General features: G+C 37.4%; 1 protein-coding gene, 1 long non-coding RNA gene and 1 pseudogene across 2 annotated transcripts; 1 reads left to right on the plus strand and 2 right to left on the minus strand.

Annotated features, from left to right (window-relative positions):
- Positions 1–19,731: 19,731 nt before the first annotated feature.
- LOC131659779 (glutamine--fructose-6-phosphate aminotransferase [isomerizing] 1-like) lies at positions 19,732–46,094 on the minus strand (annotated as a pseudogene).
- Positions 43,440–45,561, minus strand: LOC131659780 (nitrate regulatory gene2 protein-like). Its single transcript, XM_058928920.1, has 3 exons — positions 44,895–45,561; positions 44,057–44,241; positions 43,440–43,628 (listed from the first exon to the last, which is right to left on the minus strand). The coding sequence occupies exons 1-3, from the start codon at positions 45,559–45,561 to the stop codon at positions 43,440–43,442; spliced, it is 1,041 nt and encodes a 346-aa protein (XP_058784903.1).
- An 11,581-nt stretch (positions 46,095–57,675) lies between the features above and the next one.
- Positions 57,676–60,199, plus strand: LOC131657188 (uncharacterized). Its single transcript, XR_009300522.1, has 2 exons — positions 57,676–57,780; positions 59,888–60,199. It is a non-coding gene; the product is annotated as an uncharacterized LOC131657188 (long non-coding RNA).
- Positions 60,200–72,089: the final 11,890 nt, after the last annotated feature.

Consider the following 72,089-nt stretch of genomic DNA (forward strand, 5'->3'; position numbering starts at 1 on the left):
AACTCCAAAAATATTTTTCCCACTAATTAGACTTTTTGGATTTCTTTAATTCCTAGAATTTTTAATTGATTCTTTTGATTAATATTTCTTAGAATTTTAATAAATAGTTTTCACACAAAAAACCATAAAGCAAATAATAGTCTTTCTTAGATTAATTCAAATTAGACTCTTGCATACACAAAAAGGACATAGTTTGGGAATAATTCTCATAATTGTTTTTTGGGTTTTGTATAGATTTAATTCTTTTGTTTTGTGAATATTTTCCTTTGTGAATTGTTTAAAATGCCCTTGGTCTTTAATATTACTTTAATCCTTTTAATTGCTTTTTCCTCCCTATTTTCTTTTAGAATTCATACAACATAGAATATAGAAATTAGAAATAGTTCCCCTTTTGCATTTCTTTTTCTTTTACAACATAAAACACTAATAAAAATACTTGAATAAAATCCCCATAAAACATACAAAGAAAACACTTAAAACATTAATAATCAAAAGTGAAAATTTTTAAAAAGGGAATGGAACCTTGAAACATCCCTTGCTTAAGGGAATGTTCGAGTGCTTGGATCTCCCTTGCTTAAGGGTCCCATTCAGGCGTAAGTTCCCAACTTCTAAAAAACACAAACCAAAGAGTAACTCGAGTTTCCCTTGCTTAAGAGATTTCCTCGAAACGCTCAAAGTCTCTTTCTCATCTCTTTCTCTTAAGGGCACCGTTATCTCCACTCCATTGCATCCTAGGCGATCCCTTATGCAAGAGTGCGAGCGTTAACGCCGCCCAACTAAAAAACATAAAAACAAACAGAAAATCTTTAGCCGAGCTACGGTAACTCTGATTCCTGAAAAGGATACGTAGGCAGCGGGGTAGGGCCCGTGCGAGTACAATTCTTTATTTTCCCTACATTTTGCATTCATTTCGCATTTAGACATAGACATAGTTATACACCCTTTAGATAGAAACAAACATAGGTGGATACCATCGAGTACGATGGGCGCGAGGGGGGCTAGCACCTTCCCCTTGCGTAACCGACTCCCGTACCTTGATTCTCTGGTCGCAAGACCCTGTTCCTTCCTTTGTTAGGTTTTCTGATATTCCTTTCCCTTATGGGATAAATATATTGGTGGCGACTCTGTTCATTTTTCGCGAGCGTGCGACAGCTGGCGACTCTGACGGGGATGTTGCTAGACCTATTGCGGGTCCATTCTTAGCGAGTAGATCCTAGCCTGCGTTTGTTTGTTTATTTACTGGGTGTTTACTTGTTTTTATGTCTATACCTTGTATATATGTTTGCATGTTTATTTTTCTGCTTGCATATCATGTTTATTTCTGTTCGCACATCATGCATATGGATTATATTTTGTGTTCCTTGGGGTCTTCTGTTCTGTTTTGCAGGTGGGGGGTTTGTATGAGGTAAAAGGCCCACTACCCAGGCCAAGTGACACCTAGGATTAGCGTGGATGCTCATGTTGACTCCCGTAGCTCTTGCTACGATCGAGTTGATGTGGGGTACCACAACTGGGCGAGGTTCTTTCATGGAACACTGTGTCTTGCACGCTTGTTGCCTCAAACACTTTGTACCCCATGGGAACTATAGACCCTAGTGACCATTAGGGACCACCTGTCCGTGTCTAGAATTCATACCCGTGAGTTTGGGGAGGGATAGGATACTAGCCTTCATCATACCCGGATTTCCATTTTGCAATCTGAAGCCGAAATTTTGAACCTGTTACAATCAGTATTACCCAGATATCCGGAACTGCGAGAGACATTCAGTCTCTCACCATATCACGCACATGACACATCATGCTATTGCATCCACCTCACTTCATTTGTGGAGAATCCTAAAATCTATTTCCAAAAAAGAGAAAAGAAAAGAAAAAGAATATACACATACCTTTTTGCAAAAAAAAAAGAAGAAAAAGAAAAGAAAAGAAATAATGAAAAGATTTTAGGATTCTCCCAATGAAATGCATTCCACCATATCATTTAACATGCATGTTCATTTATTTTCAGGAACTTTTTGGCTTTGTCTCCGACTGACACATGGCTCCACCACTGAAGACTGGCGGGCGTAATTTCTCTTATTCTTTTGTGAATCCGAATCTGAATTCTGTTGAGTGTTTGGCAAAGAAGATCACGCCGGATGAGTCAACCAATTTCCGAGAAAAATATGGGTACATTCTGAGCCTCCTCAAGATGCCATTCACCAAGTATGAGCAAGAGAGAGTTCATACTTTGCTTCAGTTCTATCATCCTTCCCTCCGTTGTTTCGCATTCACTGATTATCTTTTGGCCCCTACCTTGGAAGAGTATTCGTCATTCCTTGGCATTCCTGTTGGGAAAGAGGTACCTTACTATAGCACCATGAAGGCCCCCGATTCCATTGAAATTGCTAAGGCTCTTTATTTGAGCAAGTCGGTCGTGGAAGCAAATCTCACCAAGAAGGGAGGAAGTTTTGGTTTTCGTATGGAGTTCCTGGTTAAGAGAGGTTGTGATGCTGCTGAAGCCAAAGAGTGGGACACTTTTAGAGCTATCTTGGCTCTAAGTATCTATGGTATTGTGATGTTCGCAAATGTACCTGACTTTGTTGATATGAATGCCATCCACATATTCATTCTGCAAAACCCCGTTCCTACACTTCTGGGGGATGTTTATCATTCCGTTCATCACCGGAATGGGCAGAAAGGAGGTTTGGTTAGATTCTGTGCTCCGTTGCTATACCGTTGGTTCAGATCACATTTGCCGGAACGTGGAGCTTTTGTTGATAGTAGGTACACATCTAAATGGGCTGAGAGGATTATGGGGCTTAGAGCTAAGGACATTGTCTGGTACAACCGATCTTTGGATGACATGGAAGTTGTTATGAGTTGTGGGAAGTTCAAAAATGTGCCTCTCATGGGCATCAGAGGTGGGATCAACTATAATCCTGTCCTGGCTAGAAGAACATATGGATATGCTTTCATTAGTCCTCCTGAACGAGCAGAGATTGCTGAGAATATTTTCTATCATTCAGCCACCAATAGTGGACAAATGGCAGAAGCTGCGCAAGCCTGGAAGAGTATTTGCTGGAGGGATAAGAAGCATTTCGGTCAAAGAGACTGTGCGACTTATAAAGACTATACTGAGTGGGTTGAAGCTGTGGCTAACACCCAAGGGATGCCTTTCCCTCCAAAGGACCCTTTGTATCCTCCTGCTGGTGTACAACCCGACATTGTCTCTATGCCTCGTTATAATCGAACTGTTGAGCAGAATCGGAAGTTGACTGAACAAATGGAAACAATGCAAGTTAAGATGAATACTGATAGGCAAGAGAAGCTTTCTGCTCTTCACAAGTTGAAAATAAAAGAAATAGAGCTTGAAGAGTTGTATGCTAAAGGAAGTACTTCTCAGAAAAGGCCAAGAGTGACCATAGACCCTAAATCTACTAAATCTCAAGAGAGGGAGCTGAAGGAACATTACGAGGCTCAGTTGGCAGAAATGACTAAAAAGCTCCAGATTCAGACTGAAAACGCTAATTCAGAGAAATCTCGTCGCAAGAAAGCAGACAAACTCTTGCTGGATCGTCAGAATACCATAGAGAAGTGTTATGAAGAGATTCGAAAGCTGAAGGGCCAGATAAGAGAAAAGGACCAGAGTAATGCCCAAGTTCAAGAGGAAGCTAGGTATTGGGAGGTGAAGAATCGTCACATGGAAACAATGCACTTAAGAAAAGACCTGCTGATTCAAGAGATCATTAAGAGACCCACCCGTGTTGAGACCAAGAAGCTCTTTGAAGAAATGAAGACTTGGAGTGATAAGAACATTGGGGAGAGCCCCCTCCGTCATGTGGATATGGAGGACCCTGCTTAAATGTTGATTTTGTTGTAGAATCACCACCAGACCTGTTGGATGGGATTCCTGATTTTATTTCTGTATTTGTTGGCTCATGGGAGCAGAATATTTTGTACTTCAAGAACTGGGTTGCAGAATTAATCGATTATGTTTGCTTATCTTGGTTGTGCTTATCTTGGTTCTACTTATCTTCATTATGCTTCACTATTTTCGCCATTATCCTGTGTTGTCGGTTTGAGACAAAGCTAAAAAGTCTTGAAAATAATAAAACATGCACATATGCACCCATGCACTCATATCATACTGCATTTTCAGGTTTTTATCAGATTCTAATTGGGGTCCCTTCCAACAACAGATTTCTTTTCCAACAACGAAGCTGACTTCCTTACATCCTTACCGCACCAGAAACAACGAGAAAAGAATCATGGATCAATTTGAACAGAATCAAGCTGCCCTCCGTAGGGATATGGATGTTATGGGGGAAAGAATGACCCAACTTATGGAGACTCTCCATGTCGTTGTCCAAGGACAAGAAGAGCTCAGAAAGAGCGTTGCTGGATTGATCAAGGATACTCCTACTAACTCTGCTGATGGGGGAGTAAAAACTAAGGAGATTCCTGTTGAGGGGATAGCAAAGGTAGTGGATGACCACCATGAGGTTATTGATCTTGAACATGATCTTACTGCTGAGTTGACCGAGACTGCTAAGATGTACCAAGCTCTCGAAGAACGCCTTAAGGCCGTTGAGGTTGCTAAAACTTCGAGTTTCGACACCGCTGCTTTGAGCTTGGTACCTGGAATTGTTATTCCACCGAAGTTCAAGGTGCCAGATTTTGATAAGTACAAGGGAGTTACTTGCCCAGAAACTCACATTCGTTCTTACTGTCGTAAGATGGCCGCTCATGCCGAGAACGAACCTCTGCTTATGCATTTCTTCCAGGACAGTCTCACAGGAGCCCCGTTGGAGTGGTATATGAAACTTGAGAGGGCCAATGTCAGTACTTGGGGAGGACTTGTTGATGCCTTCTTGAAACAATACCACTACAATACTGCTATGGCTCCTAGTCGTGCCCAACTGCAAAATATGTCACAAAAGTCTGAAGAATCTTTCAAAGAATATGCCCAGAGGTGGCGTGAACTTGCTGCTCGAGTTCAACCTCCTCTTCTTGACCGAGAATTGATTGATCTGTTTATGGGTACTCTGAAAGGACCGTACCTTCAGCACATGGTTAGTAATACTTCTCCGTCCTTCTCAGATGTGGTCATCATTGGTGAACGGGTTGAGAACTGTGTAAAAGCTGGTACCATTCAGGGTGTTACTAGTCCGAGCAACTCAAGTGGTAATGGTAAGAAGCCGTATTCTGGGTTTGTGAAGAAGAAAGAAGGTGAAACCAGTACTGCTTCAGTTGACCAAGGTCGAACTCCAGTATACTCTGCTGTTCCACCTCCTTACTACCCGATGCCATATGCTGTTCCCAATCCGTATGCCCCTCAGGCATACGCTGCTGCATTTCCACAACCATGGATGACACCCCAACAGCCTTTCGTACCACAACAACAAGTTGCTGCTCCTCAGAATCGTCAACAGAATCCTAGGCCTCAAGGTCAAAGAGCTCCACAAAGGCAGAGGTACCCTGATAGGCGTATAGATCCGATTCCGATGCCATATGCCCAGCTCCTTCCCCAATTACTTGCTGGTCAGTTGGTGCAACTCCGTGAAATGGGCCCTCCGCCTAGTCCTCTTCCTCCAGGATATGATGCTAATGCTCGTTGTGAATTCCATTCAGGCGCTCCAGGCCATACGATTGAAAAGTGTAAAGCGTTAAAATACAAAGTCCAGGATCTTCTCGATGACAAGCTTATCTCGTTCACTCCTACTGGTCCTAATGTGCAGAATAATCCTATGCCTCCCCATGCAGGTACGACCAATGCTGTTGAATTGTGTGACGAACAAATCCTAGTAACTGATGTGAATGAAGTCAAAATGCCGCTTGCGATTGTCAGAGAACATCTTGTGCAACAAAGGGTTCTGTGTGAACTACATGACTTTTGTTTGCAGTGTTCTTCTAATCCAGAGGAATGTGCTAGCTTGAGGGAGGAGATCCAAAAGCTGATGGATGAAGGTGTCATTAGAGTGGAAAAGATTGTTCCTGATAACGAAGTGGCTATTCTAGAGATCCCTTATTCTCCTGCTGATACGACAAAAGCCCAAAGTACTCCTTTGATCATCCATACTCCGAGCGCTCCCTTGGTCATTCAGGCTCCGAGTACTCCCTTGGCCATTCTGGCTCCGAGAACTCCGTTGGTTATTCAGGTTCCAGATGCCCCTCTGACCCCTTCAAACTCATCTCTCGTTCCCTCTCCTGTGAGTAATTCCAATGCTGTTCCTTGGAGTTATAATGTTGTGTATATTCGAGGAAAGAAATATGATTGTCCTCCAGTGGGTAATTCGAGCATCACCAATATTACTGGCACTAGTGGCATTACCCGTAGTGGTCGGATCTTCGCTGCCCCTCCGCCTCCTAAAGAGACCAATAAAGAGGCTAGTACACAAGCAAAAGGAAAGCAAGTTGCTGTTGATCCTCCTGTAACACGTAATGCACAAGACGCCGAGCAACTTCTGAGAATCATTAAGAAAAGTGACTACAAGGTGATTGATCAACTTGACCAAACTCAAGCTAAAATCTCCATCTTGTCCCTTTTGGTGCACTCAGAAGCTCACCGTGATGCTCTTATGAAAGTTCTGGCTTCCGCTCACGTAACGCAAGACATTACCGTGCCTCAGTTTGAAGGGGTTGTGACCAACATTGCTGCTGGTAATTGTTTGGGTTTTAGTGATGATGAACTTCCGCCTGAGGGTAGAGCACACAACAAAGCGTTGCATATCTCCGTCAAGTGTCTGGATGCTGTGTTGTCTCGAGTTCTGATTGATACAGGTTCTTCTCTTAATGTGATGCCCAAGACCACTTTGTTTAAGCTGAGTATGGATGGGATTATGATGAGACCATGCACTATGAGTGTCAGAGCGTTTGATGGTTCTAGAAGGTCCGTAGAAGGGGAAATTGATCTGCCCGTCTTGATTGGTCCTCACATGTTCTATATTGCCTTCTATGTTATGGATATACGTCCTTCATACACTTGCCTCTTGGGTCGTCCTTGGATCCATGCTGCTGGGGCTGTGACATCTACCCTCCATCAATGTTTGAAATTTGTTGTGAATGACAAGATTGTTGTGATCACTGGTGAAGAAGATTTGATAGTCAATAATCTGGCATCATACCGTTATGTTGAAGTGGATGGAGAGATACAAGAGACACCTTTTCAAGCCTTAGAGATTGTGTCGGTTGATAAACTCCCCGTGATTGAGAAAAAGAAGGAACTCGGAGCACCCCTCTCGTCTTTAAATGATGCTAAGGCCTTCTTAGAAGCTGGTACTCCCCATAGTGCCTGGGGCAAGCTGATTGATATCCATGAGAAGCGAGACAAGTATGGCCTTGGGTATCAACCATCTTCTTCTACTCAGCTCAGCATAATTCCTGGAAAGAAGGTGATTCCCCCCATTTCTCAAGTGTTCGTCAGTGCAAGCACCAGTTCTGGAAGTCAGGTTCTCGCCGTGGATGATGATGATGAAGAAGATCTCTCCAGATTCATTTGCCATGTTGCACCTGGACAGGAGCTCAACAATTGGACTATCTTGGACATCCCCAGAGTCACTTTTATGGAGATGTAATTTTCTTGTTTCGATAAGTCATATGCTTCGCCCTAAGCATTTTGACCACTTGTACAAAGAAGGGCCCCCATGTTGTTTCAATTTGTTTAATATTGAATGAAAATCATATCTTCGCATGCAATTACTGTTCCATTTCTTTCATTTTTGTTTTTACTTTAAGAACTTTTTTTCAAAAATGGCAAAGTTTTTTTTTTCTTCTTTATGTGTTGCATTCTAAGGCATAAATCATCCATCGTGCAGATCCAGCTCGGATTCCATCAAAAATGATAATGATACAGTTCCACGTCTTAATATCCCTGAGAATCCAATTGACCAAGCTGATGAGGATAGTGGGGAAGATTGTGAAGTCCCTGAGGAATTGGCAAGACTCTTGAGACAAGAAGAGAAATCTATTCAGCCACATCAAGAAGCCATAGAAATCATCAACCTCGGTACAGAAGAAACCAAGAGAGAAGTCAAGATAGGGGCCGCTTTGCAAATTAATGTGAAGAGAAGGTTGATTGAGTTGCTTCGAGAGTATGTTGACATCTTCGCTTGGTCATATGAAGACATGCCTAGTTTAGACACGGATATAGTTATGCACAGATTACCGCTCAAACCAGAATGTCCACCTGTAAAGCAAAAACCACAAAGAACTCGACCTGATATGGCTTTGAAAATCAAGGAAGAGGTTGAAAAACAGTTGAAGGCTGGTTTCCTATCTGTGTGTGAGTATCCTCCTTGGATTGCAAACATAGTACCAGTTCCTAAGAAGGACGGAAAGGTACGCATGTGTGTCGACTACCGAGATCTGAATAGGGCAAGTCCGAAGGATGATTTTCCTCTCCCTCATATTGACGTGCTAGTCGACAACACTGCTCAGTATTCGGTGTTCTCCTTCATGGATGGTTTTTCTGGCTATAATCAAATAAAGATGGCTCCTGAAGATATGACCAAGACTACTTTTACCACTCCGTGGGGTACGTATTGTTATAAGGTGATGCCTTTTGGTCTTAAAAACGCGGGTGCAACATATCAACGTGCAATGGTGACCCTTTTCCATGATATGATCCATAAAGAGATTGAGGTGTACGTCGATGATATGATTGCAAAATCCCAAACTGAGGAGGAACATTTGGTATATCTTGAGAAACTGTTTGCTCGTTTGCGTAAATTCAAGTTGAGGCTTAATCCAAACAAGTGCACTTTTGGAGTGCGATCTGGAAAGTTACTTGGATTCATTGTGAGCCAACGAGGGATTGAGGTCGACCCTGATAAAGTAAGAGCAATACAGAACATGCCAGCACCGAAGAATGAAAAAGAAGTTCGAGGGTTCCTTGGGAGATTGAATTACATAGCCAGGTTCATTTCTCATCTCACTGACACTTGTGAACCCATTTTCAAACTGCTGCGCAAAAATCAAGATATCCGTTGGGATGATCATTGTCAGGAAGCCTTCGAAAAGATCAAGCAGTATCTCCAAGAGCCACCAATTCTCATGCCTCCGGTTCCTGGGAGGCCGCTTCTTATGTACTTAACCGTGCTTGAAGGATCTATGGGGTGTGTGCTGGGCCAACATGACGAGTCTGGTCGAAAAGAGTGCGCCATTTATTACCTGAGCAAAAAGTTTACCGATTGTGAATCCCGCTACTCATTACTCGAGAAAACTTGATGTGCTTTGGTATGGGCTGCTCGCCGACTGAGGCAGTATATGTTGACTCACACCACTCTATTGATCTCCAAAATGGACCCGATAAAGTACATCTTTGGAAAACCGGCTCTTACAGGAAGACTAGCCTGATGGCAAATGCTTTTATCAGAATACGACATCCAGTATGTCACACAGAAGGCCATCAAAGGAAGTGTCCTTGCAGATCATCTTGATCATCAACCATTAGAAGAGTATCAGTCAATGAAGTTTGACTTTCCTGATGAAGATATCATGAAACTAGATGATAATGAAGGACCCGAACCAGGAGAGCGTTGGACTCTCACGTTCGATGGTGCATCAAATGCTATGGGCCATGGTATTGGGGCAGTTTTGACTTCTCCTCGTCAAACTCACATCCCTTTCACAGCTAGAATATGCTTTGATTGCACGAACAATGTCGCAGAATACGAAGCTTGCATAATGGGTCTCTAAGCAGCCATTGATATGAGAATCAAGATCCTTGAGGTGTATGGGGATTCTGCCTTGGTTATACATCAAGTGAGAGGTGATTGGGAGACAAGACACCCCAATTTAGTTCCTTATAAGGACTATATCTTGGAGTTGCTGCCCGCTTTCGAAGAAATCACTTTCAATCACATCCCCCGAGAGGAAAATCAATTGGCAGATGCTTTGGCTACTTTGGCGGCTATGTTCAGAGTTAGCTCCCCTAAAGAAGTGCCAGACATAACGATCCTCCGTTACAAGGAACCTGTACATGTATTCCCTGCCCACTGTCTCACTACTGAAGATGTGTATGATGAAAAGCCATGGTATTACGACATCAAGAGGTATGTTGAGAAGCAAGAGTATCCCGAAGATGCTACGATCGGTGATAAGCGAACGCTTTGAAGGTTAGCATCCAAATTCTTCTTGACAGGAGACGTCCTGTACAAAAGAAACTATGATTCAGTTTTGCTCAGATGCGTGGATAGACACGAAGCAGAATTGATCATGCGGGAAATTCATGAAGGATCTTTTGGAACTCATTCCAGTGGACATTCTATGTCTCACTACTGAAGATGTGTATGATGAAAAGCCAGGGTATTACGACATCAAGAGGTATGTTGAGAAGCAAGAGTATCCCGAAGATGCTACGATCGGTGATGAGCGAACGCTTCAAAGGTTAGCATCCAAATTCTTCTTGACAGGAGACGTCCTGTACAAAAGAAACTATGATTCAGTTTTGCTCAGATGCGTGGATAGACACGAAGCAGAATTGATCATGCGGGAAATTCATGAAGGATCTTTTGGAACTCATTCCAGTGGACATTCTATGGCCAAAAAGATCTTGCGAGCAGGATATTATTGGATGACGATTGAAAGTGATTGTTATGTGTATGTGAAGAAATGTCACAAATGTCATGTGTATGCTGACAGAATTCATGTTCCTCCGACTCCTCTGAATGTCCTGACATCGCCTTGGCCCTTTGCTATGTGGGGCATAGACATGATTGGACGAATTGAGCCACAAGCTTCAAATGGGCACAGATTTATTCTTGTTGCTATCGACTACTTCACCAAATGGGTTGAAGCTGCTTCTTACAAGAACGTAACCAAGCAAGTCGTTACTCGCTTCATCAAGAAAGAGATCATATGCCGATATGGGGTTCCAAACAAGATCATCACTGATAATGGGTCCAATCTTAATAATAAGATGATGGCAGAGTTGTGTGAAGATTTCAAGATTGAACATCACAATTCATCACCCTATCGGCCAAAGATGAATGGCGCAGTCGAAGCTGCTAACAAGAATATAAAGAAGATCGTCCAGAAAATGGTTAGAACGTATAAAGATTGGCATGAGATGTTGCCATTTGCTTTGCATGGCTATAGAACTTCGGTTCGTACTTCAACTGGGGCAACTCTCTTCTCTCTCGTCTACGGTATGGAGGCCGTACTACCTGTCGAAGTGGAAATTCCTTCGTTGAGGGTCTTGATGGACGCCAAACTCGATGAAACAGAATGGGTTCAAACGAGGCTTGATCATCTCAATCTAATTGAGGAGAAACGCTTATCTGCTATCTGCCATGGCCAGTTGTACCAAAAAAGGATCAAGAAAGCGTATGACAAGAAAATTCGGCCTCGAGAATTCCACACAGGTGACCTAGTCGTAAGGAAGATCTTGCCAATTCACACCGATCCAAGGGGCAAATGGACTCCCAACTATGAGGGACCATACATTGTGAAGAAAGCATTTTCAGGTGGTGCTTTAATCCTGACAAAGATGGATGGGGAAGACGTTCCGCTTCCAGTCAATTCAGACTCAGTCAAAAAATACTACGCATAAAAAACCCGCTAGGTCGACGTACCTAGGCAAAAATTAGGGATAAAACAAAAAGAATAACCCGCTAAGTTGAAAACCCGAAAGGGCGACTTAGGCAAAAAGGGGCATCCCGCTGGATTGAAAACCCGAAAGGGCGATCCAGGCAAAAGTTAGGGATCAAAAGCAAGAGGCTGCAGTCTGAATATCCTCCACAAAGACCACTATACGCCCTTGGCAGAACAGACGGATCAGTCCAACCATTGCCCTTCTGAAGCAAAGCATTGAGAGGATCGAGGATATGGGAACTGTAGCAATATCAGTTTTAATGGAAATCCGAGCATTTTTCTTTGCCATTTTGCTCTTTGCATTTTTATTTTCCTTTTCGCAACTACCTCATTTAGGAGTTGCTTCCTTGTACAGAAGCCTATTCACAGGCATTCCATCAATAAAATGATCTTTTGATGCAAAAGCTTTCTTTCTTTCTTTTCATTTTTACGCATGCGAGGTGTGATTTAATTCACATTGCATTGAAAGCATGGGGGCAATAATCACAAAATCAAAACGAAACATGATGTTACATAAACATAAAAGTGCTCTAAGGGGCACCATTTGCATCCAAACGTTGTTTTCTGTGCAGGTTGCAGGTGCTAGCCGTCATCTTGGCTCATGATATGTCACAAAGGTCATCATCATCCCGCATGAAAGTTCCAGAGTATAATTCATCAGCACTGGTAAGCATGGAGCACATGAAAAGGTCCATATCCCTCTTCCATATGGCAGACGAAGAGTGGTCTCTCAAAACTCATGATTCCCCAAGCAGCATAGGATGTAAGGAAAGTCGAGCAAAATCATTTCATCCCCAGCGGGGATATGTTCCAACCCTCAACGCAGTTACCAATAATCTTTGGTACTGCAGGGTTCCAATATCAATTCACGATGATGGTTCAAGATCACAAGGCAACGGACTCCAATGATCCTACTCTTCTGTTCCACCAAGGGCCTTTATTTGGCACTCTTTGCATATAGAATCCATTGCATATAGCATTTGCATCCTCAAAAGCGTAGCATATCCGTCAAAAGCGGAACATTACGCCATAGAAAAAGTCAAACGTGCATACAAAGCATAAGCCAGATAATGCAAATCATCCCTCAATCAAGACAATGATACATCCCCACATAAAATGTCCTTACAAACTCCAATTGATATCTGCTACTCCATTACAAATCTCCTCCACCCACGGTGCCGATACTTGGTTTTACCAATCCCCAATCCCCAGTCTAAGTGCTTTTCAATAATTTTCTTGTGGATCGTAGGTCCGTTGACCTTATCCTCATCTTTCATTCCTGTGGATCGTAGGTCCGTTGACCTTATCCTCGTCCTTTGCATTCTTGTGGATCGTAGGTCCGTTGACCTTATCCTCATCTCTTTCATTCTTGTGGATCGTAGGTCCGTTGACCTTATCCTCATCTTTTGCATTCTTGTGGATCGTAGGTCCGTTGACCTTATCCTCATCCTTTGCATTCTTGTGGATCGTAGGTCCGTTGACCTTATCCTCATCTTTTTCATTCTTGTGGATCGTAGGTCCGTTGACCTTATCCTCATCTTTTTCATTCTTGTGGATCGTAGGTCCGTTGACCTTATCCTCATCTTTTTCATTCTTGTGGATCGTAGGTCCGTTGACCTTATCCTCATCTTTTTCATTCTTGCGGATCGTAGGTCCGTTGACCTTATCCTCATCCTTTGCATTCTTGTGGATCGTAGGTCCGTTGACCTTATCCTCATTTTTTTCATTCTTGCGGATCGTAGGTCCGTTGACCTTATCCTCATCCTTTGCATTCTTGTGGATCGTAGGTCCGTTGACCTTATCCTCATCTTTTTCATTCTTGCGGATCGTAGGTCCGTTGACCTTATCCTCATCTTTTTCATTCTTGTGGATCGTAGATCCTATCATCCTATCAAACCCATATTTTCAAATCACAGTTTCATACAACAATCATTTCCATTGAGAACTTTGTATTGGCACCTTGGCTACGTTACAAGTTACCCCCATTCAATCCATTACTCACCATAAATTCTCCCACTAGATAAAAAACAAAATTCTCTTTCCCCAGCAGATATCAAGACGAAAATAAAGGAATAAAAACCACTTCATCCCCTCAGGACAAATTTCAGGTCTTCGGTATTTAATCTTCCTCTACTTCGAATGTTCGAAAGGCTGGCGCCAATCTCACCTTCGAGTATAGGACGATTAAATAGGGGCAGCTGTCATACCCCAAATTTGTCCTACCCTTTAACTTCTAACTGGCTTAGGCTTTGCATTCATGTACATACATCACTTAGGTCATAATCCATACCCATGCATTCATATCATAGGTGCTATTCAAAGGCTAGCAAGAAAAAGCTCTATTACAAAGAAGTTTGATCAGAGAACAAGAAGACTGAGGTGTAATCATGTGGCTCTATGTTCATTGAAGTCCTCCTGGATTAGGGTTCCTCTCTGTCTCAAGTCAAGGCATTGGTTGAAGGATACTGGCTTGCGAACCATCCGGTTCTTTAAATCAGGGTTTCTTTGACCAAAGTCAACCAGTTGACTTTCTGGTCAACATTTAATCAGGAACGGTTTCTACGTGTGAAAAGCTTCTCATACCGACTGTGTGGATGTGTTTGTTTGACTGGATTTGACTGGAAGAGATTTAATCGGGAATTTCATCAATAGTCGGAAAAATCAGAACGGTTGACTTTTGGGTCAAAATCAGAAGAATTATTCAAATATTGACTTTTGGTGGAAAATCGGGCAAGAAAAGTCAAAGAATGGATAAAATCGGGAGTTCGACAAAAAGTTGCCAAAATAGCAAAAGGACAAAATTCCAACACTTAGAAAATTTTTGGAACTTTAAATCTTGATGAGCAGTCCACTTCAGCACTGAATTACACGTGGCAAATGGCATTTTTTGAGGAAAATTCCAACATCAAAGTTGTTCCTCTCATGGAGGAGAACAACTTTGTAGTTGGACACTTTTTCATTTGAAGCTTGCATGAAGAGTTAAAGTGGTGTGAAGTTTCTGAAAACCCATTTAAATCAGGGCACAATCCAGGTCACAAGGCAGGTCATTACCTGGCATTTTAACAAACACATGGCATGCCAAATCTCGAGCCATTTTTAGAGCTCTACAGAAGTGCTATGAATACAAACTTGGTATCATTCTTTTCCTTGCCATCTCCTCTATCCGTTGAAACGAGAATGGGTACAATTTGACAAAAACTGAGTGAGATACAAGCCTTCAAAGTGGTGCCCCAACCCTGACCAAATTCTGCAGGCAGCCATGACACAGAATTCTGGGCACGCAACGCATTTCAGCAAACACGTGGTGGGCCAAATGTCAAGGCCTCTTTCTTCCTCCACAAGTCTCTATCTTAAACAAGCCCGGTTCTAAACTATTCTTTGCCATGTCCTCTATCCATTGAGACCAGTATCACTGATTTTGGACATGTATTTATCGAGATAGAGAGGCTCAAAGTACCACCCTCGCAGAGTCACGTTCTGACCATACGCATGGGACAGCATGCTGCTGGGCGTGTGCAGTGGTAATTGCATGAGTTCAAGGCTATTTTTCTCATACTTCTAAGCCTTATCTTGAGATATTTTCAACACCAATCTTGTTCTATCCCATGCCCTCTTTGTTATGACAGTAATATTGAATCATTTGGTCCCCCATGGCATGAGATATGAAGGCATAAAGTGGCTACTTTGGGCATGTAAAAGAAAGTGCATTTGCTGCAGCATTATGCATGAATTGTTCAACATATTGTCTCTATATGCCATTAATTACCATGCAAGCATTATTCCATTGAATTTTGCATGAAGTTGCATGTTGCAAAGTTATTCACAAAGCTACACAACCATTGCAACACTACAACACAAGCTAAGTCCCACATTGGAGAAATGGAAAAAGTTGTGTTGCAAGTCCCACATTGGAGAAATGGAAAAAGTTGTGTTGCAAGTCCCACATTGGAGAAATGGAAAAAGTTGTGTTGCAAGTCCCACATTGGAAAAATGAAAAGAGTTATGTTGCAAGTCCCACATTGGAAAAATGGAAAAAGAGGTGTTGCAAACTATTCCAAGTCCCACATTCAAGGATTGGGAATCACAAACCAATGGTTGGCAATATAAATAGAAACTCATACAGCAATCATTACTCACTTCCACTCTTCACTATATGACTATACTCTCTCTCTCTCCCCCTCTCCCTCTCCCTCTCTCTCTCTCTCTCTCTCCCCCTCTCTCTCTCCCCCCCCCCCTCTCTCTCTCTCTCCCTCTCTCTCTCCCCCTCTCTCACTCCCTCTCTCTTTCTCTCCCTCTCTCTCACACTCATCTCCAAGCTCCTCTCTTCACCACCACAATTTTTTGGATTCAAGAAGCACCATTGGTTTCATCTCATATGCATAGTGAAGGAACTTTGAGGCTCTCTCTACAGCTCAGTCCAAGATTCTTCCACAAGTAAGGCTCATAAACCTCTTTGCATATCTTGTAGCAAGCTTATGCATATTATGTCTAACACTAGGAGCCTTGAATTATCATCTCGGTTTGGTGCATAATCTTGATTCTCTGAATGTTTGAAATGTGTACTTGAACTACGCATGGTGTAGGAATTAATTTGATGCCATTAGTAATTGTTTTGATGAAGTTTCCATTAGTTAAAGTTCAAGATTCTCTTCATTTTGCATGATAGAGCGAATATTATTAAAAACCGATGGCATTTTTGGAATCAGCACGAAAAATCGAGTGGGAGAGGGGTCCTGTTTTTAAATTCTGGAAATTTTTTCTTTCCGGCGTGGTGAAGCCGCCGGAGAAGGTGGTGGCGCTGCCGGCGGCGCCGGCGTCCCTTCCATGCAGTCCCATGCAGAATTGCCTCGTGGCACCCTTCCATTTGCACTCCTCCCCCACTTCTTTGCAGCAGCGTTTCATTCCATGATTGAGAGGGACGCGTGGCAATGCATGATTAGCTCAGGGGACTTTTTGTCCTCTAGTCACTTATCCACACACATGACCAATTGATATTCCCCTCTTCCACTTATTTGTCACGTTTTATTAACCATGAACCATATAATATTTGTGCATGCTGACAAATAAAATGGAACAAAAAGAAAATAGATTGGATTTGTGACGCTGGGCCTCTCACGCGTGGGCCTTGTACGCTTTTCTGAATCGCACCTCCCTAGTGCTAATACACCACCGCATGCTGAATTGGGCCAGGGGCGCCCTTGATATCCACACCCCTCTTTAGGCCCTTTTTTGCTTGTAATTGTTTTTAGCTCACATAAAGATACTACTGCACCCCCTTTCCTCTAATAAAAAAAAAAGCAATAAAAATAGTTTTCTTTTCTTTTATTTCTTGTTGATTGTTAATTGTTTTTCCATTAAATAAAAACTCCAAAAATATTTTTCCCACTAATTAGACTTTTTGGATTTCTTTAATTCCTAGAATTTTTAATTGATTCTTTTGATTAATATTTCTTAGAATTTTAATAAATAGTTTTCACACAAAAAACCATAAAGCAAATAATAGTCTTTCTTAGATTAATTCAAATTAGACTCTTGCATACACAAAAAGGACATAGTTTGGGAATAATTCTCATAATTGTTTTTTGGGTTTTGTATAGATTTAATTCTTTTGTTTTGTGAATATTTTCCTTTGTGAATTGTTTAAAATGCCCTTGGTCTTTAATATTACTTTAATCCTTTTAATTGCTTTTTCCTCCCTATTTTCTTTTAGAATTCATACAACATAGAATATAGAAATTAGAAATAGTTCCCCTTTTGCATTTCTTTTTCTTTTACAACATAAAACACTAATAAAAATACTTGAATAAAATCCCCATAAAACATACAAAGAAAACACTTAAAACATTAATAATCAAAGTGAAAATTTTTAAAAAGGGAATGGAACCTTGAAACATCCCTTGCTTAAGGGAATGTTCGAGTGCTTGGATCTCCCTTGCTTAAGGGTCCCATTCAGGCGTAAGTTCCCAACTTCTAAAAAACACAAACCAAAGAGTAACTCGAGTTTCCCTTGCTTAAGAGATTTCCTCGAAACGCTCAAAGTCTCTTTCTCATCTCTTTCTCTTAAGGGCACCGTTATCTCCACTCCATTGCATCCTAGGCGATCCCTTATGCAAGAGTGCGAGCGTTAACGCCGCCCAACTAAAAAACATAAAAACAAACAGAAAATCTTTAGCCGAGCTACGGTAACTCTGATTCCTGAAAAGGATACGTAGGCAGCGGGGTAGGGCCCGTGCGAGTACAATTCTTTATTTTCCCTACATTTTGCATTCATTTCGCATTTAGACATAGACATAGTTATACACCCTTTAGATAGAAACAAACATAGGTGGATACCATCGAGTACGATGGGCGCGAGGGGGGCTAGCACCTTCCCCTTGCGTAACCGACTCCCGTACCTTGATTCTCTGGTCGCAAGACCCTGTTCCTTCCTTTGTTAGGTTTTCTGATATTCCTTTCCCTTATGGGATAAATATATTGGTGGCGACTCTGTTCATTTTTCGCGAGCGTGCGACATTTATGTTTCGTATTTATTTTTAATACATTATCGTTTTTGTGTTTCAGAGCTGGGTCATCTCCTACTTCTCCCGCATCCACGGCTTCCACATCGATCCTGAGTACGTTGACGCCATGCCCAGGGCCGCCAGATATGTTCTCCAGAGGGGGAACAATGTGGTGGGACCATACCGTGGGTACCTCGACCGCACGATGCACGATGACATCTGTTGGAGGCCATTCAGCGACTACACTGAGACTTTCCCCTTTGACAGCATTGCTTTATATTCAGGCTGGTTGGCATGCGGGACCGGCATCATGGTCCGGTATCTCCCTGAGCGGTGCATGTGTCAGTTCGGATTCGTGCAGCGGATACCCAGGTCACCCTTTGAGGCTGCTCCAGACACAGTGACCCGAGTGCAGGTCACTGGGATATTTGAGGCTTGGGAGCAGCATGTGGTACCGCAGGAGTACCGTCTCACTCGGGTCACACAGGACTGGCACAGTGAGGAGGGATATGTCACATGGTTCTACCGGGTGTCACATCCTCTGCTGAGACCCGACATTCCCGGCGCTCCTAGGCCAGCACACGAGGAGATCCTGGAGAACCAGCAGGCCGAGGATGACCACGCCATTGATCTCATGCCGATCTGCCAGCGGATAGAGATGCTTGGGCGGGACGCGTTGGATCGAGGTGTCGCTCAGCAGGGAGGTCCAGAGGCAGTCGCCGTGATGGAGATGATCGTCACTGATGCGGGTCGTGCGGCGACATACAGGCGGCAGAGGAGGTCCCAGGGAGAGAGGGTTAGGCACACCCAATAGTGGTCGGGTTTATTTATTTTTTGTTTTTGGATTGTATCTTACGCACAGTATTATTATTATTTGGATTTGGTTGAGCTTGTATATATTTCTTTTTTTATCATATTAGTATTTTCACCTTTATATGTCGTTTATTTTATTTCCCGGTATCTTTTAAATAAGAATACGAAACTGTTAAGAAAAACATAAAAAAAAATCTCTGTTTCTGCATAATTCGGAAGTTCATTTCCGAAACCCCTCAAAATCTGAACAAAGATGTTTTCGGAAGTTCATCTCCGAACACACCCCCCATGAGGTGTTTTCGGAGATGCACTTCCGAATTGTGGAAATGTTTTTAAAAAATCAATGCTTCGGAAATTCATTTCCGAAGCAGGGGTATTTTGGGATTTTCGCTGGGGGTGACCCCCATAGGGAGGTGGCTAAAGAAATTTTCAAAATCAAACCTAGACTTGTGTTTCTAGCCAACCTTCATTTCATATCATGCTAAGGTTAGCCTTTGGCCACTACATTTTGTATTATTTCTACCACACCACGGACGAACTCGTCAAAAATAGGACATGTTCATACAATTGAAGTTGACATTCCAATCTAGTGAAATTCAATAAAACAAGACTTTCATAATGGAAAGGGTTAAATAAGTTTTTGGTCCCTATAAATATCTCAAATTTTGTTTTTAGTCCCTATAAAAAAAATGTCGACATTTAGTCCCTATAAAATTACTTTTTCATTCACTTTTAGTCCCTCTACAGGGACCAAAAGTGAATGAAAAAGTAATTTTATAGGGACTAAATGTCGACATTTTTTTTATAGGGACTAAAAACGAAATTTGAGATATTTACAGGGACCAAAAACTTATTAAACCCTAATGGAAATTCATTGTTTTTTTTTCAGTTTGGGAATAGGTTTATATATCTGCTTCACTAGAATATCAATGTATGATGAGTTCATATATAAGTTATAATTTTTGAAAATTTCTTAACCCACCTCATAGGTATGAGGCGCATCATCGAATTGACAAAACTGCTCTCGTGCTTCCGTAGATGCATCTCCGGAAGCACCTTTTTTTTTACTTTTAAAAAAAACTTACTGCTACTTCTATATTGCTTTAAAACTGCACTTTTTTACTTTCTTGTCATAAAATGAGAATACAAACAAGTCTTTATAAAGACCTAAGAGACTTCTGCTATACTAGTAAATTAAAGCAAATAAATACTCTTAATATGTCATTATCTCTTGGCCTTTCAACTACAAGAGACTCTTTGTTTTTCCACAAACTTATTAATAAACTTACTTAACATAACATTAAAGTTTATTCAACAAAACTCCCCTCTAAACTTAAATGTTTCTACCATCCATCATGCCTATCAACTTATTGCCTCTGTCGAAAATTTCTTTCGATAATGGTTTCGTGAAAATATCTGCTGCTTGATCCTTGCTTGCTACATGCCTCAATTCGACACTTCCTTCCTTCACATGTTCTCGAATGAAGTGGAAGCGAACGTCGATGTGTTTGCTTCTTTCATGATTCACTGGATTCTTTGCTAACTCAATTGCTGACTTGTTGTCCATTTGTATTACTGTTGCACCTTCCTGATTTAACTCTATTTTGCTCAACAATCTTCTAAGCCATATTGCATGACAAACGCACCAAGATGATGCCACATATTCAGCTTCACATGTCGAAAGTATTACTATCGGTTGCTTCTTATAATGCCAGGTGAATGCAGTGTTTCCCATAAAGAACACATATCCTGAGGTGCTTTTCCGATCATCTACACACCAATCGCTGTCGGAATAACCAATCAACTTATAATCTTCTGTTCTTGAGTAGAACATTCCAAGTGACACAGTTCCTTGGATGTATCGAAGGATTCTTTTCAATGTCTTCCAATGTGTATATGTTGGTTCCTCCATGAAACGGCTTACAATTCCGACACTAAGCGAAAGATCTGGCCTTGTACATGTGAGATATCGAAGACTTCCTACCAAACTTCGATATTTTCTTGCTTCAATGTGTTCTCCTCCATCAAATTTCGACAACTTTGCACCTGGTTCCATTGGCGTCGAAATCGGATTACAGTTTTCCATCTTATATTTTTTCAAGATTTCTTTTGCATATTTTTCCTGTGAAATGAAAATTCCAGTTTCTTCTTGTCTAACCTCCAGACCAAAAAAGAATCTCATCAGACCTAAGTCTGTCATCTCGAATTCACGTGTCATTGTGCCCTTGAATTCTTCTATCATCTGACTATTGTTACTTAAGAAAATTATATCCTAGACATAGAGTGCAACAAGTAACACATTACCTCCATTCTTCTTTACATACAAAGCATGTTCGTAAGGACATTGCTTGAAAATATTCTCTTTGAAGTATGTGTCGATGCGTGTATTCCATGCTTGCGTTGCTTGCTTTAACCCATAAAGCGCCTTTTTCAATTTTAGCACTTTTTCTTCTTTTCCAACTTTCATGTATCCAGGTGATTGTTCGATGTAAACTTCTTCTTCGAGCATACCATTTAGAAATGTTGTCTTGACATCCATTTGAAATATCGGCCATTTGAATTGAGCAGCTTGTGAGATAAGTAATCGAATTGTCTCCATTCTTGCAACAGGAGCAAATACTTCGTCATAATCAATTCTAGCTTTCTGTTTGTATCCCTTCGCAACAAGTCGCGCTTTATATCGTTCTATTTCGCCTTGAGTATTCATCTTTTTCTTGAATACCCACTTCACACCGATGGATTGACTTCCTTTTGGTAATTCTGCTAGTTCCCATGTGTTGTTGCGTTCGATGGCCTCAATTTCTTCGTTCATGGCATATCATACAAATCTTGAAGACTTCGCATTTTGGGTTGTAAAGGTTCATCTTCATTGTCAGAATCTTCAAGTTCTGTTGAATTTCTTGTTGGTATAGCGACTGATGTTTCTCCAACTTCGACGATAACTTCTGTCGAATTGTTCCAGTCCCACTTGCTCATTTCGTTTATTTGAACGTCTCTACTCACTATCACCTTCTTGCTTATGGGATCGAATAGCCTGTACCCTTTTGTCTTCTCATCATAACCAATGAATACGTACTTCTGACTTTTGTCTTCAAGCTTTGTTCTTCGTTGATCTGGCATGTGTGCATAAGCCACACTACCAAATACCTTGAGATGAGAAACAGTTGGCTTCTGTCCACTCCATGCTTCTTGTGGTGTTTGATCTTCTAACTTTGAATGTGGACATCGATTCTGAACATAAATGGCACATTGTACAGCTTCTGCCCAGAATTCCTTTGACATGTTCTTGCTCTTAAGCATTGATCGAACCATGTCTAGAACTGTTTGATTCTTCCTTTCAACCACACCATTTTGTTGAGGTGAATATGGTGCAGTTAGAAATCTCCTTATGCCATGTTCTTCACAATACTTCATAAAGGCTGTTAAACATACTCACCACCTCTGTCAGATCGGACTGCTTTGATGTGTCTGTCAGTTGCCTTTTCCACCATCACTTTGAACTTTTTGAACACCTCGAATGCTTCTGATTTTTCTTTCAAGAAATAAACCCAGGTCTTTCGTGAGAAATCGTCGATAAAGGAAATGAAATACCTTTTGCCACTGAAAGATTCCGGAGTGATTGGCTCACATATATGTCGGTATGAATCAGTTCGAGAATATGTTTAGATTGATATTATGCCTTCTTTTGAAATGAGGTTCTTGTTTGTTTGCTAAGCACACACTCTTCATAAAACTTTCCTTCATAATCCATGTCTGGTAGCCCGTGCACCATGTTCCTCTTCGCTAACCTTCTCAGACCAACATGATGTAGATGACCAAAACGTAGATGCCACAGCGACGCTTTGTCTTCGACATTGACTTGCAAACGTTTTCCTCGAACACTTCTCAAGTTCAGTTTGTACATTCGATTTTTCCCTTTTTCGACTTGAGCAATCAGATGCCCTAGCTCATCCTTCAAGTGTAATATTTGATCTTTCATGAATACCGAATAACACTTTTCCGTGAGTTTCCCCAAACTTAAAATGTTTGTCTTGAGATCTGATACATAGTACACATCTTGGATTGACCCAGTCAAGTCATCCTTCTGCAAGTAACAAATCGTACCTTTGCCTTCGACCTTCACTTTCGATGCATCTCCGAAAGACACATGACCATCTTCAATCTTTTGCATTTCTTTAAACATGTGTTTGTGACCACACAAATGGTTATTTGCCCCTGAATCAAGGTACCACATATTATCATTATTCACGTCTACTTCTTTTTGAGTCATCAGCAGAAAGCCTTCATTCGCTTCGGCTTCCAAAGCTAGATTGGTTGTTTCTTCTACCTTCTTTTCGACTCGACAATCTTTTGCAAGATGTCCCATTTTATCACAGTTATAGCATTTGTAGGAATTGCAATCCTTCGCATAATGACCATGTTTGTTACACTAGTAACATTCGATGTTGGAGTAGTTCGACCGACCACCTCTTTGACCTCGTCCTCTGCCACGCCAATTTTGCTGGCTCGATTGTCCTCTCTCGAGGTTGTTGCCTCAACCACTTCGACCACTGTCACGACCTCCACAGCCACGTCCTCTTCCTCGAAAGTTTTGAGAAAAGAGTACCTTTTCGTCTTTGGTGGAATCCTTAGCCTGAACTGCTTCGTCGTTTGTCTCCTCCTTCTTTTTGATCTTACGTTGTTCGTGTGCCTCGAGAGAACCAGCTAGCTCTTCGACTGTGAGCGTTGCAAGGTCCTTCGACTCTTCTATCGCGCACACAACATTCTCAAAGTTATCAGTTAAAGATCTGAGAATCTTTTCGACAATACGAGCATCAGTCATCGTTTCTCCATTTCAATTGAGTTTATTCACCACTGTTTGCAAACGCGTGATGTATTCTGATACAGTTTTGCGAATTTGACGCAGTCGGAAGCCGCCCAAAGGAATAGCAAGCGCTAAACCTTGAATGAAAACAGGGTGGCAAGCGCAAACCTTATAGATAAGTTCTGGAGTCCACCAGGAATAAAGAAAACTTTGGATTCTATTATAATAAAAGAGATAATCCTTATGGCCATGCCAAAGGTCTTTAAATACAGAAAACAAATAAACCCTATTGGGCCTTATGGGCCTTTAATCCAAAACAAAATTGAATATAACAAATAAAATAGAAATTGCTTAAATATTAAAACTAAAATTGTTTAAATATTAAAATGCTATCCGACGTGCGATTTCTTCTTTGATACGCACAATCCTCCTACATCAGTCTCCTTCACTTTTGAAGAACTCGACCCCGAGTTCTCTTCTTGATAAAGAACTTCATCTGGCAGCTTGCTATAACTGTAAGTACCAACTGAAAACCTCTTCTTACGCCGAAACGCCATCACATCTTCTCCCACATTGAAAACTTTAACTTCCATGTGTTTATCTCGCATAGGAGGCAAATTGTTTGCCTGCTCATCTGCGGTCAGCTCCTTAAAATACTTTAGGATCCCTAGCAATTCTTCTGGAATTGTTTCCTCCTTTACAGCATTCATCAACCCTTTGATCACCACTGGACAGAAGCATTCAATTTCTTTTACAGCCTCATCAAGCTCCTTTTCACTCTGCGTCATCATCAAGAATCTAGGATTCTTTCCTCCTGGATTCTTATCAAAGTGCAAAACAGGAGCCATAGCAATTTTATGTGTGCCCCATGTAAATATCATCACGTTATCCCGTCCTCGATAAGTGATATCATTATCAAACTGCCAAGGCCTACCAAGTAAAATATGACAAACATCCATATCAAGAACATCACAAAGTACCTCTTTCTATAATATTTTCCGATGGAGATAGGAACTCTGCAGGTTAGTGTTACTCGAACTTGGGAGCCCTTACTTACCCAACCGAGGTTGTATGGCTTCTCATGTGGTTTTGTGGACAACTTCAAATAATCTACCAATTTTTTCGACACCAGATTCTCCATGCTGCCACTATCCACAATTAGATTACACACTTTGTTCTTGATAGAACAATGTGTCTTGAACAAATTCTTGCGCTGCCCTTCGTCTTTGGATGCTAGTAACATTCGCTGCAACACAAAATTTACCCTCTCATCAGATTCTTCAACCGCAAACTCAACATCGGCATACTCATCGTTCTAAACTGTAGGATCTTCTCTTTCTTCATCTTCCTCCCTTTCTTCCACAACAGCAGCGACTCTCCTTGTTGGACAAACATTCGATTTGTGCCCTCTTCCGTTACAATGATAACATGTGTCTATAGCGGGTCTATCATATGGATTATTCGGCCCCTGAATTGGTGCTTTACCCTGCTGCACACTGCTAGAGCTGCTAGCCCCCTTATTCCCAAGGTTGGAATCTCGGGATGTTGCATTCTTTTCCTTGTCACCTGCTGATTCACAGTTACTTTGGGGTGAGTACCTTTCAATAGATGAGAAATTTTGAGGGGATTTCTCCATCAATTCTGCCTTCAAAGCCAAACTGGATGCTTCAGCTACGGTCCATACAGTCTGTAAACCCATCTTCTCCTGCAAGGATCCCTTTAGGCCACTGATGTATCGACCCACTTTCTGGCTTTCTGATTCTCCCAATTCATTGCGCTCAGAAAACCGCAGGAACTCAGCTGTGTATTCAGTCACGGTTCTCTTGCCCTGAACACACTCGATGTACATCTTATAAAGAATCTGCTCATAATCCTCCGGTAAAAACCGCTCCAGCATCAATTGTTTCATTCTTCTCCAAGTTCTGACTGGCCCCTTCCTTTGTCTCTGCCTTTGAACAACAAGTTTATCCCGCCAGACAGCTGTAGTACTTTTAAGCCTGATCGCAACCATCTTGACTTGTTTGTTCCCAGGGACACCCATAACGTCGAAGAACCTGTCGACGTCGATCTGCCAATCAAGAAACTCCTCCACTCCCATAGTTCCGTAGAATAATGGAATCTCAGCCTTCACTCGATAGTCATGGTTGTTCTGTAGATTCCCACGATTAACCTCTTCATCGCAAGTTTCTTCCTCATCAGAACTCGAATCTTCGACATAGTTTCCACCCCGCAGAACCCTAATCGGTTCCTCTCTCCTGTCTCTTCGCCGATTCCCATTGTTGTTGGCGTTGTTCGCCTGATTTGCTAAATTCGCTATCTGTTCAGTCAAAGCAGTTAGAGCCGCGGTAAAAGTCGTGGTAATTCCCTCAAGATCTGCTTTGGTCACCGGTTGATCCGCCATAGTTGTCAAGCTATGAAAAGAACAGGAGAAAACCTGCTCTGATGCCAACTGACGCAGTCGGAAGCCGCCCAAAGGAATAGCAAGCGCTAAACCTTGAATGAAAACAGGGCTACAAGCACAAACCTTATAGATAAGTTCTGGAGTCCACCAGGAATAAAGAAAACTTTGAATTCTATTATAATAAAAGAGATAATCCTTATGGCCATGCCAAAGGTCTTTAAATACAGAAAACAAATAAACCCTATTGGCCCTTATGGGCCTTTAATCCAAAACAAAATTAAATATAACAAATAAAATAGAAATTGCTTAAATATTAAAACTAAAATTGTTTAAATATTAAAATGCTATCCGACGTGCGATTTCTTCTTTGATACGCACAATCCTCCTACATCAGAATCCTTCATCTTCATTCTCTCCAATTCTCCTCGAAGAGTTTAAAGACGAACTTTCTTGACTCGGTCAGCTCCTTTGTATACTTTTTCTAACGTGTCCCATGCTTGTTTCGAAGTCGTTGCACTTGCAATCTTTTCAAAACCTCATTCATTAACAGCTCGGAATAAGATGTACATTGTCGTCCTATCCTTCGAACGCATCTCTTTCAACGTCTTGGTTTGAGCCGTTGTATACCCTGCAGTATTATCCGATTCTGTGAAACCAGTTTCGACTGTCTCCCACGAATCTAGAGATCCAAGAAGAGCTTTCATTTGGATACTCCAGTTTTCGTAATTCGCCTTCGTTAATCGTGGTAGCGGCATTTGATTCATCGTATTCGCCATTAGCTCTGATGCCAATTTGTAAAAAAACTTACTGCTACTTCTATACTGCAGTTGTAACAATTTTGGACACTTTTAACACTATACTTTCACTGGTGGAAAACTTGCTTTAAAACTACACTTTTTACTTTCTTGTTAAAAAATGAGAATACAAACAAGTCTTTATATAGACCTAAGAGACTTCTGCTATACTAGAAAATTAAAGCAAATAAATACTCTTAATATGTCACTATCTCTTGGCCTTTCAACTACAAGAGACTCTTTGTTTTTCTACTAACTTATTAATAAAAACTCACTTAACATAACATCAAAGTTTATTCAACATGTTTAACGTTGTTTTGTTCTGTAGATGCACATGCGGAAGACTTTTGTAGATGCATCTACGGAATGGTTTGACATTACACCTCACGCCAGACTCGTCCCCTCTCTCATTCTTCTCACTTCAAACTCTCAACTCTTAAACACTCTCAAACTCTCTCAACCCCAAATTTCAAACTTCACATTCCTTTCTCCCAAGCTCGACCTACATTGTCAACATCATGTATCAACGCATTCCATCAAGTTCAAATCTCTATTTAATCGGTAAGTTTTCAATATTTCGAGTTATTTTAGAGTATTTGTGAAATCGAATAAGAATTCGATATTTGGGTGTAGAAATGATTGGATATGTTTAGAAATAGTGTTTATACATAATGTAGGTAATGTTTTAGGTTTAAAACGTACGATCAAGCCACAAAAATGGACATTTTGGTGATCGAAGAGTGGAGTTACGCCACTGTTGCATTTTTCTAGTTTCAGTGGCTTTCGTAGATCCATCTACGGAAGAGATGAACGTTAGGGCATTTCGTAGATGCATCTACGGAAGCACTCAATATTTTCTGACCTTGCTTATTATTAACCGTTTGAATTTTTTAAACATTTCAGAGTAAGGATCCCCAGAGGTTCTACAACCATGGGCGGAAGATTAAGGATCTTGCGCAGCCTGACGAGCTGTTGTTTCAGGAGGTACTGGCAGCTTTAGGCATGAGGGACCTCTATATGCTCGGCTACCATACTATACATAATGGTAAGCTTGCGTCCTTTGCAGAGAAATGGCATCCTGAGACCTCCTCATTTCATCTACCCCAAGGTGAGATTACCATCACCTTAGATGACGTGGCATTTCTACTTCATCTACCTATCAGGGGTACCCTCCTTCGTCATGGTAGGATGACGAAGGCGAAAGCTCAGGATATGTTGATTGTTGAGCTGGGGGTTGATCCCGATGATGCCCTTGAGGAGGTGGAGAGGACACGAGGGGTCCACGTTAGATTTAGCTTCCTGCAGAGACAGTATGATGCGGAGCTCACTGCGGCACAGCAGGTTGAAGGGGACGAGTTGGAGCAGGCTACACACAGAGAGCGGGCGCTGAGATGCTACTTCCTATATTTGATAGGCACTCAACTCTTTGTGGACACGAGCTTGTCGTACACAGACGTCGTCTACCTGACGTACTTATCGGATATAGCATGTATCCATGAGTACAACTGGGGAGCGGCTGTATTGGTGTACAGTTACCACATACTTGGAGAGGGATGCCTGTGGAAGGCAAGGACAGTTGCGGGCAGCTGTACTCTTTTGGTGGTAACAATCTTATACTCTTCTACTTTTTTTATATTTTTTTTATAGAACTTTAAAATAACCGTGTTTTTTTTCAAGGTTGGATACTACAGCATTTCCCAGATATTATTGGCTAGAGAGAGGTGCCTACCTACACGGAGGTCATGCCGCGTGCCAGTGCTTTCACCCCCCCCCCCCCTTAGAGAGAACCAGGTGTCGGATCTCTACAGGTGCGGTCTTGATCTCATGGCCGCCGAGGACATCAAGTACTACTGCTATGCTGAGCACCGAGAGACTGTTTGACGAGATAACTCTGTATTCTGGATGGTTGACCGCCAGCTCGACCATTATTGTACGCTATCTTCAAGAGCGCGTCATGCGTCAGTTTGGATATGAGCAGACGATACCTCGCGACCCTACTATCTCAGCTCTTATTGCCATGACCCGCAGGAAGTTAGAAGAGATCTTTGCAGACTGAGAGCATCACATGGTCCCTGAGGAGGCACGGGCGACGCTGGCAGAGCACGACTGGAGTTGTGCCGAGGGGTACATCTCCAGGTACTACAAAGTCTCACACCCATACATTCTTCCAGCTACAGAGGGAGGTCTGTCCAGACCAGCCCACAAAGAGATTCTCCGTGCGCATCAAACTCAGTTGGACCACACTCAGGATCTTCTTCCCCTGTGTCGTCAGATAGCTGACAGGGGCCTCAGAGCCATTGTAGAGGGTTTATTTCCTGCGGGGACTGCTTATAGGCGTGTGCTGGATGATATGATCATGCTGGCAGAGAGTGTATTTCTGTACCGTCGACATCATGCCAGGACCCGTGGGACACTTGACGCTAGGGGTAGAGCCAGCAGAGCCCTTGGTGGACGCGGAGGCGGAGGTAGAAGAGATGCGCATGATGGTACGCAAAATGATACCCGACATACTCAGTAGTTATATTTGATGATGTATTTATATTTCATTTTTGTATGTATTTGATGGTGTACTCAACACTTTGACCGACGTTATTTATATATTGTATTTTTATTAGTCTACCTACTGTTGTCTTTAAAATGCATGATTGAATCTGAAAATGTATATCTTTAAAAATGGAGTTTCTGAATGAAAACGACATGAATTCAAAAAATAGTAGACTGTTTCGTAGATGCACCTACGGAACACTCTATTTTCACCACATTATGTAGATGCATCTACGAAAGTATTGCTAAACTGAAAATAAGGTGAAATTAACTGTCTTTTTTTTATACGCTTCCATAGATGCATCTACAGAAGGAATCAAATTTTTTTCAAAATATGGGGTGCTTCCGAATGTGCATCTACTAAAGCAGAGGGCAAAAATGAAATTTTGCGTGGTGTATAAGAGACCTATAAAGTTGGATGAGAATCTTTTTAATTTTTTGGATAAAAATTAAAGAATTAAAAAAATTGACATCCAATAAAATTATGTTAAATTTCAGCACTAAATTAGAAAGCAGAATGAGAATCAAATGTATTCCTTAATTGAAGATCAATAATAATCGCATAAATAAGAAAATGAAATAACTACTACTCGGAAGTTTTTCTAATAAAAAGTGGTACTAAAAAATTAGTTAAGAAATTAGTTAAGAATTCCAGAAAACGCTAACGAGTGTTTCTGAAACATTAATTAAAAAATTAAAAAGTTAAGTTAGACATTCTTTAAAAAATTAAAATGATAGTTTTTTTCAAAAGTATGTTTATTCAATGTATTGAAAAGATAAAAAATTAAATTAAAAATAAATATTAAATATTTTTAAAATTTAAAATTTTTGTTATAGTGAAAGTTAGGTAAAGGAATAAAAAGTAGATAGTTATTGAATGACAATTTTGAAAAGAAAAAGGAATAGACCAAATTATCTATTGTTTAACAAAAAAATTTAGGAAAATTATATAGATTGATAATAAAACTAAAACAATATTGTTTATCAAAAAAGAGAGAGAATTTGCGAATTTGCCAGTCTTTATATTAAAATATTCTCCACTGTCTTGTTAGTTGCTAGGTATTCTTTTCTTTATTATTCCATGACCTTTTTGGTGTTTTCTTATTTTGAATATAAATATCAATGTCAGTTTTGCATTTCTTTGCTTTGTTCAAAAAATTTACGAGCATTATATATATTTGAACATATTCTCTTTTTTGGTTGCAGTTACTGGCTTACCATCTCACTCTACTGAAGGGATTTGACATCGATCGTGTTCATAGTCTTACTAAGCGCATGGAAAACGCGATTAATTTCAAACAATCATAACCTCATGATGATGCCTTCGATGCTTTTGTTAATTCGAATGAGGCTGTTGATGCCACAATTACACAATTACCACAAAGGATCTCCACCGTGCTCGTAATTTTACTAAGAGTGTTATTACTGAAAAGCACATAGAAAACAAAATTGATCTCAAACAATCCAAATCTCAAGATGATGCTTTTGATGTTTTTGTTGCTTTGGAGGTGGCAGTTGATGCCACAATTCCCAGAGGACCTCCACTGTGCTCATAATCGTACTTAAGAGTGTTACTACACAAATAAAGCACATAGAAAATAAGATTGATCTCAAACAATCAGAATATCAAGATGATGTTTTCGACGCTTTTGTTGTTTCGGAGGTGGCAGTTGATTTGGAGGAGGCATTTGATGCCACAATTCCCACAGTAAAGCAAAGTGCTGCCAGCTTTTGCCGTTTATTTATGACATTGTTGATGTTGAAGATCACGGTAACTGTGGCTTTCGATGCATTGCGTCGTGGATATATAATGTTGAAAGAATGTGGAATAAAGTTAGAGGAGCTAAATAATAATTATGGTGAATATCATAAAATGTATGGGGTGATTTAAATTTTTTTAATGTAACAAAGTTTGAACATAATTAGAGTGAGAGTCCTGCTTTCAGACCAAATTGGATAACAATTGAATTAACATATTTGATAGCAAAAACCTATGATGTGGTATATGTTGATTTAAAAAATATCAATGACAAATTTCATGGTGATACTTCTGTCCCCCTTCATGGAAAAAGAACGTCTGAAGAAAAAGTTATTGTAAGAGCTCATGTGTTCGGAAATCATTTTGTGAAGGTTATTATTTTTTTACATTTTTTTGTCGGCTATGAAAATTTTATTACAGTATATTATTTTTTTAATATTATGCTGCCTTTGAAATTGTTATTACAATATACTGTTTATTAATATTTTGTTGCAGGTTCTTTTAAAACAACCATATCCCATGTTCAACTTCAATATGCAACAACATATTTTGTTCACTGAGCTGGAACGAAGAAATTGATGTCATAATTTTCAAAAATCTAAAATATTTCAATAAGAAAGTATAGTCATATCACCTGTCCCCGAGGAGAGAAAACAAAATAGAAGAAAGAATAGCACTCGAAACAGTCCGAAACTTAAGAGAAAGAAGACAAACACTTACGATTTGAGAGATCAAGTCCGCAACTCATCTCAAACTGTGAAGGATGGTCGCAAAGAAGTGAAATTAGGTAATGTAAAGAGGAAGAAACTTTAATGTTTACCCACAATAACACCAGAGTTAGAAAAACAACTCAATTATGTCGAGGTAATTGAATCATTTCAATTATCTCGACCTAGTTGGATTGTTTTTTGTACTCTGGTAATAGTGTGGATAAACATTGAAGTTTCTTTCTCTTCCCATTACCCAACTTCACTTCTTTGCGACCGTCCTTCACGGTTTGAGATGAGTTGCGGACTTGATCTCTCAAATGATAAATGTTTGCCTTCTTTCTCTTAAGTTTCGGACTGTTTCGAGTGCTATTTTTTTTTGTTTTCTCTCCTCGAGGACGAGTGGTATGACTATAGTTTCTTATTGAAATGTTTTAGATTTTTGAAGATTATGACACCAATTTCTTCGTTCTAACTCGGTGAACAAAATATCCTGTTGCATATAGAAGTTGAACATGAGATATGGTTGTTTTAAAGAACCTGTAAAAAATATTAATAAACAGTATACAGCAATAACGTTTTCAAAGGCAACATAATATTAAAAAATAATATACTGTAATAACATTTTCAAAGCCAACAAAAAAAATTAAAAAAATAATAACCTTCGCAAATTGATTTCCGAACACATGAGCTATTACGATAACTTTTTCTTCATACGGTCTTTTTCCATGAAGGGGGACACGAGTATCGCCATGAAACTTGTCAATTGATATTTCTTAACTGAACATATACCACATCATAGGTTGTTGCTATCAAATATGTTAATTCAGTTGTTATCCAATTTGGTCTGAAAGCATGACTCTCACTCCAATTAAGTTCAAACTTTATTCCATTCAAAAAATTTAAATCACCCCATATACTTTATGATATTCACCATAATTATTATTCAGCTTTTCTAACTTTATTCCACATTACTTCATCATTATATAACGACGACGCAATGCATCGAAAGCCACAGTTACAGTGATCTTCAACATCAACAATGCCATAAATAAACGGCAAAAGCTGCCAACACTTTGCTTCAATGTGAGAATTGTAGCATCAAATGTCTCCTCCAAATCAACTGACACCTCTGAAGCAACAAAAGCGTCGAAAGTATCATCTTGATATTCTGACTGTTTGAGATCAATTATATTTTCTACGTGCTTTTGTATAGTAACACTCTTAGTACAATTACGAGCACGGTGGAAGTCCTCTAAGAATTGTGGCATCAACTACCACCTCCGAAACAACAAAAACATCAAAAGCATCATCTTGAGATTTGGATTGTTTGAGATCAATTTCGTTTTCTATATGCTTTTCAGTAGTAACACTTTTAGTAAAATTACGAGCACGGTAGAGATCCTTTGTGGTAATTGTGTAATTGTGGCATCAACTGCCTCCTTCGAAGCAACAAAAGCATCGAAGGTATCATCATGAAGTTCTTATTGTTTGAAATTAATCACGTTTTCCATGCGCTTAGTAAGACTATGAGCACGGTCGATGTCAAATCCCTTCTGTAAAGTTAGATGATAAGCCAGTAACTACAACCAAAAAAGAGAATATGTTTAAATATATATACTGCTCGTAAATCTTTTGAACAAAGCAAAGAAATGCAAAACTGACATTGATGTTTATATTCAAAATGAGAAAACACCAAGAAGCTCATGGAATAATGAAGAAAAGAATCCCTAGAAACTAACAACACAGTGGAGCAGTGTATGCAGAAACGAGAGTCGAGACGTAAAAACGTTCGATTTTACGTTCCATTCACATGCAGCCGTGCTGCGAGTTTGTTGAAAACGGAAGAGGAAAACTCGGTAGAATCGTACGAGTCATTCTAGCAAAAACATTGGGCCATCAGAAATCCAGCCGCCCCATTTTTTTGGGTTTTAAAAAAAAAACTTAATTTTTAAGTGGATATGGATCCGGGTCGGGTTGTATTGAAAAATTAATAAAAATCAGAATTTGCAAACGTGTTAGACAGTGTAACCACTGCTTGCAATTCTCAAAAAGTAATTGTTTGTCTTTGCCATTAATACTATTGGTAATAGTATCAGTATAACATCAATATAATAATTGTCTCAGACCTAAACCTAGCCTATAATAATTATTATTATTCTCTATACTTATCTAATTACTTTTTCACGCCTCTTGTACTTAATTATTATTATTATTATTAAGACACCTAAGTATTCCTTAAAAACTCTAACAAAAACGTAGCCTCAACAATATATACAATTTCCTATTCTTCTACTTATTTATTTTATCGTTCCTCTGCATTTCAACTCTAAACAATATATACAACTTCATATTCTTCCTATTCATCTACTTCTCTGTTTTATCATTCTTCTGTTTTTCATTTTTTTTCTCAAATAGCTTCTGGAAGTGCACCAATACTTCTTGCAACTAACATAAATGTTTCAAAAAACGCCCCTAGAAATAAGTCTGATCCTGCATGGAAACATGCCTTACCAATTCCAAACACAAAAAAGTGGAAATATAAGTATTGTGGAGAAGATTTTAGTGGAGGAGTTTATCGAATCAAACATCATTTAGCTGGAACTAGTAAGGATGTCAAACCATGTAGAGCTGTTCCAGATGAAGTTAAGAAGGAAATAGTGACTGTTGTTGTGGAATTGCAGACTAAGTTGATTCACAAATCAAATCTGTATGATATTGAAGAGCCTACTATTGTCGGAAAGAGAAAAATCCAGGAAGAGATTCTGAACACCTCAAATATGTTTAAGAAACGTGGAGTGGGAGTGACTTCTCAAGCCACTATAAACAACATATGGAAAAAGAAAATGAGAGAGAATGCGTGTAAGGCCATTGCTATGTATTTACAATAATGTTATTCCATTTAATGGACTAATAGTGAAGAATGGAAGACAATGTTTGAACTTGTTGCTAAACATGGTTCAGGTTTAAACCACCATCCAATTATGAGGTTAGAGGGAAATATTTGAATTTTCACATGAATAGGATTAATGATGAATTAGATGAACACATGGCTGTTTGGAAGAAGTTAGGTTGCACTATAATGTCGGATGGGTGGACTGATAGGAGGAGAAGGACTATACTAAATTTTTTGGTGAATAGTCCTAAAGGAACTTTTTTTTTTGAAATCTATTGATGCATCAGATATAAGCAAGACTGCAGACAAGGTGTTTAAAATGATTGATGATGTTGTTGCGGAAGTTTAGGAAGATAATGTGGTCCAGGTTGTAATGGACAATGCAGCGAATTACAAAGCAGCAGGAGATTTGTTGATGCAAAAGCGGAAGCAGTTGTATTGGACACCTTGTGCCGCACACTGTATCGACTTAATGTTAGAGGATTTTGAGAAAAAGATCACACTGCACAAAGAGACAATTGCAAGCGGTAAGAAAATCACAACCTTTATTTATGCAAAAACGGGCCCAATTTCATTATTGCATAAATTTACTAAAGAAGGTGATTTGATTCGACCCGACTTAACTCGCTTTGCCACTTCATACTTAACCTTGGGATGTGGAAAACTTACAAAGGTGTTGCAGTGGTTTGCAATGCGAGTGTTGAGTTTAACTTGTAGTTCATCTGGATGTGAAAGGAATTGGAGTGTCTTTAAAAGGGTAAGTAATATTTTTAATTGAGTATTCAACTTTTAATAATCTTGAGTATAAGTTTTAGATTTAAATTTTTTAAATTTTATTTAGGTCCACACTAAAAAGAGGAATCGTTTAAAGCAAAAAACTATGAACGACGTAGTTTATGTGATGACTAATTCAAAGTTGGAAAAAAGAAAGAAGCTAGGAAATCTTCGTATAACTTTTATGAAGATATTCCTTCTGAAGATGAATGGCAAGAGAATAGAGATGGTAATGGTCATATACATGAAGACATCATACTTAATGATGGAGAAGATGTTAGTAGTGTTGGTGTTGTTGGTTATGATTTGGATGTTCCTCCTAGTCCTATTAATGATGATCCAATTGATGAAGAATTAGAAGTGAATGAAGATGAAGACTTAGAAGAAAATGAAGATGAAAATGAGGATGAAGACGACTATCCATATATGAGATTTGATAACATTTGAATGTTTCGAGTAGTTGTTTTAAGCTTGTTTACTTTTCTTTTTGTTTGAGGATTGTTTTTATTTTGAACTAAGTTTTTTTGTTATTGTTTTGGTTATGGATTTAGAACTATGATTTAGAACTTATGAATTTTTTGTTATGATTTAGAACTTATTTTCTTTATATATGATTATTTTTGACATGTGTATAAAATTATGCATATATAAATATATTTTTTATCAGTAGTAGAAACTTACGTTTCGTGCTACGATTCTCGAGTTACGTTTTTTCAATCCTATACCGTTTCCGTGTAAACTCTAGAGTTTTTAAACATTGCAGTGGAGAATATTTTAATATAAAGACAGGCAAATAGCGAAAATGGTTTATCCCTTCGTATATTGTATTAATGTTACTAAAAAATAGAGTAAAAAGATACCTGTAACGGAACTGCATTTATAATCGGTTGAAGATACTCACCAACATTTGGAACTTCAACTGTCCTACACTTCTTACCAGGGCAAACATAATTCGCATCCTCTTTCGAACACATAACTATGACACGATCTGGGTGGGCATGAAGTTGTTGTATGACAGACTATTGTTTGCTGCCAAATGGAAAACAGTGTTAATGTCAATGTGAAACTAGCTACTCAAAATTTAATACAACCAACCTGAAGCAACTATCGCGTGTAGCAATAACAATCATGAAACCTCCATCGACAGATGACAAAGAGTCGTTCTTCATTTCGCCTGCGAGTAACCCATAACTATGCAGGCGTGCCATTTCGTGTAGTTTCAAAGCTCCCTCTTGAGCAGTCTCAATGACAAGAAGAGACCTTTCAGCAATCAATAGATTTGCTAGATCCTTCACCTCTTGATCAAGCTTCAGGACCTCGCTGACTTTGACTACAATTCAAAATTTAAATAATATTACTTCCACAACTTCTCCAGAGCTACTTTACGTTTCACTTCCTAGTTTCTACATTATTTTGAAGTAATTCATCAAAACCTCATTTGGCAGGTCATAAAGACCGTCGATGATGGTTTCTCTTGGTTTGTTGAAAATATTATCGCCTGCTATTGCGACAGACAGCATGGCCATCGCTACTATTTGGCTTGTGTATGCCTGTAGTAATTGCAAGAGTGAGAGTAGCTCGTTGGTTAAGTAAACAGTTGGGCAATATTAAAAACAAAGAATACAATATCCTTTAATTTCAACACAAACCTTGGTACTTGACACACCAATCTCAGCACTAGCATTTATATGAACACCGCAGTGTGTGTTTCTTGCAAGATTGTCTAGAGCATACTGCAGTGCTAGTAAAGTATTTGTAGTTTCGCCAAATTAATTAACAAAAATTGTTGTATCTTCTCGGTATATCAGACCCTTCCAATCAAATAAATCACTAGCAATTTCAACCATAACAGGAATACCTATAATTCAATGTATGCGGAAAAATAAACAGTTTAACAGCATAATTTAAATATGCAAAACTTAACAAAAAAAAATGTCATAAGAGCACTGACCAGACAGTTCTTCAAAGATTGGCCTAGCTGCAGCATTATAACTGCTTCCACTACCAATGAGAAGTATTCTTCGACTTCTTGTAATAGTTTTTAAGTGATCATTTAGACCACCTAACTGAATAGACTTGGATTTTCTAGATCCCCGCGTATAAGCCTGCCCCTCATTATGGTTGTTACAGAATTAGCTTGCTCAAAGATTTCCTTTTGCATATATGTTCATAATGCCCTTTGTTTATTATTTCTATCTCTATTTCAAGAAAAGAAAGTGCCCGTCGCACTGAAGAAGCTCTAGAGAAAGAAGAGGCAGGTTCTCCCATGTCATACTCAAACTTCCAAAATGAAACTCCACCACCTTGGAACAACCATTTCCAAATTATATTATTCATATTGAAATATGTGAGTTAAGTGTACAATTACAATAGACATAAAAACACAAAGCTCTGGAGAAAGAAGAGGCAGGTTCTCCTATGTCATACTCAAACTTCCAAAATGAAACTCCACCACCCTGAAACAACCATTTCCAAATTATATTATTCATATTGAAATATGTGAGTTAGGTGTACAATTACAATAGACATAAAAACACAAACTTAGAGGCGCGTTATTGAAAAGGGAGGATATTGTATCTACCTTGATATGCACAACTTCATTATCTTCAATAACTCACACCTGCTTGCAATGCTCAACCACAATATTGGCATCATTAGACAAAAACATTTCCTTGGGCTTTCAATTTTTAGATAGGAATTTGTTTTCCTCACAGGCATAATAATTATACTTATTTTCTTGTCAATTCCTGAAATTAAAGCACTAATTAGTTTAAATATGGTAAATAGAAATTCACAAATCCCGCGCAATTTATGCATTGACCATGAAATATAAATATAAAAATATAAGATGGTATTTTTACGGATAAAGAAGCATTATTACTCAAAACTAGTTTGACTACCCTACCATTAGCATCCCTTCACATTGACATAGTAAGATAACTCTGGAATAAATTTAGTTAGGTCCTAGGAATGTTACTGGAGAAGATTGGAAAAGTAAGGCAACACCGACAACAAGTACATTCACACCTCTTCATGAGGAATAAGAAAAAAAAAAGTTTAGATGTAAAAATTTATCATAAATGTTATGTGGAATCACACTGAATCATCATTTTAAAAAACAAATTCTTTAAAAATTGAGGCTAGATTTACTGTCAATTGTGGATGGCGAAAAAAAGACTAGTGATCAAATTGTATTACAGTTCTAAATTTCAAGTAAATTCAGAAACAAAAATTACCAAAAGTATCTTCATTTGCTTTGTCAAACACAAACTTGCAAAGTTGGGAATGACTTCCGTATCTGTTTAGGATGTAAACGTCCTGAACAAGAACCAAAAGGAAAAATTAAAATACTCCCACTAAATCATACTGACAAGAAAAATGAAATGAGATATGCAAACCTCATAATTTGTTATGACTCCGTTCATAACAACTAAAAACTCATTTGCAGGACCCGAGGTTTGGGGATGACTATTTCGCCGGGCCCAACGCGTGTGCGCAATTCCAGCCTGAGTATCTAAACTATCCTTCAAATTCAGTTCAATTCCATCAAATTCTGTTTACATTCAATTCCAAACATCAAAAAAAACAAAAATCAAACATCAACACGATGAAGACTTAAAATTAAAAATCAAAATTCAAATTCAGTTCAATATTATAGACCTCTGTTTACATTCAATTTCAAAAACCAAAAACCAAAAACCTAACATCAAACATCAAAAATCAAACATTCAATGTCATTACGCAATTGCATTTTCAAACATCAAAAACCAAAAAACAAGAAAAAAAAATCAAGACGATGAAGAATTAAACCTTGGTACACCGATTTAAAGAGGGACTCGATGTTGCCTTCTTGGCAGAAGACAAGAGGAGGAGATGAATTGGAGAATTGAGACCGTGGAGGAGAACATTTCGCAATTCCTGCAGAATCGGAGGTGCTACTTGATAGAGGAGAAGAGTCAATAGCGATTCCGGCCCGCGATCCTCTAACCGTCTTAATCGTTGAACACGCCTTGTTTTTCTCTTTACGTTGAAATTCAGATACGCAAGATGCCACACATTTTTCCAAATCTGATATATACAGATTATTAGCAATAAAAGGAAAAGAAGAAAAGGGTTTCATGAAAATGTTAGAGGAGGAAGACGAAGCAAAGAGTTGCAAACAAATTACACTAATATGATTGAATAATGATGACCAGGACGCAATTAGCTGACTAATAGGTTTCCAAGGAAAAGTATTTTCGTTATTTGATTGCTCAGTTTGATTTAATTAAAAAGTTAATAGACCTAAGTGAAGGATAAATTAGTTATAATCATTAATTTTATTATTAAAAATATTGAAAATTGCCTGTTTCCTGTGAAGTCACTTTGTTAGAAGTTGATCCTTCAACCTTGTGGAACACGGTTCGAGACATGGCATTGAAAAAAAAATATTGAAAATTAAAAAACCTACTTATTATTAGAAAATAATAAGTAAACCTTTTTAATATTTATGAATAAAATTATTTTATAGTAAACTTCTTTCTATTTGTTCATTGTTTTTCTAAAGTGAATATTTGTATAAATCTGTTTATAATATTTGTTGGAGACAAAAAAAAAATATCATCCAATCTAGAGATAAAAGCATATGTGATTAAAATTGATCTATTGTAAATTTAGTTTACCTTTAAAGGTAGTTAAAAATTGTGGGAAAATAACTCAACGAATATTGTTAATTTTGTTAAATTTATAATTTAATTTTTAACAACATCATTTATTTATAAATTAGTGTAAATAAATTGTTAATTTTAATAAATAAATAACAAAAAGTAGTCAAAAGTTATAATAAAGGGTGTAATATTTATCTCCATTGTAAAACATATTTTTATAATCAAATTTTTATCAATTTATTATTAATGACGTATTAAAACATAAATTATTTTACATTTAATTAGTCGTCTACCCGTGCAATGCACACGACAACACTTATAAAAATTTATTATTTATTTAAAAATAGTTTAATATTGTTTTATATGAATATTAAATTAAATATTTAAAATTTGATCTAAATATAAAAGATAATTAGATCTATAATTTTATATAAATTTTTATTTAAATTTTTAAAATTTGATCTATTAATAATAAAAATACTTTAGAACTCTAAATGTATGTCTGAGTTTTAATAGCCCATTTGAAGAGAGTCAAATATTATTTATATGAAAATGTTGTACATGATTTGGATTTACTATTAGACCATTTACAATGGGGGTGTTGAAAAAATTATTCAATAGTTGAATGTCTACAATGGTTTGTTGAATGAGGTGTTTAATGTGATGTGGATTAATTGGTGTTGAAAAGATTCAACATGTTGAATGAGAAAAAAGTGGGGCCACATGCAACACTTTACACAATTTTATTGGTTGTTGTGATTATTTAGATTTTATTTTCTTTTAATCATTTAAAATTAATTATTTCATAGTAAATAAATTTTTTATTTATTTTTATTTTTATTTTTATCAAAATTCATTATTTTTTTTCCTCTATAAATAGAGACTTGGTTCATTTGATTTGGACTCATAAAAAAAAAATTCACTTTTTTCTCTCAATTTTTTTTCTATTTAGCCTTAAAAAAATCATTGTTTGTAGCTCTAAACATCCTTGTAATGAAATGGATCCCAACAATAACCCTTTTAACACCCTGAGGCAAGTGAGTCTAGTACACCGGAGTCATTCTCGACCGAGGTGCTACCTGCATTTGCGAATCACGTGCGTGCTAGATCTGTGATGCGTGATTCAAATGTACATCACGAATTGCAAGCAGATCTAGTCAAACACATATGGGAAAAGTTCGGAATATTTCATAATTAAATAAATTGTTTGTGAGCCGAGTCTATTGTACTAATTAAATTATGTGTGTTTCATTTTTTGTGTGTTTCTTTTTTAGTGTGTTGTGTGTTTAGTGTATTTATTGCATTTTTAAGTTTTTTTTATAATTTTATTATTTTAAAAAATAACTATTTTTACATCTCTTATTTATTACTTGCAAGAAAAAAAATTAAGAATAGAAAATTAGAAAAAATAAATAAATTATTAAATTTAAAAAAAAAAGTTTAAATATTAATTATTTTAATTTAATTTTAATTGATAATAGATATTAATATATAATCATAAAAACAAAACTTTAAAAGAAAATAAGAATATGATGTGGGGTAGGGTGTTGAATTTTATTAAACAAAACCATTGTAGTGAAAAAAAATTAAATAGGTGTTGAATTATTAGGTGGAAGAGAGAGAAGATGATGTGGAAGATAAAAAGTGAAAAAGTAGGGTGTTGAATAATGTAACCATTGTACATAGTCTTATATGTTGCTCTTAAAAATATTCCTTAAAGAAAGAAAAGTAACATACAATTTTATTAAGTACTAAGATTTGATATATAATTAATATTAGAGATAAAACATAAAATAAATTTTAAAAAAACTAACATAAGGTTTAATAAGTGGATTAGTTTTTTTTATACCTTAAATATGGTACTACACGAAATAAGACATAACTAAGAATTAGATAAAAACAATTAAATTAAGAAGAGATTATAAAGAATAATTTTTTTCTCAATATTTTATCTAAAAAACATAAACATAATCAAGAATTAAAAAACATAATTTAACACAATTTTTTTTAAAAAAAAAAATTGATACTTCAAAATTTATACCTAAAAAAAATAAATAACATAACCATAAATAATAACTTTCCATTTATCTTCTAACTTCTCTCTCCCACAAATTAATAAATCTTTTATATCTCAAAGTTTCATCTATAAAACACCTACAAAACATACACAACCAAAATAATGTTTTTAACTACCACACAATTTTCTTTCACACGACATAAGTGAGGGCAAAAAATATGAAAATATTATCATCCTTTGTAATGAAAATATTATCATCCTTTATTAGAGTATATTAAATTTAAGTCATTGAAATCATCACATTCCACCATCTTTTACACGAATTCCGGCATAAATATCGAAAGCAAGCAACAGTATGATTCTAAATAATGGAAACATAACTAATGAAGTCTCCAAATCACATTTAATACATAAAGGGACGCAACAAGCAACAAGATCAAATTGATAGGATTTCTTTTAGCACATAAAAGAACACAACAAGATCAAATTGATAGGATTTCTTTTATATCGAAAGTTTTGGGCCCATGAATATATTAAAGTTCATTCATTTTAAGTAGTAGGGATGGTTGTTTAGTGGGCTTCTATATAAGCTAGGACCCGTTTGGATGAACAACTTAATTAAGCGCTTATCTTAGAAGTGCTTCTGCATAAGTTATTTATGTAACAAAAGATAAAATGAAGTCAAGCTACTTTCAAATAAACTAGCATCAGTTGTTTTCATATATGCTAAGCTGGTATAAGTTGTTTTCATAAGCTATATTAAGCTATATTGAAGATTTTATGGACATGGCCTACGTTCTTTTCATAAACTCTTTCGATGAGTCTTGCGCTCTTGCAAGTGCTTATAACAATAGATAAGTTTAAATAAGTCAATCGAAACAAGCCACTGATCCTATTATACTTATACGGGAACTTAATTATTTATCAATACCAAATATTAAATATAAGAGTAAAACAATCGCACAAGAGGAGTACTTACCTGAGTCAAGATCCTCTCCATTTTTCTTCTCCATTTTCCCTCTTCATTACTATAGTTTTAAAGACATTTATAGTGTATTAAAAATAAGTGGACCCATCAAATGTCACATTATTGCATTTATATTTATAAAACTTTGGTAAATGATAAAATGAATAAGAGAAAAATGGAGAGGATCTTGACTCTACTTACCCATGACAAAGCTCAACAAGCTAAGGAACAGGATCGGAGTCTTTAAGGCCAACAATAGCGGTCGAGGTGGTAGACACAGCTTGTGAATTGTGATCTAACAACAATTAGTGACTGCAGCTTATTTATAGAAGTATTGGTTTTGAATATCTTGGCTTCATCTTCTCCTTTGTATTCTTGACTCTGCAGGGCTGACAATTTCTTTTCATGTTCAATCTTCACACCTTCTTTAGACTATATTCAACAAGAATTCGTAGAACGTGTTAGCATATATACCCGGTTCATAAATCGTATGGAATTAGGCTTTTAGCCAAAATAAAAGCAACAAACTTCTGTTCTGTAAAAAGGAAGCTAAGTTGGAAACAACATTTATGTGACTAAATTCGACATATCTAACATTATTAAAAACAATCCAGAATAAAAAAGGTTGGCCGGTTGTTGGTCCCAACCAAACATTAGGGGCTATTTTGGTCAATACACAAGGCAAGAAAAAAAGGGCAGAAGAAGGAAGATGTCATTTTCACACTAAATAAACAGTCAAATTCTGCTATGACCTTACTCTACCAAAGTCCAACATCACACCATACTAAACTCCATAGTGAATAGCTTCACTCATTTCATTTTCCTTTACTTACTGTCTCAAAAAATGGCTAGAAAGTTACCTTGACTTTGTCATAGAGCTTCTTCTCCCAAGCCAAAAGTTGTTCCAAAGAGGAGCAAAGACTCTTCAGACCACCCGGTTCATCCAACGAATCGGGCTCGAGCCGGTACTTCACCGCAAACGTTGGTTTCGATGTCCATGTGGAGCTCAGGCTGCTCAATAGACTATTTGAATGATACACAGTTTCTGCAATCAAAGATTAAATCAAATCGTCTAATTCAAATCTACCTATAACAAAGATAGATTCTTAAAAAATAAACCAAATCCATTCGTTTCAAAGCAATTAAGGGCCAGTTTGTTTCAGCTTTAAAAAAATAGATTTTTTCTTTGTATTTTTGAAAATAGATTTTCCAAAACCGTTTTTTAAAATATTACAAGTTTTTTTATATTCGTTTTTTCTAAAATGAAACACTTAATTTGACATCCTATAACATAAACATACATAATTGAAGACCAAAACTTAGTCAAAATCATAATTTTTTCAAAAAGTTGTATTTCAAAAATGATTTTTATGAAAATCTATTTGAAATAGTTTCAAAATTAAGTGATTTTTTGAAATTTTGATATCCAAATTTTTCCTCCATAAATAAATGAAATACCTAAAATCACATTTTAAGAATAACTATTCAAACAAAATTTTCATTTGAAGCTTTTATAAAAAGTTTCTTTGTAAAATTTTTTTTTACAAAACTTGCTAACACTATAAAAATCATTTTTAAAAAAAGCCAAAACAAACGGGCCCTAAAACTTGCCCGGAATTTCCTATGAATTGTAATAAGAGAAACATGGATAAAATTAAGAGAACAAATTAATGAAATTGAAGATTATTTATTACTCACTTCTCAATTGCCTGAAAGTTCGATCAGGCTGGGCTTTACTAATCTCAAGCAGCATCTCCGAAATTTGATCACCAGCAACAGCAGCTTTATCAAAATTCTCCTTCAAATCTCTATGTTTCACCACCATATTCGTCTCCATTACCCCTTCACCCGTCAAAGATGATGCTACATCGTCCTGATTTCCCCACCGCCGCAACATATCCCTTTGCAGCCTCCTCCTCTCGTTCGGTCTCGGGGTGTAGTTCATCCAAATTGTTGGAGAAGTTGCTTCGTGGGTAGAAGAAGGGCTTGAATCGGAGAGAATGTGAGGGAGTTTCGGCGGCGAGGGTGGTGGTGTTGATTGGTGGATGGAGTGGAAGAAGAGAGGACGTGACGGAGTTTTGAGGAGGTTATAGTGGGAGAAGATGAAGGTTGAAACGGTTGCTGCGGAGGAGGACGGTGGTGGAAGGAAGACGATGAAGGAGACGGTGGTTGTGGTTTTCGTGGCGGTGGAGGGTATAGGGGTGGTTGTTTTATGGTTGATGAACACGGCGGGGGTGTTATCGGAGACTGAGAGAGGCTCACCGGCGGAGAATGTAGAGAGTGCCGTGCCAGTAAGGCGAAGTGAACGGCAGTAGTCAGAGTGTGCAGCGGCGAGATGGTGACGCGCGTAGACAGCTTCCTTCATGAGACGGCGACGGTCTTTGCACACAGTGTCTTCATTTTCTAGAAACGGTGGCGCGTGGGTACATACTTTATCGCGCGTGGTTTTCTTTTTTTTTAAGGAGGAAGTGAAGAAAAGGACATTGTTGTTTTGCGAAGTGTCTGGTGTTTCAAGTGGTTGAATACTAGTTTCTACCAAGTGCCAATTTTTTAGTTGCTTTTTTTTCCTTCTTTTTATCAACTACACCCTGGGACACTAAAAAAATTAAAATTTATAGACAAAAATCAAAATTTGAGGAGTATTTTCATGTGGTTAGGTTTGGATGATTGTTGTGGGGTGTTTGGTGTGGATCATTTTGAAACCTTTTGCAGTTTGCACATCTGGTACAGGTACGGGGAGGGAAAGAAAAAGAAGAACAACAAATTAGCTTTATTGTTAGGGACCACTGTTTGGTCAATTTGATGTTCAAGAAATAATCTGGTATTTAAAGGGATCCAATGTATATTAAATGACATTATTGATAATATCAAATTCTTATCATGGTCATGGCAGGCTCTAGGAAAAAAAGGATTAAATGTTCAGTTTGGTATAATTGGTTACAAGTACTAGTACCATTTGACTGAATTTAGTTTTTTTTTTTGAATTTTTCCCTCACATGCCACAGCTGTGAAAAAATTTTACCCAAATGTCACCTTCTGAAATTTATTTCCCAGAATGTCACAGCTGAAGGAGTTTTCGCCAAATCAGATGGAGACAAGGGTGGGCCCCACCTGCGCAAAGACCATGTCGCCAATCAAGGTGGAGACATGGTGGGCCCTGTCTTCCACACACCATGATGTCGCCAATTGGAATGGGGACAACCCCTTTTTTAATTTTTTTTCGTTTTTATTGTTTTAATGATTTTTTTTTATATTTAATATATTTTTAAAATATATTTATGTTATATGAATATAAAAAATTAGTTAAATGATATAAAATTATTTTTTTAATTAATAAAAAATTAAATTATTTTTTTTAAACATAATTAATACTATATATTATTTTTTTTAATGATTAAAATTATAAAATATTTTTTTTAATATAATAATAATATTAATACTACTTAATATGTATAATAAATTAAAAAAATAGTATAATATGTATAATAAATTAAAAAAATAGTATAATATGTATAATATTAATACAACTTAATATGTATAATATGTATAATAAACATAATTAATACTATATATTATTTTATACGAAATAAACTTTAATACAAAATATTAAATTAAAAACAAATATTATTAATTATAATTAATACAACTTAATACAACAACATCTCTAAAGCATTCAAGAATGTTTAACTAGTTAGAAGGGCCAATTGCATTTGGCCGATGTGGACATTTTTTCCGCATATGTAATCTTGACAGATTCCACATCGTCTTTTTACTTTCTCAACGGTGTCCATTTCAGTCCTAATGCGAGTGCTGTTTGGGCGACCTTTTTTGTTTCCTCGCATTCTTTCATTGTGTAAAAGAATATCACCTTGATAAGGAGTCCATTGATCTTCTTTGGGAACACCGATGAAGCTTTGTTCGTATACCTTGAAGATATTTCGAACTCTAAATACAGGAGGGATAAACATCTGATAATTGAGTCGGACATGAGAACAAGCTGCAATGGCATGCGAGCAGGGCACATGAAAAGTTTGAAACTTCCCACAGTCACATGTTTGTTTTAGGAGGTCGACGTTATAATAAGTAAGTGGCCGGCACTCGTTATTATTAACTGTCTCTTGGACGACGAAATAGTTTCTCTTATAACTGTGAGATTTTTCTACTTCTTTTTGCATCTCTTTCATGCAATTATCCGTGAAATCCTTCTTTGATGACAACATTTTTGTCCAATTATGACCTCGCCTCCCAAACAATATGCCCATCCTGAAGTATGTTGACCTTACCAGTGCTATAATTGGTAAATTCCTTGTTTCCTTCATCACCGAGTTCAATGATTCCACAAGGTTGGTTGTCATGTGACCCCATCGTCTTCCACCGTCATAAGCTCGCGACCATTTTTCTCTTGGAAGATTCTCTATCCAGTTGAAAGCTTCCATGTCTGTTTGTCGGATTTCCTCCCGATAGTAAGCGTATGTAGACTCCGTCAGAGCATACCCTATATATGCAATATTAAAAATATAAGTATAAAAAAAGAATGAGTTTAAAGGTTGAAGAACAAAACACTAAAAAAATATAGATTAAATTACCCATGTTTACAACTTTCTTGCGGAGGTCTTTGTCCTTGATCGCTCTCATAAAATTTTGTGCGATGTGCCTGATGCAATGCACATGCACTGAAGGAGGATTTTGCCATCCATTGTCTGGGTTGTTGTATGCACTCTTGATAGACTCGTGTCGATCAGATATCAAACATAGATCAGATTGAGGGGTCACGTGCAGCCGCAAATTTTTAAAAAAAAACTCCAAGCCCCTCCTGTCTCACCTTCAACCAATGCGTAGGCGATTGGGAAAATGTTACCGTTCCCATCTTGCGCAACAGCCATTAGCAACGTTCCTCTATATTTTCCATACAGCCATGTGCCATCGACTTGTACAATTGGTTTGCAATAGGCGAAACCTCTGATACTTGGTTGAAACGCCCAAAAAAGGCGATGGAAAATTCGTGCACCACTAATTTGTGTTCCATCATCTAAATATGCAGGCAGTGTTTCCAACTCTATTACGGTTCCAGGAAGATGCTCTTGCATGACTAACAACCATTGCGGTAGGTCGTTGTATGAAGCCTCTCAGTTTCCATAAATAGACTCGATTGCTTTGTTCTTTGCAAGCCACCCCTTTTTATAAGATATCGTGTAGTTGAAAGCTGTACGAACATGAGCGATAATAGTTTTCACCTTGATTGAAGCGTCGTCGCTGACAAGAGCTCTGATGCTTTGAGCGATAAGATTTGAGTCAAGCTTGCTGTGATCTTGTGACATAGCAGACGCCATGCAAGTGTGTAGTCCACCAATTCTACCAATAACCCATTTACCACACCCCTTTCGTAATGATGCTCTACATGTGAAGCCGCATCCTTTGATCTTACATCTAACCAAGAAACGCTGCGTATCAGACTTATTAATCTCGTAATCAACACGATTTTTAATGTGATATTGACGGATTGCATACATACAACTTTCTTTGTTTTCAAACTTCATGCCCTCCTCTAAACCTCCACAATCATGACCGTCGTCTATGGAATCAAAGACAGGCACAGTAGAATCGAATGAAACATGATTTCTCATGTGATATGGTGGGTTGTATAAATCAAGTACTGGAGAAGGTTGGGAGACGGGAATAATTTCGTCACCTGAATCGTCACTAGAACCACCAAACAAATCAAGTTGTCTAGCATCATCAGAGTCGCTATCATCATCAACATCTTCTTCCGGAAACAATTGCTCGACATGTTGGGTTTGGGATGGCTCCCCATGTAGGGAGGACTGGCTTTGTTGATATTGATGTGTTTGGGACGATTGCGTGGGATAAACTTCCTCTGCCTCGTGAAAACAAACATACAACTCCAATGGATGTCCACCACTAAACCTAGTGTGACAATTAAGCATTGAAGTAACATCTTCGTCATCTTCGATCTTCGCAATATTGTATGTAACACTATCACGTGTTACATCAATTATTGGATATCGATAAAATATATCTGATATTTTTTTTGCATTGTTTCTTCTATTTTTTTTGTCATGTGCGCTATATCACATTTGCGATGAACTTTGACAAGAATGGTAGTTGTATTCTGAAAAACTACCCCAATATTCTCATCTGTAACGATATTTCCTTTGAAATGAATGATACAAGGTATTTTATTTTGTGCCATTGCAATAGATTGATATGGATTGTAAGTAAAGAAAGATGGTTATTTGTTGCATAAAAGATGGTTTGCATGCAAAGAAATATGTTGAAAGTATTTATCATGCAAGTCTCAACGTTGCATGCATGGGTTACATGTGGAACACGCATGGGACCTTGTCCCCAAAGCAAATGGCGACATGGGGGGTTTTCTCCAAAGCAATTGGCGACAAGGGGGGGTTTTCTCTAAAGCAATTGGCGACATGGGGGTTTTCTCCAAAGCAATTGGCGACAAGGGGGGGTTTCTCTAAAGCAATTGGCGACAAGGGGTAGTTGTCCCCATTCCAATTGGCGACATGCTGCAGACGTGATGGGAAGCATGCATGCCTATATATACAGGCTATTCTGTACGCAAATAGCACACCTCAAATAATGGCACTGCTACTTTGTTCTGTGTTTATTGTTCCGTATAATACTTCGGTTCAAATTTCTGATTATAACACCGGTTTATCTGATCCATTAATTATACGACTAATGGAAAGAGAGAAACTTCGTCATTTAAAAAATCAACTACGCCAGGTCACCGAAATTGATCGGCATATTCTTCATATAGCATTTAATCGCAAGTACTTCAACGACGAAGGTGTTATAATTGAAGAAATAACACAGTTAGAGACCGATGAGGATGTGCGTAATATGTTTTATGATTTTATGAGTGGTTTTAACAAAACGCCATTTGAATTGTATGTTAGATTTAGTAGATCAGCAGATGAAGTGATAACATTGTGTAAAAATCCGAATTAATATAAATTTATGATTCAATATATTATTTATTGTGCCATTTACTTTTCACCCACCTACATTTATTTTTCACCCACCTACATTTATTTTTTACCCACCTATATTTACTATCCCAACCACCTACATCTTCCTATAAATACACCACAAATTCAATTCATTTCTCCCACACTCAACCAACTTCTTTACTATCTATAAAATTCTCCACATCTTCCTACTATCTATAAAAATGTCAAACTTGCTTTGGCTCGGTTCAAAACATAGAGGAACAAGAGAAAATATTGCTAGGGTAAGTATTTTAGTTTATGTTTAAGCGCTTATATATTCGTAAATATTTTTCATTTTAGTATTTTAGTTTATGTTTAAGCGATTAAATAATATTCGTAAATATTTTTCATTTTAGTATTTTAGTTTATGTTTAAGCGATTAAATAATATTCGTAAATATTTTTCATTTTAGTATTTTAGTTTATGTTTAAGCGCTTACATATTCGTAAATATTTTTCATTTTAGTATTTTAGTTTATGTTTAAGCGATTAAATAATATTCGTAAATATTTTTCATTTTAGTATTTTAGTTTATGTTTAAGCGATTAAATATTATTCGTAAATATTTTTCATTTTAGTTTACTATTTTTTATTACAGGTAGATGATGAACATGTACAAGGGTTTAGATGTAGAAGTCATCAAAAGTTGGAGCCATATCCTGCAATCCTCCCGTATATAATTGCGTCTGGTTTATACCACGTAACAAATATACCTTCAACCCAAATCGACAACGTTTAGTTTTGGCGTTATTAGAAAGATGGAGGCCAGAAACTCACACTTTTCATCTTCCGATTAGTGAATGCACTATCACATTGGAGGATGTTAGCATGTTACTAGGTCTTCCCATTGAAGGTACGCAATTAAACGGTCCTTCTGAATTTGATGATGATGTATGGCCTTCAATTGTAGGGGAAATTCCGCCACAAAATTTTTTACATGGTTCCGCTGTAAGATTGATATGGCTTAAAGACATTTATCAATCACAAGCAAATAGACCAACAGAAGCTTCAACAGAAGAGCATAAAATGAGATATGCTCGAATTTATATAATGATTCTGATTGGTCAGCTTTTATTTCCTGACAAAAGTGGCAGCCACGTCCATCCTAAATGGTCACAATTCCTCTTTGATTTTAATCAGTGTGGCACATATAGTTGGGGTTCTGCTGTTTTGTGTAACTTGTACAAGGAGATGTGCAAAGCTTGTGAATTCAAAGTAAAAGAAATATCAGGATGTCTTTTGTAACGCCCGGAAAATAAGTATATACTTGATTTGGATGTTTGTGACGTTTATTGGAATTTTACCGTTTTTGGAGTCGTTTCAGTCGGTATTAGTTCGGGATGGCAGACTAATATTTAATTGAAGGTTTTCATATTTTTGGTACCGGAAATATTATTAAGGTAATATTTCGCGTTTTGGGGCGTTTGAACGATATTTGAGCGTAGGGGCATTTTGGTCATTTCCGCGAGGAAGATATTTTCTTTATAAAGAAAACAAAGAAAGGAAAAAGGATGGAAAGAAAAAGAAGAGAAAGAAAGAGAAGAGAGAAAGGAGAAGAAGGAAAAGAGAAGGAAAAAGTGTAGATTGGTGGATTCTCGACCGATTCGAGTTCCGATCGTTGCTATAGCAAGGTAAGGGGGTGAATCTAATTTATCTTGGATGTATGATTCTTATAGTCTTGTTCTTGTTTGTGTTCTTGTTCTCCTTGTTCCAATTTCCACAATTTCCTTGTGTGATCTTTGTTTGATTTAAGTTTGTTTGAGAATGATTGTATGATGAATAAATGATATCATTGTTGTGTTATGGTGACTGATCATGCTTTCTTTTCCATTTCTATGGCTTGATTGAGTTTGGATGAAAAGTTAGGTTTTGAGTTAGATTGATGAATTAACCGTGAAAAGCTTGATGTTAGGTTGTTTCTATGGTTTGTATGTGTTGTATTGGTGTTGTAATGATGTTTTGGAGTGGTTTTGGTGGGTATAAGGGGGCTGGAATGGTTCTGGTGCGTTCTGGTTTTTTCTGGGTTTACGCAGGTCCGCTGAGCGGAGGTGGGTCCGCTGAGCGGAGGTTCTGTTGCAGAAAATTCTCTGCCAAGGTCCGCTGAGCGGAGCTGAAGCGGATGACAGCTTTTTCTGTTTTTCCAAAACTTCGAAACTTCGTAACTCTTGAACCGTAACTCCGATTTTGTCGCCGTTCGAAGCGTTGGAAAGCTAACGCAATAACCTATATTATTATCTAATTAAATGATTCATAGGATGTAGTATTCCATTATTTTTATTAGGATCAAGTGATGAGTTGTGTAGTGTGTTCAATTATCCAAACTTTGAAACCTTGTAACTTTTGATCCTTAGCTCCGTTTCGTACGCCGTTCGAAGTGTTAGGAAGCTAGTTGGATGTTCTATATGATAGTATAGGCTTGGTTAGATTGTTATTAATTGGTTATGAGGTGTTGTTGATGAAAACACATAATTGTTTATATGCGCGATATGATTGGTAAATAATCATAGTGCTTGGTTGTAATTGTTGATGATGTAGGATGTAGTAGTGGTTGGTTGATTTTCATAAATGGTTTTGTGAACTAGTGCATGATAAATCATAATGATATGTTGTGTGAATGTTATCGTAATGGTACGAGGTATGTGATTAGTTGTCGATAACATGAGATCATGTTCATATGTGTTATGTTGGTTAAGAAGGAAGGTTCTATCAGGCTTTGTGTCAATTTTAGACAATTGAGAAAAGTGACAATTAAGGAAAAGTATCCACTTTCGAGGATTGATATTTGATGGATCAAGTTGGTTTGAGCTTGTTCGTTTTGCAGGTTTGATTTGAGGTATAGGTATCATCAGTGTGAAGATGATCATGCTAAGTATTTGAGAATTGTTTTGTACGTGTTGGGAAGAAGAAGTTGTTTGCAAAGTTTCCTTGTGTGAGTTTTTGGTTGAGTGAAGTGAATGTTCAAGGGGTAAGTGGTGGTTTATGCTTTTATGCGAGTTAAGATTTTTGAGAGGATTTATCTGTCACAAGATTTAGAGTTGGCAGTTGTTATTTCTGTTTGGGAAATTTGAAGGCACTAATTATTCGGATCGAGATTTGTGTGTGTAAGTGACTACAAGAGTTTGAAGCATTCGTTTGATCAGAACGAGTTGAATATGAGAACCATTGCATACGTCTATGTGGATGATTCGAGCATTGTGATTGTTGAAACAGTTGTGAGATTTGAGTTGGGTGTGTAAAGAGACTTCTTCAAGTGTTGAGCTTTTTATGTGAAAGCTTACTTATGGTATTCTTGATGAGATTAGAAAAGGTCAGAAATCGGATTCGAATGGGTTGATAAGATGACATGTATTAGTCAAAGATAAAGATGGTGATCTTCGGATTGATAAGAACAATGTTATGGGATGTCATGATCAAGGTTGTATTCCTAATGTTGGATTTGAAAAGAGGACTTTGGATGAGGTGCATCGTAGTGATTTGAGTATTCATCCTGACGTACTAAGAGATATCAAGATTTGAGAAGGTCATTTTTAGTGGCAAGGTAATGAAGAAGGATATGAAGGGATTTGTTTATTTGTGTTTGACTTGTCAGGAGTCGTCTGGTTTCATGTAACTGTTATCCATTCCTGAGTAGAAGTGGAATAGCGTTTCTATGGATTTTGTTTCTGGTTTGCCGAGGACGTCGAGTAATTGTGAGGCGATTTCGGTCATTGTGGATATATTGACGAAATCTGCTCATGTTATTTCGATAAGAATGGATTAACCGATGGGAGTACTGGCGAGTGGTATGTTGATAAAGATGTTTGTTGGTTTGCTTGTTTGCATGGTGTTTCGAAATGTATTGTTCAGATTGAGATCCGAGGTTTATTTTTGAAATTTTGAGAGGGTTCACAAGGTACTTTGGGTACGAAGTTGCGTTTGAATTTGGCGTATCATCCTCAAACGGATGGTCAGACTGAGAGGACGGTTTGGTCACTTAAGGATCTATGAGGGCTTGTGTTGTGAAACAAGGATGTGTTTGGATTAGCTTTTGCCTTTGATTGGATAATACAAAGACTTTTGTCTGGTGTGCAAGCTGACACAGCATATTAAGAGGTTGAGTATGATAAGAGAGAACAATGAGTTTCTGGTGAATACTAGAAGGAGTTGGAAGTTGGTTATGAAATTGGTAAATCTATTTGTTGTGGGAAATCAGAGTGTGCATCGGAAGCGTGAAATGACGCGATTCGTATGTGTTTGAATTGTTAGAGTTCAAATTGTGGACAGTGGATGTGGTAGGAATTATAAGACCACCAGATGTTTTGGTTACATGTTTGACTGCTATGTCTTGGCATGGTTATTTGGATGTTGTGCGACCGGGTTGTTGTCTCTGTCTTAGTTATATCTTGTGTTTTGGTGTTAGTCGATGAGTGCATTGTATGGGCATTGCATCTCGTTGTCGTTGTTGTGTTTTGGTTGTTTTGCTTTTAGCAAGAGTGATTCGTTGTTTGGTGCTGATTGTGTCGTTGCTCTCGTGGCTTGATAGTTGGTTAGTCGGAGGCGATAGCGTATCCAAGTTTGTTTGTGTTTGGGATATTTCCGAGGACGGAAATCTTCTAAGTGGGGGGGAGTTGTAACGCCCGGAAAATAAGTATATACTTGATTTGGACGTTTGTGACGTTTATTGGAATTTTACCGTTTTTGGAGTCGTTTCAGTCGGTATTAGTTCGGGATGGCGGACTAATATTAAATTGAAGGTTTTCATATTTTTGGTACCGGAAATATTATTAAGGTAATATTCCGCGTTTTGGGGCGTTTGAACGATATTTGAGCGTAGGGGCATTTTGGTCATTTCCGCGAGGAAGATATTTTCTTTATAAAGAAAACAAAGAAAGGAAAAAGGATGGAAAGTAAAAGAAGAGTAAGAAAGAGAAGAGAGAAAGGAGAAGAAGGAAAAGAGAAGGAAAAAGTGTAGATTGGTGGATTCTCGACCGATTCGAGTTCCGATCGTTGCTATAGCAAGGTAAGGGGGTGAATCTAATTTATCTTGGATGTATGATTCTTATAGTCTTGTTCTTGTTTGTGTTCTTGTTCTCCTTGTTCCAATTTCCACAATTTCCTTGTGTGATCTTTGTTTGATTTAAGTTTGTTTGAGAATGATTGTATGATGAATAAATGATATCCTTGTTGTGTTATGGTGATTGATCATGCTTTCTTTTCCATTTCTATGGCTTGATTGAGTTTGGATGAAAAGTTAGGTTTTGAGTTAGATTGATGAATTAACCGTGAAAAGCTTGATGTTAGGTTGTTTCTATGGTTTGTATGTGTTGTATTGGTGTTGTAATGATGTTTTGGAGTGGTTTTGGTGGGTATAAGGGGGCTGGAATGGTTCTGGTGCGTTCTGGTTTTTTCTGGGTTTACGCAGGTCCGCTGAGCGGAGGTGGGTCCGCTGAGCGGAGGTTCTGTTGCAGGAATTCTCTGCGGAGGTCCGCTGAGCGGAGCTGAAGCGGATGACAGCTTTTTCTGTTTTTCCAAAACTTCGAAACTTCGTAACTCTTGAACCGTAACTCCGATTTTGTCGCCGTTCGAAGCGTTGGAAAGCTAACGCAATAACCTATATTATTATCTAATTAAATGATTCATAGGATGTAGTATTCCATTATTTTTATTAGGATCAAGTGATGAGTTGTGTAGTGTGTTCAATTATCCAAACTTTGAAACCTTGTAACTTTTGATCCTTAGCTCCGTTTCGTACGCCGTTCGAAGTGTTAGGAAGCTAGTTGGATGTTCTATATGATAGTATAGGCTTGGTTAGATTGTTATTAATTGGTTATGAGGTGTTGTTGATGAAAACACATAATTGTTTATATGCGCGATATGATTGGTAAATAATCATAGTGCTTGGTTGTAATTGTTGATGATGTAGGATGTAGTAGTGGTTGGTTGATTTTCATAAATGGTTTTGTGAACTAGTGCATGATAAATCATAATGATGTGTTGTGTGAATGTTATCGTAATGGTACGAGGTATGTGATTAGTTGTCGATAACATGAGATCATGTTCATATGTGTTATGTATTAATGAATGTTCATTCTTGATATGTGACGATGTTTGGTTGTTTGTTATTAACATGATGTGTGGCCTTATGGCAAGTAATTATTGTTATGAGAATGATGTAATATCATTGTTGAATTGTTGTTATTACAACTTGTGGATGATGTATTGATGAAGTTGTGGGCCGATGGCCAATATTAATTTGATGTGTATGAGTGTGTTATACGTTCATCTATGCCGATGTGGCCAGTATGTTTGAACGGTGAATGTGTGCTGTGTGCTTATTAATGCCTGTGTGGTAATTATGGTGTGATGTAATTGATAACGATGTTATTAATTGGTGATGTATCCTTTTGGATAGAATATAAACGGTGTAACGTGGGTATTTGACCGTGTTATATTGTTGATGATGTTGTTGTCGTGTAATAGAGTCATATATTTGCACAGCATAACATTTCATTACGTTAATGGCGGAATGCTATTAGCAGGTGGCCTGAATTGGCAATTATTACCAGTGGGGGCTTAATGCTCGGTAAAAAGGTGTATTTGCCCGAGTGGCAAGAGGTCATCAGTGGGGGCTAAATGCTCGATGACGTTTAGTCGTAGCTTGATGCTCGACAAAGGTGTATTTTCCTGAGGGAAAGAAGTCCCAGCATAATGCTCGGCAAAGGTGTATTTGTCATAATGACAAGGGGAGTTTTACTCCGGATTTGGTACCACATGCATATGCATAGTTGAGTCTCATTCATCATTGTCTGTCTTTATAATTATGTTATCATTCATGTGTCACATTACTTATATATTGATTGTGGTTGAATGAGTGGATTACTTTGTTGTATGATTATTGATGATACTTGTTGGCATTACTATAATTGTCATGCTTTCATTATGAATTATATTCTCACCCTTCTGCTGATTTGATGCTTGAGTGGCATCCTGCAGATTAGCCGCTTTGGAAGTCTTTTGGAAGAGGTAGTTCTCCAGTCGGTCTTGTCAGTTGCTCTGATACGTAACACCGGGGAGTCGGGAGTCTATTGTTATTTATTTGTATATGACTCTTTTGAACATGTATATGTGATAACGTGCCATTGTGTATTGTAAACACTTTATTTTGGAAAACTCCTCTTTGAGAGTGAGAGATATATGTATATATATATATATATGTTCATATCTTCCGTGTGTTATGTAACATCCCAATTTTATTTATTATTAGCTATATTATTATTTTATTTAATTATTATATGGTATGATAATTATTTAATTATTTAATTGTGACAGTACATGTTAATTGTTTTATTTCGGTTATTGGGTATAATGATAGAAATAAGCTATTGGGCCTAATAAGGAGAAATAGAAGTAATAAGGGGGTATGAGTTTGTAAGCCCACTAATTATATACTAGTTAGTAAAGAGAAATTTAGGTGAGAGAATCATTTTGTAAAAAACAAAAGAAGAGGAGAAGAGAAGAAGATAAGAGAGGAAGAGAAGAGGAGAAAGAGGCAACCCTAGAAAGAGATCTACACTCAAGGTAAGGGTGAGATTTCATATTATTATGGGTGTATATTTGGTATTCAATGGGTAGGATACATGATTTAGAAATGGGTATTTCAATTTCTATGTTTTGAATGCTTAGGGTTTGAAATAGAATCCATGAATTGGTGTTTTGAATCTTGTTTTGATGATAGTAATAGAATGTTGTGTTGAGACTATTTGGATGAATTGTGCCATTAAGCGAAACTCGTGTGTTGTTAGCTAAGAAAAGATTCACATCATAAACAATTGAAACAATTAATGTATTTATTTTTATTTTCTTGGTTCTCGACACTGTTGACAAATAATTATAGTGTTTATTTCTACTATAGTGGTGATGTTTCAAAATTATTGAGACAAACTTAAGTTGGGCATAAAATAAATAGTGATAGAATTTCCCCTGTTCTCAACATGGAACTTAATATAGATACTTATTAAATTGAGTTCTAACAAGAAGATCTTGGCTTTAAACGTGTGTGTGGGGCATGTGTTTCAATGTTCTATCAGTTCAAATATTTAATTGAGACATATAATTTTATCTGAGTAGGAATATATCAGTTAACTGTGAGTAGTTAATTATATAATAGATCTTATAATTCATGGTGGAATTGCTTTTTCCAATACACTATACTATATGGTATGTAAGTGTGGTGTCAAGACTACTCACATAATATATTAGGCAACAGTGGATATGCCTATGGCTGAACCAAAATCATTACATACGGCCTATATGTATATGACGATACTAGTATAGAATGAGTGGACAAAATAGAACTAGCCTAATATATGTTAAATAGTTTCTATCAATATAATATAAATACAAATGTGAGGTAGTATGGTTAGCTTAAATAAATTTCTAAACAAAGTTCTATGAAACTACTAAATAGAAAAAGAAGAAAAGAGTTAACCTCTTGAAAATATATTAGTGTAGTAGGTGATCCCTTCTCATCAAATAGAAATATTAACAGTGATACTATTATGTGTACTTAGTGAATGTAAGCTATACTCTTTGCTATGATTGGAAATTGATGTGAGGTAGGGATATAAAATATATTAGCTGAAGCTAATACTCTTGCGCCTTTAACTGTACTAGTGTTTCGTATATGTCCTAATACTATCAGCATGCTTTCTAAATGTATTAGATATTGATAATTAATTATTAAGAACTAATTAATTAGATCAATTTTATTATTATGATTGAATACTTGTGAATGTGCAATGTTGAGTTGCTACTGTTTGTTAGTTTGTCGACTGTTATAATATGGATTAATGGTTAGGAGTATAGAATAAATTAATAAAAATACTCTATTGAAATGTATTGAACTTATTAAAAAAATGTTGTTTTTGGTGATTGTTGAGAATGACATTGATTGGATTGTATGCTATATGTTATTTGTGATTGACAAATGTTATGTGAATGCTTTATTGGTGATGTATACATGTTGTGCAACGTTTTTGTGGATAATTCGAGGTGTGTGAATTATTGCGATATGCTTGGATGATTAAGGTTTTGTGATAATCTTAATTTGCATATATTGTGAGTCTTGTTGCACATGCATTCATGGGGAGATGATACTCTGGTTGACCTTGATCCTCGATCGGAAATAGAGGTGGTGAAGCTTTGGATTCACATGTTGGCTTGGATTCTATAGGTAGAATCGGAAAGCGGTGAAACTTTGGGTTCACAATGGTGGCTTTGGTCTTGTCCGGATCGGAAGCGTGGCTTGGATTCTAGATATTGAATCGGAAAGCGGTGAAACTTTGGGTTCACAAGATAGACGTTGATCCTTAATTGGAAATAGGCGTAGTGGCTTTGATCCGTAATGGAGATATAAGTGGTGAAACTTTGGGTTCACATGGTACCACATGCATTGAGTCACATTCATTACATTCGAGTTACATTGTGTGCTATGTGATTGTTTTGTATCAGTGTGATTGTTTTGTGTGATAATTGATATATGGTGTATGAATGTATGTTTTGAGAAGAGTGATGAATTGTGATATGTATTCTTGTTGTGTTTTGCATTTCCCATTATTATGTTTATCTATAATAATTTGAATTCTCACCCTTCTGTTTGAATGATGTTCATCGTGACATCGCGCAGGTTTTCGAGGATAGTGGTTCTTCGAAGGAGGCTTAGCTTAGAGATTTAGATCTCTTGTAGAGTATCCTGAATAAGTAGTCATTTGTGCTCTGGTCATATGTAACACATGGGATTTGGGTTTATATTTTATGACTCGATGTTGTGAGATAATTGTTTACTTATATTGTATTTCGTATTTGAATATGTTATTTTGTTGATGATTGGCCTTGTGCCAAGATGTTGAGACATGGTGGATGATGTATGGGAATCATCCGATTTTACCATTTAGTTGATGAGATGATTATTCCGCTGTGGTTTTGCATGTTGATTTAATCCCGTGTTATTTGGATATGACCATTGTATGTTTAAAGATAAAATGTTGTTTTATTTTAAAAAATGTGTAACGCCCTCGTGAGATGCATGCTTCTTTACTCTGATTTATGCAAATGTATGCCTTATTTGTTTAGTATTGAATTGGGGGTGTTACATAGTGGTATCAGAGCACGGTCGGCCAGTCGGCCAGGTCATTTATGTTTTCATATCCCTTTTGTATTGGATTTGTGTATCTGACACGATCAATACTTTTTGTCTGTCGGTCGTTGGATGTTTTAGGAAAATGGTTACAGGAAGGAATGGTGACATTAATGTCGAGGCATTAACGAGGTTGGCTGGTGCGATTGGACAAGCGCCGCACGAGGATGCTGGTAATGGAGGAAAGGATGAGTTATGTGCTTTTGTAGACTTCCGAAAGAAGAATCCGCTGATCTTTGAAGGAAAGTATGGACCGGACAGAGCACAAGCATGGGTGAAAGAAATTGAGAAGATCTTTCAAGTCATGAATTGTACTGATGTACAGAAGGTACGGTTTGGTACTCACATGCTGACGAAAGGATCTAAGGATTGGTGGAGTAATACTATGCAGAGATTTGATGAGCAAGGTATTGAAGTTACTTGGACTCTTTTCCGTGATGCACTTTTGGAAAACTATTTTCCAGAAGATGTGCATGGAAAGAAAGAAGTGAGATTTCTGGAGTTGAAATGAGGAAAAGGACAATACCGTGGGAAACCGTATGATAATAAGAAAAGGCAGAAATATGATTCGGGCAAGAAGCCAAGTGGAGAAGGAGCTTCTACTCCGATTAAGTGCTACAAGTGTGGCAATCCGAATCACAAATCTGTTGATTGTGGAGTTGGTTCGGGTAGGATTTACTACAGTTGTGGTGAGCAAGGATACATTAGTGCCCTGTGCGACAAGCCAAAGAAGGAGCAAGCGAAAGGAAAAGTGTTTGTGTTGTCTAGTGCTGAGACCACTGCTAAGGATAGGCTAATCTGAGGTATGTGCTTTATTATTGATACTGGTGCAACGTATTTTTTCATTACTTTGGATTGTGCTTTGAGGTTGGATCTCGGTTTTTCTGATATGCATAGAAGTATGATTATTAATTTTCCTGCGATGGTTCTGTGTCTACTTCTTTTATGTGTTTGAATTATCCTTTGTGTATCTTGGTAGAGATTTTGGGAATTGATTTAGTTTGTTTTCCGTTAGACCAATTTGATGAGAATCTTGGTATGAACTGTCTAGAGTTAAAGCAAGTAACTGTAATCTTAAGGGAGATTTTTGGGCCTTGGTGCTTTAGGTGATTTCGAGTACAAGTTCTGAAGGAACACTATTATAGTTTAGTAATGGAGATTTATGTTCCATCATGGTTGTCGGCTACTATTAACAAATTAAGGAACTGATCACCCTTAATCTATTGTTGATAGGAGACGAAATCGTATTGGACGAGATAGACTTGTCTTACTAACTTGGTAGTGCGTAAAGCCGTTAGGGAAGAGTTTGAGAGTCAAATTGAGGAGTTGTTTGAGAAAAGGTTCATTCGTCCGAGTGTGTAGTCGTAGGGTGCGCCTGTTTTGTAGATTAAGAAGAAAGAAGGTTCTATGAGGTGACGTTTCTTGAGGATATTTTAACTCTAAAAGTGAGGATGATCATGCTGAACATTTAAGGATTTTGTTATCGACGTTGAAAGAGAAGAAGTTGTATGCGAAGCTTTCTAAGTGTGAGTTTTGGTTGAAGGAAGTGAGTTTCCTTGAGCATGTGATTTCGAGTGGAGGTGTGTTGATGCAGAATCGAAATGTTGTAGCTTATGCTTCAAGGCAACTTAAAGTTCATGAGAGGAATTATCCAACGCATGATTTAGAGTTGGCCGCTGTTGTGTTTGTTTTGAAACTTTGGAGGCATTATTTGTTTGGATCAAGATTTGATGTGTATAGTTATCAGAAGAGTTTGAAGTATTTGTTTCATCAGAAAGAGTTGAATATGAGGCAAAGAAGATGGTTGGAAATCTTGAAAGATTATGATTTTGGTTTGAACTACCATCCTGGAAAAGCGAATGTTATAGTCGATGCATTGAGTAGGAAATCATTACATATGTCTATGTTGATGATGCGAGAGATGGAATTGTTGGAACAATTTCGAGATTTGAGTTTGGTTTGTGAAGTGACTACTTTATGTGTTAAGCTTGGTATGTTGAAGCTTACTTGTGGTATTCTTGATGAGATTAGAGAATGTCAGAAATCAGATTTGAAATTGGTTGACATTATGACATTGATTAATGAAGGTAGATGTGGTGATTTTCGGACTGATGAAAATAGTGTCATGAGATGTCATGATAGAGTTTGTATTCCAGATTGTATCCGATTTGAAGAAGAGAATTTTGGATGAAGGGCATCAAAGTGGTTTGAGTATTCATCCTGGAGCTACTAAGATGTACCAAGATTTGAGAAGGTTGTTTTTGTGGCAAGGTATGAAGAATGATATTGCGGAAATTGTGTATTCATGTTTTGCTTGTCAGAAGCAAAAAAAAAATGAACATCAGAAACCGTTTGGTTTGATGCAACCGTTATCCATTCTTGAGTTGAAGTGGGATAGTATCTCGATGGATTTTATTTTGGGTTTGCCGAGAACACCAAGTAATTGTGAAGCTATTTGGGTTATTGTGGATAGATTGACGAAATCTGCTCATTTTATCCCAATAAGGATGGATGATCCGATGGAGATACATTGCAGATGCATATCATGTTGTTCAATTAGATGATGTGCAAGAGATGACTTGAGGGTTGATACATCACCTATGCGGATTGAAGATCGTGAAGTGAAGAAACTTCATGGTAAGGAGATCTCTTTGGAAAAAGAGGTTTGGGGAGGACTAGCCGATGGTAATGTGACTTGGGAACTTGAGAGTCAGATGAAGGATTCGTATCCGGAGTTGTTCACTTTAGGCAATTTTCGAGGACGAAAATATTTTAAGTGGGGGAGAGTTGTAACATCCCAATTTTATTTATTATTAGCTATATTATTATTTTATTTAATTATTATATGGTATGATAATTATTTAATTATTTAATTGTGACAGTACATGTTAATTGTTTTATTTCGGTTATTGGGTATAATGATAGAAATAAGCTATTGGGCCTAATAAGGAGAAATAGAAGTAATAAGGGGGTATGAGTTTGTAAGCCCACTAATTATATACTAGTTAGTAAAGAGAAATTTAGGTGAGAGAATCATTTTGTAAAAAACAAAAGAAGAGGAGAAGAGAAGAAGATAAGAGAGGAAGAGAAGAGGAGAAAGAGGCAACCCTAGAAAGAGATCTACACTCAAGGTAAGGGTGAGATTTCATATTATTATGGGTGTATATTTGGTATTCAATGGGTAGGATACATGATTTAGAAATGGGTATTTCAATTTCTATGTTTTGAATGCTTAGGGTTTGAAATAGAATCCATGAATTGGTGTTTTGAATCTTGTTTTGATGATAGTAATAGAATGTTGTGTTGAGACTATTTGGATGAATTGTGCCATTAAGCGAAACTCGTGTGTTGTTAGCTAAGAAAAGATTCACATCATAAACAATTGAAACAATTAATGTATTTATTTTTATTTTCTTGGTTCTCGACACTGTTGACAAATAATTATAGTGTTTATTTCTACTATAGTGGTGATGTTTCAAAATTATTGAGACAAACTTAAGTTGGGCATAAAATAAATAGTGATAGAATTTCCCCTGTTCTCAACATGGAACTTAATATAGATACTTATTAAATTGAGTTCTAACAAGAAGATCTTGGCTTTAAACGTGTGTGTGGGGCATGTGTTTCAATGTTCTATCAGTTCAAATATTTAATTGAGACATATAATTTTATCTGAGTAGGAATATATCAGTTAACTGTGAGTAGTTAATTATATAATAGATCTTATAATTCATGGTGGAATTGCTTTTTCCAATACACTATACTATATGGTATGTAAGTGTGGTGTCAAGACTACTCACATAATATATTAGGCAACAGTGGATATGCCTATGGCTGAACCAAAATCATTACATACGGCCTATATGTATATGACGATACTAGTATAGAATGAGTGGACAAAATAGAACTAGCCTAATATATGTTAAATAGTTTCTATCAATATAATATAAATACAAATGTGAGGTAGTATGGTTAGCTTAAATAAATTTCTAAACAAAGTTCTATGAAACTACTAAATAGAAAAAGAAGAAAAGAGTTAACCTCTTGAAAATATATTAGTGTAGTAGGTGATCCCTTCTCATCAAATAGAAATATTAACAGTGATACTATTATGTGTACTTAGTGAATGTAAGCTATACTCTTTGCTATGATTGGAAATTGATGTGAGGTAGGGATATAAAATATATTAGCTGAAGCTAATACTCTTGCGCCTTTAACTGTACTAGTGTTTCGTATATGTCCTAATACTATCAGCATGCTTTCTAAATGTATTAGATATTGATAATTAATTATTAAGAACTAATTAATTAGATCAATTTTATTATTATGATTGAATACTTGTGAATGTGCAATGTTGAGTTGCTACTGTTTGTTAGTTTGTCGACTGTTATAATATGGATTAATGGTTAGGAGTATAGAATAAATTAATAAAAATACTCTATTGAAATGTATTGAACTTATTAAAAAAATGTTGTTTTTGGTGATTGTTGAGAATGACATTGATTGGATTGTATGCTATATGTTATTTGTGATTGACAAATGTTATGTGAATGCTTTATTGGTGATGTATACATGTTGTGCAACGTTTTTGTGGATAATTCGAGGTGTGTGAATTATTGCGATATGCTTGGATGATTAAGGTTTTGTGATAATCTTAATTTGCATATATTGTGAGTCTTGTTGCACATGCATTCATGGGGAGATGATACTCTGGTTGACCTTGATCCTCGATCGGAAATAGAGGTGGTGAAGCTTTGGATTCACATGTTGGCTTGGATTCTATAGGTAGAATCGGAAAGCGGTGAAACTTTGGGTTCACAATGGTGGCTTTGGTCTTGTCCGGATCGGAAGCGTGGCTTGGATTCTAGATATTGAATCGGAAAGCGGTGAAACTTTGGGTTCACAAGATAGACGTTGATCCTTAATTGGAAATAGGCGTAGTGGCTTTGATCCGTAATGGAGATATAAGTGGTGAAACTTTGGGTTCACATGGTACCACATGCATTGAGTCACATTCATTACATTCGAGTTACATTGTGTGCTATGTGATTGTTTTGTATCAGTGTGATTGTTTTGTGTGATAATTGATATATGGTGTATGAATGTATGTTTTGAGAAGAGTGATGAATTGTGATATGTATTCTTGTTGTGTTTTGCATTTCCCATTATTATGTTTATCTATAATAATTTGAATTCTCACCCTTCTGTTTGAATGATGTTCATCGTGACATCGCGCAGGTTTTCGAGGATAGTGGTTCTTCGAAGGAGGCTTAGCTTAGAGATTTAGATCTCTTGTAGAGTATCCTGAATAAGTAGTCATTTGTGCTCTGGTCATATGTAACACATGGGATTTGGGTTTATATTTTATGACTCGATGTTGTGAGATAATTGTTTACTTATATTGTATTTCGTATTTGAATATGTTATTTTGTTGATGATTGGCCTTGTGCCAAGATGTTGAGACATGGTGGATGATGTATGGGAATCATCCGATTTTACCATTTAGTTGATGAGATGATTATTCCGCTGTGGTTTTGCATGTTGATTTAATCCCGTGTTATTTGGATATGACCATTGTATGTTTAAAGATAAAATGTTGTTTTATTTTAAAAAATGTGTAACGCCCTCGTGAGATGCATGCTTCTTTACTCTGATTTATGCAAATGTATGCCTTATTTGTTTAGTATTGAATTGGGGGTGTTACATGTTATGTATCATTTTATTGGCAGGTGTGTATGCTTTTGGCATCGTTGATGTCCGTTTGTTTTCTAGGCGTTTGTTTGGTTACTTAGTGTAACATCCTAATTGCGTTGTATGAAATTTTAAATACTCTGATATTTTCTTGCCTAAATGCTTTGGGTAGAATTGGGGTGTTACATTAGTGGTATCAGAGCAGGTCGGTCTGTCCGGCCAGTGTTGTCTAATGTTGTTTAATTCCTCAGTACGTGATAAGTGTGTGGAGCACTGTCAGTACTTGTTGTGCCTCTAGTCGGATGTATGCAGGAGTGGTTTGCAGCTAAGTGGGGGAGAACATATGCTTCTCGGATATGTTTCAGTTGCAAGATGTTAGTATGCTATTGAGGGCAGTAGTACTAGTGTTGTTGGAATTTGTTGTTTTCTGAAGTGAAGGCGACTTGGACTTAAGACTTCGGTTGTTAATCGAGTTGGAGTGTCTCGGAGTAGATTTTGGTTATTTCTAAGGAATGGAATTTAGAGAGTTGTGATGCTCTAACGCTACTGATGGACTATGAAGTTGTTGTTTGAGTAGCCTTGTGTGAAGTGTCGTTGTTGGATCAATGATTAAGGAAAGTATTGTGGTAGACCTGGTTGTAGGAGTTATTGACGTTGTTGGAAATGTTCTGAAACTCGAGTAAGAATTAGGAATATGAAGAGATGAGTAGGATCTCAGGTATTTTGTTTTGAGATATTGTTAGAAGTGTTTTGGTACGTAGCTACCGGACGTCGGTGTTAGCTGGCTCAGGCAATCTTGGGAGAGTTGTGAATTATGGAATCATAGTGCTTCTGTGCTATGAGCAAAAGTTGGAAAAGAATATTATTAATGTCGGCACTGATAGTTTATACTCTATTATGATTGTCGGCTACCTATTGACAAATTGAGGACTTGATCACCCTTAATCTCTTGTTGATAGTAGACGGGATCGTATTGGACGTGATAGGCTTATCTGGCTAGTTTGATAATATTGGAAGTGAATGAGTCGGTGCAAGGTGGTACGATGTTGTTTATGTTGTCGACGAATTTGGATGTTCTTGAGGAATAGCAATTGTGGGAATTGCGGATAGTTGTGCATTTGTATAAGTGTTTCTTGAAGGTTTAATTGATTCATCATCGAAAAGAGGAATTCTGTCTTGGAGTTCTGTTTTGATGGATTTAGTTCCTAGAACTATTGTTGTGTCGAGGGTTCCGTATCGGATGCCAACTTCTGAGTTGAAAGAGTTGAGGAGTCAACTTAAGGATTTTCTTTAGAAGAGGTTTGTTCGTTCGAGTGTGTCGCCGTAGGGTGCATGTGTTTTGTTGATTAAGAAGGAAGGTTCTATCAGGCTTTGTGTCGATTTTAGACAATTGAGAAAAGTGACAATTAAGGAAAAGTATCCACTTTCGAGGATTGATATTTGATGGATCAAGTTGGTTTGAGCTTGTTCGTTTTGCAGGTTTGATTTGAGGTATAGGTATCATCAGTGTGAAGATGATCATGCTAAGTATTTGAGAATTGTTTTGTCCGTGTTGGGAAGAAGAAGTTGTTTGCAAAGTTTCCTTGTGTGAGTTTTTGGTTGAGTGAAGTGAATGTTCAAGGGGTAAGTGGTGGTTTATGCTTTTATGCGAGTTAAGATTTTTGAGAGGATTTATCTGTCACAAGATTTAGAGTTGGCAGTTGTTATTTCTGTTTGGGAAATTTGAAGGCACTAATTATTCGGATCGAGATTTGTGTGTGTAAGTGACTACAAGAGTTTGAAGCATTCGTTTGATCAGAACGAGTTGAATATGAGAACCATTGCATACGTCTATGTGGATGATTCGAGCATTGTGATTGTTGAAACAGTTGTGAGATTTGAGTTGGGTGTGTAAAGAGACTTCTTCAAGTGTTGAGCTTTTTATGTGAAAGCTTACTTATGGTATTCTTGATGAGATTAGAAAAGGTCAGAAATCGGATTCGAATGGGTTGATAAGATGACATGTATTAGTCAAAGATAAAGATGGTGATCTTCGGATTGATAAGAACAATGTTATGGGATGTCATGATCAAGGTTGTATTCCTAATGTTGGATTTGAAAAGAGGACTTTGGATGAGGTGCATCGTAGTGATTTGAGTATTCATCCTGACGTACTAAGAGATATCAAGATTTGAGAAGGTCATTTTTAGTGGCAAGGTAATGAAGAAGGATATGAAGGGATTTGTTTATTTGTGTTTGACTTGTCAGGAGTCGTCTGGTTTCATGTAACTGTTATCCATTCCTGAGTAGAAGTGGAATAGCGTTTCTATGGATTTTGTTTCTGGTTTGCCGAGGACGTCGAGTAATTGTGAGGCGATTTCGGTCATTGTGGATATATTGACGAAATCTGCTCATGTTATTTCGATAAGAATGGATTAACCGATGGGAGTACTGGCGAGTGGTATGTTGATAAAGATGTTTGTTGGTTTGCTTGTTTGCATGGTGTTTCGAAATGTATTGTTCAGATTGAGATCCGAGGTTTATTTTTGAAATTTTGAGAGGGTTCACAAGGTACTTTGGGTACGAAGTTGCGTTTGAATTTGGCGTATCATCCTCAAACGGATGGTCAGACTGAGAGGACGGTTTGGTCACTTAAGGATCTATGAGGGCTTGTGTTGTGAAACAAGGATGTGTTTGGATTAGCTTTTGCCTTTGATTGGATAATACAAAGACTTTTGTCTGGTGTGCAAGCTGACACAGCATATTAAGAGGTTGAGTATGATAAGAGAGAACAATGAGTTTCTGGTGAATACTAGAAGGAGTTGGAAGTTGGTTATGAAATTGGTAAATCTATTTGTTGTGGGAAATCAGAGTGTGCATCGGAAGCGTGAAATGACGCGGTTCGTATGTGTTTGAATTGTTAGAGTTCAAATTGTGGACAGTGGATGTGGTAGGAATTATAAGACCACCAGATGTTTTGGTTACATGTTTGACTGCTATGTCTTGGCATGGTTATTTGGATGTTGTGCGACCGGGTTGTTGTCTCTGTCTTAGTTATATCTTGTGTTTTGGTGTTAGTCGATGAGTGCATTGTATGGGCATTGCATCTCGTTGTCGTTGTTGTGTTTTGGTTGTTTTGCTTTTAGCAAGAGTGATTCGTTGTTTGGTGCTGATTGTGTCGTTGCTCTCGTGGCTTGATAGTTGGTTAGTCGGAGGCGATAGCGTATCCAAGTTTGTTTGTGTTTGGGATATTTCCGAGGACGGAAATCTTCTAAGTGGGGGGGAGTTGTAACGCCCGGAAAATAAGTATATACTTGATTTGGACGTTTGTGACGTTTATTGGAATTTTACCGTTTTTGGAGTCGTTTCAGTCGGTATTAGTTCGGGATGGCGGACTAATATTAAATTGAAGGTTTTCATATTTTTGGTACCGGAAATATTATTAAGGTAATATTCCGCGTTTTGGGGCGTTTGAACGATATTTGAGCGTAGGGGCATTTTGGTCATTTCCGCGAGGAAGATATTTTCTTTATAAAGAAAACAAAGAAAGGAAAAAGGATGGAAAGTAAAAGAAGAGTAAGAAAGAGAAGAGAGAAAGGAGAAGAAGGAAAAGAGAAGGAAAAAGTGTAGATTGGTGGATTCTCGACCGATTCGAGTTCCGATCGTTGCTATAGCAAGGTAAGGGGGTGAATCTAATTTATCTTGGATGTATGATTCTTATAGTCTTGTTCTTGTTTGTGTTCTTGTTCTCCTTGTTCCAATTTCCACAATTTCCTTGTGTGATCTTTGTTTGATTTAAGTTTGTTTGAGAATGATTGTATGATGAATAAATGATATCCTTGTTGTGTTATGGTGATTGATCATGCTTTCTTTTCCATTTCTATGGCTTGATTGAGTTTGGATGAAAAGTTAGGTTTTGAGTTAGATTGATGAATTAACCGTGAAAAGCTTGATGTTAGGTTGTTTCTATGGTTTGTATGTGTTGTATTGGTGTTGTAATGATGTTTTGGAGTGGTTTTGGTGGGTATAAGGGGGCTGGAATGGTTCTGGTGCGTTCTGGTTTTTTCTGGGTTTACGCAGGTCCGCTGAGCGGAGGTGGGTCCGCTGAGCGGAGGTTCTGTTGCAGGAATTCTCTGCGGAGGTCCGCTGAGCGGAGCTGAAGCGGATGACAGCTTTTTCTGTTTTTCCAAAACTTCGAAACTTCGTAACTCTTGAACCGTAACTCCGATTTTGTCGCCGTTCGAAGCGTTGGAAAGCTAACGCAATAACCTATATTATTATCTAATTAAATGATTCATAGGATGTAGTATTCCATTATTTTTATTAGGATCAAGTGATGAGTTGTGTAGTGTGTTCAATTATCCAAACTTTGAAACCTTGTAACTTTTGATCCTTAGCTCCGTTTCGTACGCCGTTCGAAGTGTTAGGAAGCTAGTTGGATGTTCTATATGATAGTATAGGCTTGGTTAGATTGTTATTAATTGGTTATGAGGTGTTGTTGATGAAAACACATAATTGTTTATATGCGCGATATGATTGGTAAATAATCATAGTGCTTGGTTGTAATTGTTGATGATGTAGGATGTAGTAGTGGTTGGTTGATTTTCATAAATGGTTTTGTGAACTAGTGCATGATAAATCATAATGATGTGTTGTGTGAATGTTATCGTAATGGTACGAGGTATGTGATTAGTTGTCGATAACATGAGATCATGTTCATATGTGTTATGTATTAATGAATGTTCATTCTTGATATGTGACGATGTTTGGTTGTTTGTTATTAACATGATGTGTGGCCTTATGGCAAGTAATTATTGTTATGAGAATGATGTAATATCATTGTTGAATTGTTGTTATTACAACTTGTGGATGATGTATTGATGAAGTTGTGGGCCGATGGCCAATATTAATTTGATGTGTATGAGTGTGTTATACGTTCATCTATGCCGATGTGGCCAGTATGTTTGAACGGTGAATGTGTGTTGTGTGCTTATTAATGCCTGTGTGGTAATTATGGTGTGATGTAATTGATAACGATGTTATTAATTGGTGATGTATCCTTTTGGATAGAATATAAACGGTGTAACGTGGGTATTTGACCGTGTTATATTGTTGATGATGTTGTTGTCGTGTAATAGAGTCATATATTTGCACAGCATAACATTTCATTACGTTAATGGCGGAATGCTATTAGCAGGTGGCCTGAATTGGCAATTATTACCAGTGGGGGCTTAATGCTCGGTAAAAAGGTGTATTTGCCCGAGTGGCAAGAGGTCATCAGTGGGGGCTAAATGCTCGATGACGTTTAGTCGTAGCTTGATGCTCGACAAAGGTGTATTTTCCTGAGGGAAAGAAGTCCCAGCATAATGCTCGGCAAAGGTGTATTTGTCATAATGACGAGGGGAGTTTTACTCCGGATTTGGTACCACATGCATATGCATAGTTGAGTCTCATTCATCATTGTCTGTCTTTATAATTATGTTATCATTCATGTGTCACATTACTTATATATTGATTGTGGTTGAATGAGTGGATTACTTTGTTGTATGATTATTGATGATACTTGTTGGCATTACTATAATTGTCATGCTTTCATTATGAATTATATTCTCACCCTTCTGCTGATTTGATGCTTGAGTGGCATCCTGCAGATTAGCCGCTTTGGAAGTCTTTTGGAAGAGGTAGTTCTCCAGTCGGTCTTGTCAGTTGCTCTGATACGTAACACCGGGGAGTCGGGAGTCTATTGTTATTTATTTGTATATGACTCTTTTGAACATGTATATGTGATAACGTGCCATTGTGTATTGTAAACACTTTATTTTGGAAAACTCCTCTTTGAGAGTGAGAGATATATGTATATATATATATATATGTTCATATCTTCCGTGTGTTATGTATCATTTTATTGGCAGGTGTGTATGCTTTTGGCATCGTTGATGTCCGTTTGTTTTCTAGGCGTTTGTTTGGTTACTTAGTGTAACATCCTAATTGCGTTGTATGAAATTTTAAATACTCTGATATT

This window comes from Vicia villosa, linkage group LG3 (genome assembly GCF_029867415.1).
Source record: "Vicia villosa cultivar HV-30 ecotype Madison, WI linkage group LG3, Vvil1.0, whole genome shotgun sequence".
NCBI classification, from domain to species: domain Eukaryota; kingdom Viridiplantae; phylum Streptophyta; class Magnoliopsida; order Fabales; family Fabaceae; genus Vicia; species Vicia villosa.

Bases quoted from the DNA above. Each gene is read 5' to 3' on its own strand.
- LOC131659780 (XM_058928920.1), bottom strand. From the start codon at position 45,561: ATGAAGGAAGCTGTCTACGCGCGTCACCATCTCGCCGCTGCACACTCT. The intron at 44,242-44,894 runs GTGAGTAATAAA...CTTTGATTGCAG, and splicing joins AACTTTCAGGCAATTGAGAA to AAACTGTGTATCATTCAAAT. The intron at 43,629-44,056 runs GTAACTTTCTAG...TGTTGAATATAG, and splicing joins AGCTCTATGACAAAGTCAAG to TCTAAAGAAGGTGTGAAGAT.